This window comes from Mauremys mutica, chromosome 3, assembly GCF_020497125.1.
Source record: "Mauremys mutica isolate MM-2020 ecotype Southern chromosome 3, ASM2049712v1, whole genome shotgun sequence".
Classification (NCBI taxonomy): Eukaryota; Metazoa; Chordata; order Testudines; family Geoemydidae; genus Mauremys; species Mauremys mutica.
In genome coordinates this window covers 196,318,984-196,390,619 of record NC_059074.1, presented here as the reverse complement: position 1 = coordinate 196,390,619, position 71,636 = coordinate 196,318,984, and the positions used below count along the sequence as shown (strand labels likewise).

Here is a 71,636-nt window from a genome sequence, read left to right as displayed (position 1 = left end):
GCTGGGGAGAGGGGTCTAGAGCTTTCCCCGCTCCACATGTGCCATGCTCTGCACCGCTCCCGGAAGCAATAGCATGTATCCCCTCTGGCTTCTATGCGGAGGCACAGCCAGGGGGCTCTGCATGCTGCCTCTGCCCCAAGCACCACCCCCTCAGCTCCCATTGGCCAGCAACCATGGCCAATGGGAGCTGCAGGGCTGCGCCTGCAGACGGGGCAGCGTGCAGAGCCACCTGGCTGTGCCTCTGCATAGGAGCCGGAGAGGGGACAAGCTACTGCTTCTGGGAGTTGCTTGAGGTGAGCACTGCCTGGAGCCGGAGCCCCATCCTGCCCTCTGACCCCCTCAGTTCCACCCTCCTGCACTCCAGAGCCTGCACTCAGAGCCGGAGCTCTCGCCCCAACCCCCTGCCCCAGTCTGGAGCCCCATAGTGTACTCTGAACTCCTCATTTCTGGCCCCACCGCAGATGTGGACCTTGGGCCAAAAAAATTTGCCCACTCCTGTCCTAGGGTCATCCCAGTGCTGCTGCATTAGCTGTAACCTGCCCATTAAATGACATTGCACTTACAGACCATCTTCTATGCAAAGTATTTACAGGGTGACTAGAGGTCCTGTTTTTAAAGGGACAGTCCCCTCTTTAAGCCCTCCGGCAGGTGTCCTGACTTTTTCTTTAAAACAGGCAAATTGTCCTGTATTTTCTATCCCACCCTTCCCCTCATCAGTACTGGTGAGTATTGCTGCTGGTCGGATCCCTGCTCGCCAGCCGCCTGGGGCCCATCCTGTTTCTGGCTGCGCCCTGGGAGCCGCACTGACTGGTGAGTGATGGCAGGAGGCAGGCAGAGGCCTGCTCTGTGTTTGCCTCTGCCGCCCATCTGTGCCCTTATGTGCTCTCCCCTCTCGCTGTCCTCTCCCTGCTTTGCCCCTTCACCCCCCAACCCTGCTGCTCCTCCATATCACCCCTGGGGGGGGCACATCTCAGAGCTGTGCAGAGAACCAGCCCCGTGGTCAGAGCGCTCAGCTCCCCACCAGCCTGGCCTGCAGGCTCCTTCCTTCCCCCACTGCCTCTGGCTGGGCCGGTGCCCCAGGAAAGCCCAAAACGCTCCAGCCAAGGCGCTGGCCAGGAGGAGCCGAGCCCGGCATGTGCCAAAGCTCCGCACAGCGCTGGCATGGGGAAGCCTCCCTGCCCCTCAGCAAAGCTCTGGAGGGGAGGGGACAACTTCCAGCCTGTTCATGCCCTGACCCGGCAGGCTCCACAGCAGCCCCCGGGCAGGGACTTAGCACCCTCTTCACCTGCCTTCCCCCTCCCCACGCACCCTGGGTCCTTTCCCCAGGGAGCACAGAACTGCTCCATCCCCTAGGCGCCCTCTCCGGCCAGGGCTGGCTCCAGCCTTTTTGCCTCCCCAAGCGGCGAAGGGGGGGGGGGGGGGAAAGGCGCGAGCGGCAGCACTTCGGCAGCTGCTCTCCCACAGCCGCTTCGTTCTTTGGTGGCGATTCAGTGGCTTCCCTCTGAGAGGGACTGAGGGGCGCGGAGCCCGACGGGCTGCCCCCTTCCCTGGACCGCCCCAAGCACCAGCTTGCTGCGCTGGTGCCTGGAGCTGGCCCTGGCTGCAGCTGAGCCACCTCTCTGGGTGGGTTCACTGGAGCCCCTGCACTCAGGGTCCCCAGGGCCCTGGTGCACAAGGCAGCCTTAGGGCTTAACTCCTTCCTGCCTGCGCTGTAGCTGGGGAGAGAAGGCTGCTGGGTTATGGCGGTGGCCAGCAGCAGCCTAGAAGTGTTAACTGCCTTTCAACACTGTGCAGGCAGGAAGGGACAAGCTGCTTCTAGCCACAGGGGGAAGGAGATGATCTCTGCAAAGACACGGGCCTGGTCATCCTCCCCCCTCAACTCCCCTTCCCCTGTGGCTGGAAGCAGCTCCCGTCCCGTCCCTTCCCTCCCACACCGTGCGGAAAGGCTATGGCCACATTGTGGTGTGAACCCTGGCAGAAATCTGGGGTGGGGGGTATGTGACCCTGTGGGCCCCCCATGTGTTGCCTTGGGAAGACGAGGTACTAGGCGAGGTGGGTCCATGCTGGGGGCCCAGCCAGGCAGAGAGTGCTGGGGTGTGTGTTTGTGTGTTTCCCCTGTGAACTTTAAAGATAAGAAGGTAAATAATAAAGAATCCAACTACACGGTATTTCTTTTAACAAGCTCCGTCAACTTGATGTTAGTTTGAATGTTTGTACGGCATGGTTCTGACTGATTTGCCGTTGAACGTGAGTAATTTTACCAGGTGTCCTGTATCCGGCATAGGGAAATACGGTCACCCTAAGTATCTACAAATGGTGAATTACCTCCGGGGGAGATAAATGTGTGTAGTCCCATGTTATGCATAAAGAAACCGTCACGGCTGTCAATTCCCTGCTTTTTTCCAGATGTGCTGAGCAGGCACATGTTAATGGAAACTGACAATCATAAGAGACTTGCTCAAGGTCACCCAGGAGGTCTGCTGCAGAGGTTGGAAAAGAACCTAGGTCTTCTGGCTTCCAGATCCGTACGTTAGCCTGAGGCAGCCTCCCTCCTCCTTGAGTCTTCTAAAGAGGTTAATTAGCGCAGGCTGCATGATTCTGAAGATTAGACCATTGCTGTTAGTCTGAATGTCCCCAGCCCGAGTCATTTAGTGACTCTCAGCACTGGGGGGGGAGGAAAATGTGCCCCATTGCAGGGAAATGGGGATCACATGTTGTTCAGCACCTCTTGTCAGCCATCTACACACTGCTGATTTGCTGTCAGTTCCACCGAGGGAGCTCTGTGCTTTCTCTCCTGGCCCAAGCAAAATCGAGCTCTGTGCTTTCTCTCCTGGCCCAAGCAGTGCTGACAGCAGCTGGCTGTAGTTAAGGGTGCTTTTGCTGACAGTTTGGGAAGAGCATGTGCAGGGACTAGGGCTTATCATAAAGTTCTGTTGGGGTTTTTTTTTTTTTAAAAGAAAGACGTATAGGCTTATAAGAGCACACGCAGTATGTGCTAGTTAATTTCATCATGACACCAGGAACGATAGCTCTCAGGGGAGCGACAGAAAGCAACACTGTTGATATTTCAGGAGATGATTTACAGGAGGACTCACGTGGCTTCTAGACAAAGACCTGGCTGCGTAGGCCTACGCAACCCTAGGGTACGAGAGACAAGGTGGGGCCTGGTGCAGAAGATAAAAAATAATGTGTACTGGGAGACTCACCTCAAGGCAAATTAAACTTCACTGAGATAACCTGGGAATAATACCGGCTGGTGAAAATGCTCTGCAGCCAGCTGATCATTCTTCTCATGGCAGTGAGTCTTCTGTCACTTAGCCGATGCAGGTGGCTTCCCCGTAGACAGGTATCTTCCACACTGTGTATGAAAACGGTTAAAATAGCAGTGCTAGTCTGACTTAAAATACAGTTGTAGATTAAACTTGCTCTGCTATTTTGGGGTCTTACTACTGATTTGAAATCTTACAGTAAAGAAAGAGGTTATCTGTACTAGACAATAGGGGGGAGTATTCCCATTCTCATATTGACTTTCCTCGCTTGTCTCTCTTTTAGACCCTCTAACGTTGTTCTTAAGCCAGTTTTTCTATGTAGACTTTCCCCTGCTGGTGGGGTGCTGAGAATTCTCCCCTGTTTCTGCATCACAGCCACCATCTGTAAGGCCCGAGGGTAGAACTTCCTCCACGGCTGTGCAGCCCTACAGGGAGGATTATATACCAGCCATGAAGATAATTGAGTAGGGGGTTGAGGTCCTGGCAGAGGGGAAAGCAGGAAGGCTGGTGCCCCTACCCCGTTCCTGGGAGTGAGCGGTGATGTGGTCCGGTGTAACAAGGCCCTGTCAGATGGGCTGAACGAAGGTCTTGGTCCTACCACCTTTACAGCAGGGCAGCGCACAACCAGGCCGCTCCTGCCTCTGTAGAAAATACAGCTGGGCCTTGACACCAGGGAAACTGCAATGATCAACATTTGTCAGCTGGGGTGTGATTTGGCAGTAGAGAAGCTGGATGTACTTTTTATCATTAAATCAGCCCCTGGGGCAGGAGGGAGATTAAGTTTCAGCATCAGTGAATCTGAAGCTGTCTGCACTTGCCAGCAATTTCAAATAGTCCAAACTGGCTGGATAGTTGGGGCCAGAGGCTTTAGTGAATCCTGAAGGGTATTAACCGTTCCTTTCCTTTCCTAAATCCTGTAGCATGTGTTGCACCTGAAGGATGGGAGGGTCTGGGGTCAGGGAAAAGAGCTTTTGCTCAACAAGTCCGAGTGGGAGCCGTTCCCAGCCAGATTATCCTCCCCTAGGGCTGGGAACTCCCTTCCTTTGCTCTCCCACTGCTACCTCTCCAACCTCCCCCCCGGATCACAGAAGCATTCGTGGGCACAGAGACAGCCAAGGGGAGGGAAGGTGTGTTAGGAACTAGTGATCAAGAAGGATGTTTTCCAAGCCCTTTAATGAAATGTAAATGGGAAACCCATGTTGCAAAATTTAGATCTAGAGTTGGAGCTGAATCTAAACGGCCCAAGTCGCTGTGGCTGCAGTCCTTGTTCTAGGTCAGCCCCTGAGAGTGACACAGCCAAACCTGGCTCCATTCTGAACTTCCCCTAAGTTGGGTGCAGGTGGAGCGTGGCTGGGGCTGGTGCTGTGGTCTGTGCTCATCTCTGCTGAAGAGGAAAGCAGCTGATACACTAACACTACATACATGTAAATATGCTTCCTATTAAAAAGGATTGCAAAGTCCTGGGGAGAGAGTTGGGCCATTAGCTGCACCAGGACTGAGTTACCGGGGTGAGCTGAAAGGTGTGAAGCCAGAGCTCCCAGGAGAATTGCCAAGGCTGGGACCAGTTAGAGTCCTGGATCCCCTTCTCCTACCTCCCACACTGTTATTACACATTTATATGGCGCACATCTGCACAGTCTGGGTGTTTTATATGATGTTTAGTATGTAAGTGTATGTATAAGACCTTTCAGTCAGTCAGGAGCAGTGAGCACCCTTGTTTATGCAGACAGAGGATGGAATATACGAATGGAAATACACGGCTATAATCCATGTTTACACAGCTTTATAATTACTGGGTGAAGAGTAAAAAAACTCCTAGCTGCAGACTTCTTCTCTGTCCCTCTTCTCACATTTCCTTTCCTTCCAAAATATACCCCCTCTACACTTTACCCTTGAAGGTATTGAGTTCCTCCTTCCTTCCTGGCACCAATTACAGGACAGTTACTCCTGGGGCATTCTGTGCCAAAAGATAAAAAATTCTATGCACAATATTTTAAAATTGTATAAATTTTATTTGTCAAAGCAACACTATATAATCACACCAGTTTCAATTATTTTAGTAATGTATTTCAAAATACCTGTCAACAAGTATGTCTGTAACAATCCAGACACACACAAAAATTCCCCCCAGGAATAGAGAGTTAAAGAAACCCCTATGACAACCCAGTTCCTGTTTCTCTGCCACCTTTCCCCCCACCTTGAGCCCAGCTGGGGGGGAGGGGGAGACACCCACACACCCCCAGAGCCCAGCCATGCCCCCCCCCAGCCAATACACCTGAACCCCCTCCTCTCCAGAGCCCAACCATGGGGACTCCCTAGCCCAAATACCCACACGCACCCCAGAGCCCAGGCATGGCCCTCCCAGCCCAGACCCCAGAGATCCAGAGGGAGAAACAGCCTGATGCTTGGTCCCAGGCTTGCACAGAGTTTCCTGCGTGCCTCTCTCTCCTTCCCTCGGGGCATGCTGGGAACTGCAGCTGCCACCAACACTCTAGCTGCCCCCACCCTGAACAGTGTCTTCTATGTGCGAGCTGGGCTCTGCTGGGTCCAGCAGTCCCTAGAGGCAGCTAGCAGCACTGCAGCCCATTGCTGTGGGGGAAAGGAAATTCTGCACATACAATGTTAATTTCTGCAAAATTCTGCATTGCGTAGTGGCGCAGAATTCCCCCAGTAGTAGTCTATGACCAGGTCTGGTCCAAAAGCAGTGCCAGTGAGGCCCATTCTTTGCTCAGATCTGATCATGCCACAGGCGGTGTGGGGGACAGAAGCAGGATCAGACTCAGGATTGAACTTAGAGCATCTCTGTCAACTTGATCAGTAGTGGGAGGAGAAAACCCGCTCCTACATGGTGCATCTGGCTCCTTAAAGAAGACAGAAAATACAACTGAAACCTGTTGTTATGCAAGACTGAGGCCATGTTAGCTAGTTAGAGACACAGCTTAGATTTGTTTGTTACCACCTGTGTACACTCTAAAGAGTGAAATATGAAATAATGGGAGAAGGAGAGAGAAATCCAGAAGTGAAGAGACGGGGAAAAAAGTATTTTTATCAGATGAAATCCAAAGACTGCATCATCAGCTGCTGTGTCACTTAATATGCTTTACTTGACTGGCTTGATATACTTATGTACAGAGAGGGCTGATTCTCTTTTGCTAACGTGCTAAATTCCAGCACTTCCCAAAAACACGTTAACTCTTTCCCCGGAGTTTCTCTTCTCTTCCAAAAGCAGAAAGGTGTGAAATTGCTCTTTGTGTCAAATGTGCTGTATGTCCAGCCAGGCCCTAACCTGCTTCATGATGCAGTTCCTACTGTTCTGTCGAGATGCTGGCTTGGGGAAATAACGTTGAGTTGACATGCTATGTGCTTATATGGACTATCACATTAAATATAATAAAATGACCTTCCAATACAGTGATGCTGAACCTAAAGCTTGGGTGCTTTTGATTCCTTTACACGTGGGATTAATGAAGCTCCTGGCCTTGGAGTCATTAGTCAGGTGAGATGGTCATTGACCTTAATGGTTTTGCCTGAGTCATGGATAGAGGCTAAGGCCCTACAGTGGAAATAAGTCTGGGGGCCACAGTCCACGGATGGCCCCCATTGAGAGCCGTGGGGGGAACACAACGCAGAGTCTTCTGTACACATGACATTATGTTACAGAGTTAAATAAGCAATGGTAGCAAAGGGAGAGCTAAATGAAGAGGGGGGATATGAATAGAGGTTTGGCTCTTGGTGTACGCACTAATGTTAGAGTGTCACTGGAGGCGCATGCTAGTATCATTAAGAATTCCTGAGATCATCTAAAGAGAATTTCCAGACTATAATTGGGTGGAAGTGGAAAAATGTTGCTTTTTGCCTTCTTCTGAGTCAAATAGTTTAATTCCACTGTGTTTTGGACTTTCTGCGTGTTCTCTCAACCCCCGCCCAGTTCCCATAACACTCTCCTGTCAGCATTTTAACAAAGGCGTCCATCATATCACACACTTCTTGGGAGAAATCCAAAGCACAACCGTTTTACAGAGCACTGATTTCCCCAGGTTTCATAAACTGTACCCAGGGCTTCTGACTATGCATCATCCTCAAGGCTATGTTTTAGTCATGGGTATTTTTAGTAAAACTCATGGACAGGTCACAGGCAGTAAACAATTCACAGCCTGTGACCTGTCCATGACTTGTACTATATACCCCTGAATAAATCTGGGGGGGGGGGGTGGCCCAGAGGTGCTGCTGGTGCTGAGGGAGCCGGTCTTAGACTCCTGTTGGTGCTGGGGGGGGGGAACAGCAGCGCATGGGCTGGGACCCCCGCTTGTCCTTGGGGAGAGGGTGGCGGGGCTGGCAAGCTCCCTACCTGGCTCCGCGCCTCCCCAGAAGCGCCGACGTCCCCTTCCCTCTGCTCCTAGGTGGAGGCGCAGCCAGGCAGCTCTGCACGCTGCCTCCGCCCCAAGCACCAGCTCCGCAGCTCTCATTGGCCAGGAAACCTAGGAGCTGAGGAAGGGGAACGTTGCTGCTTCCGTGGAGCCCTCCCTTCCCCCTGAGGTAAGTGTCACCCTGAGTCCTCACCTCCTCCCATGCTCCAACCCCCAGCCCTGAGCCCCCTCCCACACTCAAACTCCTGCTGCTGCTGGGGGAGAGGGGTGTGATAGCCCGAGACTGCTCAGCAGCGGCCGGTGCGGTTGGCCAGGGACTGCCTGAGTTGCTCAGGTGATCCTGGGGTCAGCCGCACCAGCCACTGGAGACGTCACGAAGGTCCTGGAAAGTCTTGGCATCCGTGACAAAGTCGCAGCCTTCATCATCCTTCACCTCCTTATGGTAGCAATGGAATGCTAAACTGTATTGTGCCCTTCAGCCACTAGGTGGCACTGTGCGTAAAAGACCTCCATGAGTTATTGAGCTATAGCTGGCTGCATGTTTCAAAGAGCTTATGATGAACACATGTGGCGTGTATAAGCAAGCTCTGCAGCCCGTCCAGATCTGGTACAGGAGCATGACCTTATCTTGAGTACTCGCACCTTGCTTCTGCCCTTTGTCACCGCCTGTCTTTCTAATGCCACTGGGTGAACGCTGGGACGAAGCTCCGGTGTGACCTTCACCCTTTTCATTTTCTGCTCCATTTGGATGAAATGTCTTGCGCTGCTGGGTAAGATCAGCACTCAACAAACCGACTGTTGATGTTGCAAGGCTCTCTAAAGTGCCCACCGTGAATGGCGCTGTAGATAGTAGAGAGATTAAATAGAGAGCCCTTTCCTACCTTAGCTATGCCTGACCGTTCGCTGCTTCTCATGCCAGCATGGGTAGACTGAGAAGCAAACCCTCCCTCCTCACCTCTAGGGCCTGACTGACAGCTGTTTTGCAGTGCGCGCTGGGGGGCAGTGGGATGTGGAGAGCCCAAGCAAAAAGGAATTTGCAGCTCCGGCGTGCTGCAAAGCTGGGTTTTGTGGGGCTGGAAGAGCCAGTGTGGGGGGTGGCTGCAGTAACAGAACCTGGGCAGCCTTGATGCTGCAGTCATGGCTGCTGTTTCCTTAGTGGTGGGAAGTTCTGTTCCTTCTTGTAGAGAAGTCTCCCATGCACAGTATGATTGTCCCTCTAACTCTATTTCATCCTCTGCCCTGCGGCAAAGGCTAAGGGGGCTGCTACCAGCGGAGGCACTAACTAGCATAAATTAGCCTGAGTCAGTCTGGCCAAGTGGCTGGGCTTTCCCTGGGCCCCGTCATCACAGGGAAACCATTTTGTAACTCGTCCAGCTGCCAGCACAATATTGTTTTCTCCTGGAGAAGAGCAGTCAGTCCCTTCCCAAGTACCTATATCCTTTCCTGGGGGCTGGAGACCCCCCCATGGAACTCTTAAGCAACCTTGCCAATGCAGCTAAGTGCATGATGCTACTTCCATGACACTGCCTGACTCCAGGAACCAAAGGAGGCCTTGTCTGCTGTCACTCTCCAATGTCCTGTGCCCTGCCCAGCAGTTCTAGTTGGTCTCTGAAAAGGACTGGATACAGCAGATGTAAAGGAAGGTTTTAATATGTAAGACTGTGTTGAGAGAAATAAAACAAAATGAAGCTGGGGAAACTTAGTGAGATTAAGAGTCTGACCCTGAGCAGCGACCAAGCCAAATTTCCGGAATGAAATGAAACCTGTAATTGCATTAGATCTATTCATGAACTACATCCCAGCGGATGTTATTTAACAGTGTGTTATATACAGCAAAGCTCTCCACACACTTGACAACTATCAGTTGTCATGTCATCTTGAGGCTGGGGATTAGTTCCATTCTACACATGAAGAAACTGAGGCAGGGAGAAGTCAAGTGACAGTCCCAGTTCACATGGGACATCTTGGGCAAATCTGTGACTAGAAGGATAGTTCTGGGATTCAGGCACTGGGCTGGGACTCAGGGGTGAGAGTTTGATTCCTGGCTCTGCTACAGGCTTCCTGTGTGACTTTGGCAAGTCACTTAGGAAGTATTATCCGCATTTTACAGATGGGAACAGAGAGACTAAGGCCCAAATCTACAAATGTATTTAGGTTCTTAACTTCTACTGATTTTAATGGATGTTAGAAGCCTAAATACCTTTGTATATCTGGGTCTTAGCCTCTCTATTCCCATCCGTAAAATGGGGATAATACTTCCTTTCTCCCCCCTTTAGTCTGTTTCGATTGTAAGCTCTTTGGGGTGGGGCTGGCTCCTACTGTGCATTTGGACAATGTCTAATACAATGGGGGCTTGCTCTCAGCTGGCGCCTCTAGGCACTGCTATGTAATACAAATAAGAACAACCCAGATCTTCTGACTCCCAGTCCTGTGCTCCAGCCTACTTCATTCTCAGCCCGAAGGCACATTCTGTGTACAGGAACCCCAGCATGACAAGTAACTCACTGCAACCAGTTACGCTGGGATGCTAAGAAGAGACCGTTTGCTGTTTTAATATGTTATTAATAATGTGCTATTCCCTGGCCTGGCTTTTCCTTTCCCTGCCTTACAAACATTCTCCTTTGTCTCTTGGTTTGATGAGTGCCAAGAAAAAGCTGCAGCTTTCTCCCCACTTGCATGTGACAAGGACGGCCGCATGCCAGATTAACCACCAACTTGGTGGCTCTTAAAGAGGCTGTTGTTGTGCTCAGAGAGGGCTGTTTGTATCTTGGGGCACGGAGAATTGCAAGACCGATTGGTCAGCGCATTGTGAAGCTCACCCCCGCTTGTGAATGTGCTGATGCTCATGTATGGGAGCTGTTCTTCCCTTTAAGTGAATAAGGTATCACACACAAAGGAGCGGCTAATAGGGTTACTGAGTAGCAGTCATCTGATTTCTTTAAATAATTCGGTGCTTGTGTCACAAGAACTGAGTTGGCCTGAACACTAGGAAAAGTTTCTTTTCATGTGTGCAGTCATCAAAACAAAGCCCACACTCAAAAGTTCATCTGGCCAGCTGCCTTTTCAATGCTATTTCCAGTTTATTTAAACGTTCAAGGAAACAGCATATACACAAGCGCAAAGATAATAAACAAACCAACCGACCTCACACGCAGGTGCTACGCATGCAGCTCAAGCATTGAATTACAAAGATAAACAACCTTAATTGAAATCCTGCTCCTGTCAAAGTCAAGGGGGGAATTCAGGATCACAACCCTGGCCTGGGGCTCTGGAGAACAGTGTGTGAAAGATTATACCATCACCAGGCTCCAAATGAGGACAGGTGTCTCCAACCTTGGGCTGTGATCTTGGTCTATCTAGCCCAATCTGTTTAGTAATTTATACCGATTGTGAGGGGATGTGATGGTTGATAGCACCACACCCCCAGATTGGCCCTGGGTAAGAAACCCCGCTACCCCTGCCTTGACTTCAGGGATTTTTCCAGGACCAGCACAGGTTAGACACAATTAGCTTGGTTTGGCAGGTGGTTCTTGTTAGCCTACCTCTGAAGTGCTATATAACCCGCTGACAGCGGCTGGCTGTGGCCATAGGAGATATGAGACTGGCAAGGGAGCCCACTCCAAGGCTTTCAACCCAGAGAGCAGGATGGGGTGAGTCTACTATGACTTTAGGATGGTTGGTTTCTTTTCCTGTACTGTGCTGTTAAGGAGGCTCAACACACTAGCTGGGCCAGTGGTCCATCAGTCGCTGAGATTTGTTGTTGGCCTAATGTTTTTGCTTTTCTCTTTTAAAAACCGAAATCAAACACAACACCCTAGGAAGTGGGGAGCCCATGGTTATTAGTGTCCAGATGTTGGTATATCTGTTATTGAGCAGGGGGCCTGGTTCCTGCTGCACTCTCTGAACACCTCACCTTGATTTTTTTTTCTCTAACCCTTCTGTAACTGAGTGGCTTAATCAAAGCTGATTTACCTCTGGCCCTGTGCTCTTCCTCTGGTGCTGGAGAGGGCATGCAGGGAAGTAAAGCTCTTAACACACTGTGTGAAGTGTGTGGTTAAGAGCTGGGCTTTGTATTTTGTCCTGAACTGGTGAGGTTTGTGCTGGCTTGTTGGTAGAAGTCCATTCCAATGCTGTGGGCTAGTCTCCAAGAAAACTCTGCCTCACCTCTGCTCATAAGTCTCACGCTTGTGTGTGGGACAATTTCTCTCTTCCTGATGAAAATAGCTGTTGAGGCTGCTGAGTGGGAGATGGCTTCTGAGGTAGCAGGAACCTGGGCTACCTGAGGAGTTTGAAGACCTGAATTCTATCCATGGCTCAATGCATGATCATTGTAGTGCCCGGACACATCTCCCAAAAGAAGCAAAATGGTGGCTGGTTAGCAGCTGGTAGAGACCTGCAGGGCAAGGGAGAGGCTGCAGGCAGTGGTGCTAGTAACTTAGTGTGGAGCCCAGTCCTTGGAGTAACTCCAACAGTGGCTTTGGCTGTGTAACGATCCGAGGGGTGTGAACTTAGTACAATACCCTTATTTGAAGGCAATGGGAGACTTCCCATTGACTCCATTGAAAACAGGATTGGAGTCTTAACCAGTAATCTAGTGTCTATACTTCTGTCATTGGTATAAAATATTCTTACTGAAAGCTCCAGTAGTGACACAGTACACACTGTTCACTTATCTGCACAATCATGTTTTCAAGATCACATCCCATTAAAATAGGTCTTTAATATCACTTTGAAAGGCTTTCATATGAGAACTGGGTTTACTCTCTGAATGACGCCATGCTGTAGCTGTGTCTGTCACATGCTGATCTGATTACTATGACATGTGCCTTTGTGACACCAGTTATTTCCCATCTACACTGTGAAAGGCTCTGTTCAATCCTGTCTTCACTAAGACCCAAATTCAGCAAAGTATCTAAGTTTAAGCACGTGGGTAGAGCTACTAACATTGAAGTCAATGGAACTGCTTGTGAGCTTAAAGTACCTTCTTAAATACCCTGAGAGATTGGGGACGACAAAGCCAAGTTTTAAAAGTGTGGCTGCTACCTCGATTGTAACTAAGCACCATAGAGGAGTAACTTTCCATAGTGTGGATGGAACCTTTGGCTGCTGGTACTCTGAGTACCAAAAAGCTGGTCGGTCTGTCTCTAGGGTGACCAGACAGCAAGTATGAAAAATCAGGACAGGGTGTGGGGGGTAATAGGAGCCTATATAAGAAAAAGACCCAAAAATCGGGACTGTCCCTATAAAATCGGGACATCTGGTCACCCTATCTGTCTCCCATAGGTAGTCCAGAAAGAAGCAGCTCAGAGCTTGGTGCAGATGGCCGGCTTCCCAGTGTGTCTTTATAGGGACACAGACTGAGTCTGAGAGTATGGTTTGAAGTCCCTTAGTGGACCTGATTCCGTGTATCTTACTGAATTTCTGGCTCCACAGATGAGCTCCTACCCTCTTAGGTCTGAGGAGACAGAGTTGTTGGAGTTGTGGGATTGCAGGAGGCATGGTGATTCTTTGCCTCTCTGGCTCCAGGCATGTGGAAGGCCCTGCCTTTTAACCAGAGGAGAGCCACAGAACTAGCCCTTCTATGTCCAGTTTAACAACCTTTTGTTTCAGAAGGAATTTGCAAGATCGCTGGGCAAGTCCGTGCACATTAAGCCAACTTTCTATTAAATAATGAATTAGGAGTAGTGTCCTGTGTCTTAGCAGTACGAATAGTAGCTTTTAAAAAGTCAGACACTCTGGATTACATCATGCTGGAAATATATTTGAAAGTGATATATGCAGAGGGCCCAGTCCTGCATTTGTTGCCTACCTTGAAATCAGTGAGAATTTTCGATGTACAAGGACTGACGGATGTGACCTGGGAATGCAAATCATTGGTTAACTGTGCAACTAACTACCCAATTTGGGACCATGAGAGTCTTGTGTATTTCAGATGCCAGTTTAAAAAATTTCCCCAGGGTGTAAAAACACCAATTCGGAATGGAATTGTTTTTAACTGCTTCCATAAGAAACTGGGTGTAAGCCATATGGCATTTATGATAAGTGTTTTAAGTGCTAAAAATCTCTGATTCATGCTGCATGTTTATTTCGGGCCCATTCTGCCCTAGCAGTGTGGTTAATAAGCAGATTGCAGTAACATAGATCTTATAGAAGACAGAGGCACAACTGGGACTTCTGGCTGCTCTGTTCTGTGTGGAATTATCTCCCCTTAATGGTCCATACTCCTATCAGCGCTACTGCTGCAAACTGTATCCTCAGCAATATTACAGAACACCACTGAGATAATAAACCCAAGGAAAGAAGTAATGCTTGCTTACCGTCTTGAAATTTGATTCTTTACTGTCTGCTAACAGAGTGCTGTTTGTGATTAACACAAATCCACCAGGACTTGAAGAGAAATCAGTCCTGGAAGTGACTCAAGCGGTTGTGTGAATTGTCCGGATCTGCTGTATTGTGGGAAAGTGAAAACAAAGATGATGCTGTTCTGGGAAACCTGACAACATCATCAGCACTTTTCTTGCTTGGGGCCCCATTTCCACCTGGATACATCCAGTACAGACGTTAATGTCATTTCTTCTGCTATCAGAGGAAGCATAGCAGGGCAAAAGTTGAGGGATTCTGTTCTTGGGTAGATTTCTGGGCAAGTTGCTTACATTTTCATAGAATCTCAGGATTGGAAGGGACCTCAGGAGGTCATCTAGTCCAACCCCCTGCTCAAAGCAGGACCAAACCCAACTAAATCATCCCAGCCAGGGCTTTGTCAAGCCTGACCTTAAAAACCTCTAAGGAAGGAGATTCCACCACCTCCCTAGGTAACTCATTCCAGTGCTTCACCACCCTACTAGTGAAAACGTTTTTCCTAATGTCCAACCTAAACCTCCCCCGCTGCAACTTGAGACCATTACTCCTTGTTCTGTCATCTTCTACCACTGAGAACAGTCTAGATCCATCCTCTTTGGAACCCCCTTTCAGGTAGTTGAAAGCAGCTATCAAATCCCCCCTCATTCTTCTCTTCTGCAGACTAAACAATCCCAGTTCCCTCAGCCTCTCCTCATAAGTCATGTGCTCCAGCCCCCTAATCATTTTTGTTGCCCTCCGCTGGACTCTCTCCAATTTTTCCACATCCTTCTTGTAGTGTGTGACCCAAAACTGGACACAGTACTCCAAATGAGGCCTCACCAGTGCTGAGTAGAGGGGAATGATCACATCCCTCGATCTGCTGGAAATGCCCCTACTTATACAACCCAAAATGCCATTAGCCTTCTTGGCAACAAGGGCACACTGTTGACTCATATTCAGCTTTTCATCCACCGTAACCCCTAGGTCCTTTTCTGCAGAACTGCTGCCAAGCCATTCGGTCCCTAGTCTGTAGCAGTGCATGGGATTCTTCCGTCCTAAGTGCAGGACTCTGCACTTGTCCTTGTTGAACCTCATCATATTTCTTTTGGCCCAATCCTCTAATTTGTCTAGGTCCCTCTGTATCCTATCTCTACCCTCCAGCGTATCAACCACTCCTCCCAGTTTAGTATCATCTGCAAACTTGCTAAGGGTGCAGTCCACACCATCCTCCAGATCGTTAATGAAGATATTGAATAAAACCGGCCCCAGCACCGACCCTTGGGGCACTCCACTTGATACCGGCTGCCAACTAGACATGGAACCATTGATCACTACCCGTTGAGCCCGACCATCTAGCCAGTTTTCTATCCACCTTACCGTCCATTCATCCAGCCCATACTTCTTTAACTTGCTGGCAAGAATACTGTGGGAGACTGTATCAAAAGCTTTGCTAAAGTCCAGAATAGCACATCCACTGCTTTCCCCTCATCCACAGAGCCGGTTATCTCATCATAGAAGGCAATTAGGTTAGTCAGGCATGACTTGCCCTTGGTGAATCCATGCTGACTGTTCCTGATCACTTTCCCCTCCTTTAAGTGGTTCAGGATTGATTCCTTGAGGACCTGTTCCATGATTTTTCCAGGGACTGAGGTGAGACTGACTGGCCTGTAGTTCCCTGGATCTTCCTTCTTCCCTTTTTTAAAGATGGGCACTACATTAGCTTTTTTCCAGTCATCCGGGACCTCCCCCGATCGCCATGATTTTTCAAAGATAATGGCCAATGGCTCTGCAATCTCATCGGCCAACTCCTTTAGCACCCTTGGATGCAGCGCATCCGGCCCCAGGGACTTGTGCTCGTCCAGCTTTCCTAAATAGTCCCGAACTACTTCTTTCTCCACAGAGAGCTGGTCACCTCCTCCCCATACCATGCTGCAGAGTGCAGCTGTCTGGGAGCTGACCTTGTCTGTGAAGACAGAGGCAAAAAAAGCATTGAGTACACTAGCTTTCTCCACATCCTCTGTCACTAGGTTCCCTCCCTCATTCAGCAAGGGGCCCACACTTTCCTTGACTTTCTTCCTGTTGCTAACATACCTAAAGAAACCCTTCAAACACCCTCAAGATTCAGGGTCATTTGGATCTGGGGTTCTGATGCAGCTCATCTGCAGGCCGGGTGTTCCGGTTTAGCAAACACAAAGGTCCTAACATCTCCGGCTAGCTGCAACTCCAAGTGTGATTTGGCCTTCCTAATTTCACACCTGCATGCCTGAGCAATACTTTTATACTCCTCCCTGGTTATTTGTCCAATCTTCCACTTCTTGTAAGCTGTTTTTTTGTGTTTAAGATGAGCAAGGATTTCACTGTTAAGCCAAGCTGGTCGCCTGCCATATTTACTTTTCTTCCTACACATCGGGATGCTTTTTGTAAGCATTTTGTATGCTTCCATTTCCTAATCAGTAAGAGGGAGAGAGTAATCCTTGCCCTAATGCATGGAGATGCTGTGAGCCTAAGTTCACTAATGTTTGAAGAGCATTTTCCTATCCTAGGATAGAAGGGGCTATGGAATTGGAAGGTATTAATACCAGTCCAAATCATGAGAGGTACTGAGAAATGGGAATTCAACAGGTGTTTGCAGGATGGGCCCATTGCATCTTATGTGGAAGTAAATAAAATCATCAGTGCATCTTATTAAACCTCATCACACTCAGAGATGGGCCACAGTGGCATTGGGTTTCAGTGACAGGATGGGACATGGGTTCAGGCAAAATCAGGGCTAAGGCATGAGCTTGGATTCTGGAGTGCCAAAATATTGTGATCCACTCCTGTGGGCTGTCTGCCCCAAACAGTAGAAATCTCACAAACTTGCCTGACCTTGTGAGATTTCCATCACTTCAAACAGTGGAAATCTCCCAGTAATGGCTGTTTTCACAAGATGCCAGCCACGTGCTAACAAGAACTGGGAAAATAGGTCCTTTCTTGTTCTGCATCTGATCCAGAACCAAAGCCATAGCAATAGGTTCATATCTGAGACTGTCCCTCCCAGCTCACCTCTCATCTGCCAATAAAATACATTGAAAGGGATGTTAAATATGAGGTCTCAGCCTGGCCTTTTTTTTTTTTAATCAGATGAGGAAAACAGCGGAGCTAAACCATAAGCTTAAAAACAGGGCTAACCGACACTGGAAAGATGATCACCCTAGTTAGTTTTTGCCACCATTTAAATTTGATGATAAATCTTGACCTGTGGCTTGTCTTTCAATTTGTGGAGAACAATACTCCATGTTAAATCTAGCTACTTGCTCATATTTCATGTGCACTTCTTAAATGCTCGCTATAAATCGGTGTAAGAGCAACCCCACACCCTGAAAGTATTGGCGACAGCATGTCCAATGCTGGAAACAATCCGACATTTACTAAATGATCAGCACACATGCAAAATGGGAACCTGAGAACTAATTGGGAGATAATGATGGGCACTGTGGCATAAACAATCAGATGTCACTGAGGTGACAAATTTTGTCATCTCATCTTGGTTGAAAATGAAGAAGAAAATGAACAATTTTTCTGTGGCCTGTGTAAACAGGAAGGTTGCTGCCAGGAGCAGCATACTGCATGACCCGCAAGTGCAAAACACCACGTTTCCTTCCTGAAGGCATGTCCGAGGGAGCGGGGGAGAGAGAGAATAAGTCATGTGAATGGCATTGCAATTTCCTTAGACAATTGCTTGTTACTGCACAGACTACATGCATTTGAGCCCACTGATAGCTGTCTCCAGCTGCTTTCCAAGGGATGGTTACTGATAGACTGGGGATAAAGCAAGCAACACAGTGCTGGCTGCAAATGCTGATTGATTTTGGAATGTTTGAGTACAGTTAATTATAATGCTGTGCTATGCTGGCGGGGGAGACAAAGCAAGAACAATCTTAACACGTGTCTCAGCTCACACCCCTAAAAGATTTACAGAGGTGCTAACGGTCCCAGTTTGGCCAGGATGGTCCCAGCCTTTTAGAAAGGGGTCCCAACCAGCTGATGTCCCAGCCAACATCCTGGGCTGAGAGTGAATTAGAATGTTGGTGTGTTAGGAGTAAGGTGAAAGACATTAGAGAACCAGGTTCTAGATTTTTTTGGTGAAATATTAAAGCTTACTCCAGCAAAACTCTTAGCGGTGTCAATACAAGGCTCAGCTCAGTGAGAACTTGAGGTTTTGTGCTTCAATTTTCACTACTGGAAAAGGGCTGGCACTACAGACTTGGATCTTGTTCTGGATTTCAAACACCCTCAAGATTCAGGGTCATTTGGATCTGGGGTTCTGATGCAGCTCATCTGCAGGCCGGGTATTCCGGTTTAGCAAACACAAAGAGCAGCTGGCTACCTTCAGTCTGAATTCTGGAGAACTGTTTCCCTTCAGTGCTTCAGCGAGGGCACTCACTCTCGGGTTTCCAGCTCCCCAGCCGTTGCCTCTCCTGGGTGGCAACCGACATTCCTCTCCCGTCCGACCAGGGCATTCCCAGGCGGTGCACAGCACTGGGTAATTCCTGGCATAGGCAGGTTGCCTAAGGACACTTGGCTGCTTTCCCTTTGGAGACTGATAAGAGAGTGATTGTCAACAGACAGAAGTACCACACAGGGCTTTCTAAGCAAGCTTACTGTATTCTAATGGAAAAAGCACTACAGAAAAATCCTATCACAAACAATAACACAGATTCTGGCAGGAGCAGTCCTTGAAATCTCCTCCCTAAAGGATTCCTTGTGGATACAAATTCATCACCACTTCAGCTCATAACAAGCACACTCATGACAAGTTTACTGCACCTTGTATACAATTTGAGGGTCTTTGATTTAGAGTTTCCAGTAGTAGGTAATTAGTATATAATTGGTGCATCTTTAAAAAGCTGGCTTTGGAGAATTTGCATTCTCCTTTTCTTACTAGGAAATCCATTTCACTTGTATTGTTCCAAAAGAGCCCTTTGAGGTTCCTAATGCCTTCCACAGAGTGCATTAATCTTGTCTTCCTGCTAAAGAACTGCAATATAGGTACTATTGTGATATTGTAAACATTTGCAGTTTTTATACAACGAACGTCAAAGATTCTAAACTTAATTCAATAAAGCTGAACTCACTTCACTGAGATTTGTCCAGCATGTTTCCATTATGGGGAGACAGAGCAGAGACAAAGGGGAAGACTCCCTGAGAGAGCAACATGTAATTCCTCTGAAATATGCTGTGTCAGCTCTGCCTTACAAACTGCAGGTTGTCCTGCAAACAGCAGATTCCTTGGGACAGATCCTTGATGGCCATAAATCAGCATGGCTATATGGACTTTAATAGCGCTATGTTGATTTATATCAACTGAGTATCTGACCCCGAGAGAGAACGAGATCATAACAGTTGCACTGTTACATGTGTATGCAACAATGTGCAATGTTTGAACCCATATCTGGATTCAGATTAAAAACTACTCTAGGGATTTGGTTTGGATGCATATCTGACCACAGCCCTTCCTAAAAGTTGCATATTTTGGCATTTTCAGGTTTAGAATGCAATGTATTGAATTACACTTGAAGTTTCTTTTATTTTTAATAAGTTGACAATTATTTTACAAAACAAAGGCCTACTCTGAGACACAAATAGGACGCTTGGAGCTATCATTTGACCACCTGTATTGTAATAAGGTTAGACATGCAAGAGTTCTGGCAAGAAATTGCTTTACTTCTTGGCCCCATGATCTGAATCCAAGTTCCAGAGGTTAATACTCCTATCACGTGACAGGGCATCAGCAACCACTGGCTGCACTGCGTACAGACCCCATTTTAATCCACAATGGAGTGAATTAGATAAGTAGATCTAGACAAGGAGTGAATCTGCTGCACTGGTAGATCTGTATTTTTGCATTAAATCCTGTTAAGATATGTGTTTCTGCTTCTCTCATCCAGAATGAACGTGCCCCTTTGCACTGCAGCATTCTGTTCTTTCACAGGCTCAGTTGGCCTTATGACATAACAGATCATGCAGCTTTATATGCCACGCTGTACAATTTTTGCTGTGGGACCTGTCTTTCATGCATTGTGGCTGAGATATTGCAGTGTGTAAGTAGGTTTTGGAAGGCTTGTGATTAACTTGGAAGCTGGGAGGTATCCTGGGGGGCTGAGAGGAAAAGACATTCTCTGAACACAGATTGATTTATAAATTCACCAAGTCCTAGCTGAACTTATGTTTCCAAAATGCTTATGAATTCATTTGAGGTTCTGTATTTCAAAGCAGACGGTAATAGCCTCATTTAGCAGCAGAGCACCGTCATCAAGCATGAATCATCAGGCTAAATACAGGATACATGGAGTGATACATACAGTACACAAAGAAAAAGCCCTTGTCAAGTCCATTTTCATCTGTACCACCAGAAAAGCAATGAAGAAATTCAGACAGTTCATTTAGCACGCAGTTGCCATTGCCAGTGCCTCAATCATAAATCAAAAGCAACAAAGGAGACTTGGAGAAATCAGCCACTTTGGCATGTGTTACTAGTGGGCTTGATATTGTAATCCAGCAGAGGACTGAAAAAAGGGAAATTCATTTTCACAAATTGGTGGGAACGAAACACCTCTGCTACTACATTTCTAGAGCCGTGATAAGGCTATTTCAGCTCATCTTCACCATTGGCGGGAGATCTTCAAAGGCCCAAGTGGCATCTAGGCACCAAATTTCCATTGTCTTTTAACTGGAGTCTGGGGGCCCAACTGCTATTTGTTCCTTTTGTAATATCCCCCTTTGGATTCACTATTATTATTAGTAGTAGTATTATTTTATTATTTGCATTATGCCTTCATTAGCAGTCTGTATTGCTTCCAATGGGAAAGTGAATGACTAGATTCCGTAGTGCTTTCTCTCTAGGAAGATGCACAGACCTCTCCCACTCCAGAACACACAGGCAGGCAGAGGGGAAAATCTGCCAGAACCAAATACTGCATGCATGTGTGGTGAGTAACAGGCTGCTCTCTGTTTCTTCCCACACTTCCTCCCTTTATGCTCTTCCCAATCTTTTCACAGCTCACTTCCTTTTGTGACATCCCTTTGTAACTCTTCGCAGTCAGCTTTGCACTTAACTGTCTTGAGTAATTTTTGTATCACTTGCCAGTTTTGCCGCCTCACTGTTTACCCCTTTTTCCAGATCATTTATGAATATGTTGAACAGCACTGGTCCCAGTACAGATCCCTGGGAGACACCACTATTTACCTCTCTCCGTTCTGAAAACTGACCATTTAGACCTATCCTTTGTTTTCTGTTTTTTAGCCAGTTACTGATTCATGAGGACCTTCCATCTTATCCCATGGCTACTTACTTTGCTTAAGAGCCTTTTGGTGAGAGACCCTGTGTAACCGGGTCGGACTCACCCCTGTGGCGCCTCCTGCTGGTGACTCTGGGAATTAGCTCTTTCCAGTGGAGCGCCTTCTGCAGGCTGGTGATGTCCCGTCCGTTGTTCTGTCCTCTGTTATCTCTGGACCCGCGTTGCTGCGTGCTCGGCGGCGTCCTCTTCGAGGCCACTGCCCTCCGGCAGTGCCCCTTAGTCCTTCTGCGCCCCCTTCCGGGGGGTCAGTGCTCAGCAGTCTCACACCCCAGTCACTATGTGCAATCGCCCTCTGAGTCTAATCCCTCCTGTCAGGGATCTGGCGTAGCAAGATGGCCGCTCCCTACAGCCAATGGCTGGGTGCACTGCAAAGGGTGAAGGGGGGGACCCAGGCCCGCCCTCTACTCTGGGTCCCGGCCCAGGGACCCTCTGGCATCAGCCTCGCTGTCCTTCTCTCCCCTTCCGCTGTCTGTTTCCCTGGGCCGCTTCCCCTACGGCCCCTTGCACCCGCTAGGCCCTTCCCTTCAGGGCCTGCAGCCTGGCAGGCTACGGGTTCAAGCTCCTTAGTCTCCCTGAGCCTGGCCAGCACTGCGCTGTCCGCGGTGCTAGTCTCCTCCCCTGGAGACTGACCTTCCCCTGTGGAAGGCCTGGGACAGACTGACTGCTCCTGCTCTGGGCAGCCTTTATATACCTCTGAGCCTGGCCCTGATTGGCTGTCTCTAATCTGGGCCCTGATTGGCTCTCAATAAACTCTCCTCTGATTGGCTCACTGTCTGCGCAGGCGCCCTGGCCTGCCGCAGCCTATTCTCACAGGGAGTGGGGCAATCCGCCCCACTACACACCCTCCCCCTTAAGAACCCTCGGGGGGGGGGGGGAGAAATTCCCTATCGCCCCTGGGCTCCTCGCAACTGGGCCCTCAGGGAATCTCTTTCAAAGCGCAGGTCCTCCACTAACTGGAGCCACCTGCTTCCTTCTTCTATTGTTTGGGTCCCCACCGTAGACCTCTCTGGTCCTACGTGGGTTCCCACATCGGTTTGGGTTCCCACCTTGGCCCTCTTGGCCCTTAAGTGGGTTCCCTGGTTAAGGTGGGGCCTCTCTACCCCAGCCTCCTTCTCTCTGGAGGCCTCAGTCTGGCCTACCCCTTCCTGGTGGCTAGTCCCAGACCGAACCTTAGTTTCGGACACTCCCCCTCTCTGCCTCAGGGGGCAATGCCTTTTTATGTGGCCCTTGGTGTGGCAGTGGAAGCACCCTCGGCGCCTTCCCCCTGCCACGGCCCTACTTTTGCTTGTTTGGGGCCTAGCCCTTTCTTCTGGGCTGGCCTGGGCCTTGGGAGCCCTGCAGGGGCACTCTCTTTTCAGGTGTCCTGACTCCCCACAGACCCAACAAGCTGGTGGCCCCCCTGTTACTCTCACAGGGGGAGCCTTGTCTGGGTGAGGCCTCTCTGCCCCAACCCAGTAGGGACACTCCCTCCTGAAGTGGCCCTTTCGCCCACAGGCATAACAGTTCCTAGACCCAGGCCCCGGCCTCTCGCCCTGGGTGCCTGGTCTCCTATATGGTCTCTGATATGGTCTGGGTGCCCACCCCCGCAGCAGCCAGAGCACCTCACTCTGCTGCTCGGCAAGCCGAGCCACCCAGGCCCTCTAGTACAAGTCTCGTTTCTCCACCATTTCCATTTCTCAGTCCCTTAGTCTCTCAATGTGGCACAAATTGCCTAGTCCTCGCTCTTGTCCCTTGTATCAGGGACGGACCGCTCGTGCCCGCATTCTCTACCACATGTAACCGGGTCAGACTCATCCCTGTGGCGCCTCCTGCTTGTGACTCCGGGAATTAGCTCTTTCCAGTGGAGCGCCTTCTGCAGGCTGGTGATGTCCCGTCCGTCGTTCTGTCCTCTGTTATCTCTGGACCCGCGTTGCTGCGTGCTCGGCGGCGTCCTCTTCGAGGCCACTGCCCTCCGGCAGTGCCCCTTAGTCCTTCTGCGCCCCCTTCCGGGGGGTCAGTGCTCAGCAGTCTCACACCCCAGTCACTATGTGCAATCGCCCTCTGAGTCTAATCCCTCCTGTCAGGGATCTGGCGTAGCAAGATGGCCGCTCCCTACAGCCAATGGCTGGGTGCACTGCAAAGGGTGAAGGGGGGGGACCCAGGCCCGCCCTCTACTCTGGGTCCCAGCCCAGGGACCCTCTGGCATCAGCCTCGCTGTCCTTCTCTCCCCTTCCGCTGTCTGTTTCCCTGGGCCGCTTCCCCTACGGCCCCTTGCACCCGCTAGGCCCTTCCCTTCAGGGCCTGCAGCCTGGCAGGCTACGGGTTCAAGCTCCTTAGCCTCCCTGAGCCTGGCCAGCACTGCGCTGTCCGCGGTGCTAGTCTCCTCCCCTGGAGACTGACCTTCCCTTGTGGAAGGCCTGGGACAGACTGACTGCTCCTGCTCTGGGCAGCCTTTATATACCTCTGAGCCTGGCCCTGATTGGCTGTCTCTAATCTGGGCCCTGATTGGCTCTCAATAAACTCTCCTCTGATTGGCTCACTGTCTGTGCAGGCGCCCTGGCCTGCCGCAGCCCATTCTCACAGGGAGTGGGGCAATCCGCCCCAGTACACCCTGTCAAAGGCTTTCTCCAAGTCCAAGTACACTGAATCCACTGGATTGCCCTTGTCCACTTGACTGACCCCCTCAAAGAATTCTAATAGATTGGTGAGGCATGATTTCCCTTTACAAAAACCACGTTGACTCTTCACCCAAAATTGTGTTCATCTGTGTCTGATAATTCTGTTCTTTGCTTTAGTTTCAACCAATTTGCCTGATATTGAAGTTAGGCTTATTGGCCTGTAATTGCCAGGATCGCCTCAGAAGCCTTTTTAAAAACTTAGTGTCACATTAGCTATCCTCCAGCCATCTGATATAGAAGCTGATTTAAATGAAAGGTCACGTACCTTAATAGCAATTTCACATTTGAGTTCTTTCAGAATTCTTGGGTGAATACCATCTGGTCCTGGTAATTTATTACTACTTAATGTATCAATTTGTTCCAAAACTTCCGCTATTGACATCTCAATCTGGGACAGTTCCTCAGATTTGTCACCTAAAAAGAATGGGTCTGGTACAGGAGTCTCCCTCACAAGATCCTCTGCAGTGAAGGCCAATGCAAAGAATTCAGTTAGCTTCTCCACAATGGCCTTTCTTCACTGCTCCTTCAGCACCTTTGTTGTCCAGTGGCCCGACTGATTGTTTGGCAGGCTTCCTGCTTCTGATGTACTTACAATATTTTAAGTACATTTTTTTTTCCAGTTGGTTTTTAAGTCTCTGGCTTGTTGATTTTCAGATTCTTTTTTGGTCTGGCTAATTTATACTTTTACACTTGACTTACCAGAGTTTATGTTCCTTTCTATTTTCCTCAGTAGGATTTAACTTCCAATTTTTAAAGGATGCCTCTCTGCCTCGAACTGCTTCTCTTACTTTGTTTACTCTTTCCCTGGAGAGGTTTATATTTTACAACTAAGAATTACTGAATATTTAGACAGTGTAGGACAACGTACAACTCGTGTGCTTTGAAGGGTGGTGCAGAGATAGTGGGGTATCCAGCAGTATCCAGAGAGGCTTCTGCAAAACTCATCTCAACCCTCCTTTTTCTATTCAGCGGCAGAGTTTTAACAAGGGGCTGTTCCAACCCCCACCATCCAACTCCTCACTGTATTTACAACACATGTAACATGTTACTAGTGCAGCTACTGTAGCCAAATGTCTGCATCTCTGTTACTAAGTGACACTCTACTTAATTTAATAATTACTATGTTGAGAAGTAATTTCCCAGGGTGAGGAATCACTGTTTTGAAGTGTTTTCTAAGACCCTGAACCTCACCTGGAACTGCCTAACCACTATGTATGCGCTCCTTGTGCGTGTCAAGCAGTGTTCTGCAGTAACAGGAGGGGCTGCACCAACACATTTGTACATGTTGTGGCAGCGCGTTAAATGAAAACCGTGTTGGTTCATACTGTTTTCTTCAAGACTTTGGGATGAGTTTGGAGGGCCTGTTCCGAAGCTGGCCTTGCCTAGTCATGACCAAGGAAAATTGGTGGGTTAGAAGTCCTGTTACTATGAAGGCTCCTGGTCCTAGGAGTATGCTTGGCTCAGTGGTTGGGTGACGCTGCTTTGGGCTAGTAAAAATGTGGTGATGGGTTGTGGTGGTGGTCGTTTGCCTGATACAGTAGTTTTACATAGTCTGTTTTTTAAACTCTGCATCAAAGTTTGTGTAATTTAATCAGAACTAGGCAATATTCTGTGCAATTGATGCTCAATGTGAATTGAGACTTTGGGAAAGGGCCCTTCATCAGCCCGTCCAAACTAACAGCTGAGTATCTTCTGCATTTACATACAGATGGTGTAAAGCAGGGGTGGGCAAACTTTCTGGGCCAAGGGCCACATCTGGGTGGGGAAATTGTATGCAGGGCAGGGGGTTGGGGTGTGGGAGGCAGTGTGGGGTGTGGGATGGGGTGTGGTGTGCAGGAAGAGGCTCAGGGCAAGGGATTGGGGCAGAGGAGGGGTGCGGGGTGTATGAGGGGGCTCAGGGAAGGGGTGCAGGAGGGGTGCAGAGTGCAGGAGGTGGCTCAGGGCAGGGGGTTGGGGTGTGGGATGGGGTGTGGTGTGCAGGAAGAGGCTCAGGGCAAGGGATTGGGGCAGAGGAGGAATGCGGAGGGGAAGGGGTGCAGGAGAGGTGTGGAGTACAGGAGGGGGCTCAGGGCAGGGGGTTGGGGTGCAGGGTGCAGCAGGGGGCTCAGGACAGGGGATTGGGGTGCAGGGTGTATGAGGGGGCTCACGGTGCGGGGCCCGCAGCGCCACGGGGAGCAATCCTGCAGACCTGATCCAAAGCTCTGAGGGGTCAGATCCAGCCTGCGGGCTGTAGTTTGCCCACCCCTGGTGTAAAGGGTTTGAGACCAAGAGGAGGATTCAGCTGGATGGATAGCATGCTTCAGTTGGTCGCCCATCTCAAAAGAAAGAGCCGGTTCCAGTGGTGGGTGACCAAAATGATAAAAGGCTTGGAGAGACTTTGGTGCGCAGTTGAGAAGATTAGCACTGTTTAGCTCAAGTGAGGCAATAAAGAAGAGAGGTCATGACCTCAACATATAGAATATTGAATGATCCAGAAAGAGTAGATCAGGCCCCTCTATTCACTCTCTCATAATACAAGAACAAAAGAACTTCAATGAAATTCAGTTGAAAAGCAACTTTGAAACTGATAAAAGGATATCACTGAGGTCAAGAGCAATAGGATTCAATAAAGAATAGGTATTTGTATGGATAATGAGAATATCCACAATTACATTAGATAGTTTATATTCCTTCGCTGTATAATTCTCTCATACTTCAGGCCATAACTGAGGGGACCTCGGAAGAAACTTCCCCGCATGGGACATTACTCTTGCACCTGTTTCTAAAGCAACAAGTATTGGCCATTGTTGGAGACAGGGTAGTGAACTCAAAGAGTCTGATCTGTTATGGCAAATTCCTGGGTTCGTAATATATATGCATGCTACCTAAAAATCCTAAACAGAGGTGATACAGGTTACAAAGTGATCGCTATGGGATAAAATATTCTATTGCTTACATAAGTGTTTCAGGATGAGTTTAAAGATCAGTCTTCATTGCTGTACAGAATGGGTGGAAAAATAGATATGGATTATTGTACATTAATGAGAAATAGCTTTTTCAAAGAGGAGTCCAAAAGTCACTAAACTCCACACCCTTGAGCGGCGTAGTTAAGCCGACCTATGTCCCTGTGCAGACAGCACTAAGTTGGATGAAGAATTTGTCCATCGACCTAGCTACTGCCTCTTGGGGAGGTGGATTACCTGTGCCAACCAGAGTGAATCTAGGCCAGAGGGAGGCTCCTCCCTCTCCAGGAGAACCCCCTCCTGGATATAGGTGCCTAAGCCTGGCTAGCCCTTTCTCATGAGAAAGAGAGAGCCCCAGTTACAGCCAGTAGCCCAGTGGACAGGGCATTCACCTGGGATGTGGGAGACCTGTTTTCAAATCACTGCTCTCCCTGATCTGGAGCAGGGAAGAACTCAGGTGTCCCACATCCCAGCTGAAAGCCTTAATCACCAGCCTATTGGGTGTTCTCGGGTAGAGTTCTCAAGAACTCCTGTTTGGAGCTGTTCCACCTTCTATAAAAATAATTACTCATGGGGCCAAAGAGACAGAAAGGGGGAGGGATAGCTCAGTGGTTTGAGCATTAGCCTGCTAAACCCAGGGTTGTGAGTTCAATCCTTGAGGGTGCCACTTAAGGATCTGGGGCAAAAATTGGTCCTGCTAGTGAAGGCAGGGGCCTGGATTTGATGACCTTTCAAGGTCCCTTCCAGTTCTAGGAAATTGGTATATCTCCAATTATTACCTTTTTTTATTACCTTTAAGTGATTCTTTACTACAGTGGTTAGGGCCCTCACGTGGGATGTACAAAAGTCACCATCAAGTCCCTGCTCAGCACGCACACACAGCCAGCCCCAAAATTTCCCTGCTGTCTTTTGTGCAGGGTCTGACGTAGCAAGCATGCCCGGAGCACACCAACTAGAATAGGTCCCACAGGTGAGACAGGGCTGGCGGAGGGGAAGGGAATACCTGGTTTGAGAATCATGCTGAGGGTAGGTAGTACATAGATGCCTAAGAAACTTCAGGCACCTACAGGATTAAATGGCAGCTAAGGCGTAGTCTTGAGTCTGTTACTGACACTTACATGTTGGATTTAGGTGGTTAAAGAAGCAATTAGGTGCCTGTGTCCTTTTTTGACTCTGGCCTTGTAGCCAGAAGCAGTGGCAGATGGATAAATTTAAGTGCCTCGGCCGCTAACGGGGGGAGGAGGAGCAAAGTGTAGGTTATGTACGCTTTTTCAGCGTTAAACAGTAATACCAATAATGAATGAGGTGCAAGAAAATTCTTAAAAATTAACCAGACATGCTAGGGTTACTGGCCTCTGGATGGACCTCCAGCCATCAGCTCCTCCCAGATAGTGATGCTAGAACAAGGGGTGCCGGTGCTGCTGCCACACCCCTGGCTTGAAGTAGTCATAATAAACACCAAATACTTGGTTTCCATCATCAGCACCCCCTCTATAAACATTGTTCCAGCACCCCTGCTCCCAGCCAGTCATAACTGCCCAGGATGCTTAAATAAACCACTGTGTGTAATTTAAGTTTAGTTAAATGCAACTTTGGGGTCTTTATGTTAAATTTCAAAAGAGCCCAATGAAACCAATTGTATCTGTTTCAATGTACAGAGTGATTAAACTGCATTTAGGTAGTTACAGGAGAGGAATTGCTTAATGCAGCCTTATGAAATGTCATTTGAATGGACTGAAGAAAATTTGCATTGCAAAAGGAGTGCTGATGCTGCAGGTTTACAAGTGCAATATTGTGCACTATACTGGCCTATGCACTGTCTCTGAATGAATATATAATACTGCAAAAAATGAGGCGGCACGGGAAGAATAGAGGATAGACAAAGAATCATTTTGGCACTGGGCCACCTCTGAGAGGCCCCCTAAAGCTTTGCATCGTGAGCAGCTTTTGGGCTAAGGCTTTTAAATTAAATGTTAATGTGCTGCAGGAGAAACCTAAATGTTAAAATCTGGCATCGGGTCTGCGTCTCTTCCCCCGGGACCTTGGAGATCCTCTCATGTGATCTTTCTGTCTTCCAGCAGGCAGGAAGATAAGAGAAATTTTAATTTATTTTTCATAAATCTCAGGAGTCCGGTCAATGGGCAAGGACAGAAGTGCACAAACGCAGCAACTGGCACACCGGAGTGTGTCCTGTCAACGTCGTCATCTCGCTGGCTTGCGTACTCGGGTCTGGTGCTGTGCCCTGACATCTGTATCCCCTCTGAAGTGCTGAGTTGACAGATAAGGCCAACAGATGTGGTTATTTGGAGCCAGGGGACAGGCAGCGTGAGTGTCTCTGCAGATGTCTATTGTACCTCTTCAGAGTCCAAAGTTTCTTTTCACTGCCCTTGTCTTTAACTTGTATATGGTCGCCTAACTACAAAGATGACCCCATGACAGAACACAGTATGCCAAACTTCTAACATCTCAAGTGTAAGCAGGGTCTGAATGAGTTCTCCCCTGACAGATAGCTGGGAGGGGGAGAGACTTCAGGAGCAAACTGTATTTACATGAACACACCTACTCTTACTTTCACCAGGGTCTGGCATTGGAGCCCCTGCTGTAGCAAGTTCCTTTTAACTGAGGGTGACCCCTCAATCAGGACAAGTTCAGCACAGTTCTGCTCCCCTTTACTCGTGCAATAAAGATAACGTGGATAACAACATTTCACTACCCCGGAATTCAGTACCACAGTGTTTTGTAACCCAACACCAGCCAAAATTGATCACTTTTGAGCAACAGCTTCTGTCTGCTGGATTGTGTAGCAGAGTGGACCCTGCTCCTTCCCTGAAGGGGTTTAAAAGTGGCCTGGCAGGGCTTGAGAAGACAGCCTTTAGGCTGGGCTGATTGGGGAAATGGCTGCAGCTGGGGGCCATGCCCCAAACTGAGCCCAGGGCCTTATAAAAGGCAGGGAAGCCAGGAGGCCCAGACACTCTCTCTCTGCCTTCAGAGAGGGATGGGCCTGGCTGCTTAGCTTGAGGATAGGTACCTGAGTGAAGCAGGGCTGGGGAAAAGGCTGAGGAGCTAGGGAAGCTCCAGCCTAGAAAGCCCCAGGCTGCGGCCTAGCAAAGGGCCAAAGGTACTGGGGGTTGCAGAGGGCAGCCCAGGGGTAGGACAAAGCAGCAGGTCCAAACCCTCCTTGCCTGTGATGAGTGGGCTGATACTGCAGTCTGCCCCAGGGTGTGGGGCTAGACAATGACTGACAGTAGCCACATACTGAGGCAAGGTGGGGCTAGAGGGTGGGGGTTCCCTAAGGAGGGGAGACCCAGAGAGAAAGGGGTTACTGCTAGGGGGCAGCACCCCATGTAAGAGGGCACCGGGTCCAGGGAGGGACACGGGGGGGCCAGAAGACAGGTGGATCACCAGCCTGCAGAGGGCGCTCCAGCGCTGGAAACAGAGCTAATTCCCAGAGTCACCAGCAGGAGGCGCCGCAGGGGTGAGTCCGACGCGTTACAATACCTACTCAGAGTAGGTGTGTTCATGGAAATACAGTTTGCTCCTGAAGGCTCTCCCGTTCCCAGCTAGCTGTCAGGGGAGAACTCATTCAGACCCTGCTTACACAAGTATTATTACATGTCTTCGTGGCCTCGGTGGCAGATCAGAGCCTAGAAAAAACACTATTCTGTTCCACCATTAATATCGGTATGTACTGAGATGGCTGCATTGTCACTATTACTGTCAGAATTGTACTGAGTACTCTGCAGCCGCCCTACGAGTGGATACAGGGTTTTCACGCCGAATGGGATATTTGATACAGCTTTGTTCTTCCTGTCGAATAAATCATTAGAAAACGCCTAGTGTTTATTCTAGAGAAAAGTGGAACATGCACTTAAAGCCGACTGCTTTTTTTTTTTTTACTTTACTTTTAATAGTTAATGGAAAGTCACCATTTTGTTCAAACCAGTTTTCCATGAACTACATTGGGAGGGGGGAGGGATAGGTCAGTGGTTGTGAGTTCAATCCTTGAGGGGGCCATTTAGGGATCTGGGGCAAAAGTCTGTCTGGCGATTGGTCCTGCACTGAGCAGGGGGTTGGACTAGATGACCTCCTGAGGTCCCTTCCAACCCTGATATTCTCTGATTACAGTACAACTGGGGTATCATTTACTAGGCTGACAGAGGAGTGGTTCCCTCCAACTTCATTTGCTCCCCCAGACTTTTCATAGGTCTATATACTCCATATCTTCCACTTTGTGCTTCCCCCTAGACCAGGGGTCGGCAACCGGTGGCTCCCGGCTCGCCAGGGTAAGCACCCTGGCGGGACGGCCCGGTTTGTTTATCTGCCGCGTCGGCAAGTTCGGCTGATCGCGGCTCCCACTGGCCGTGGTTCGATCGGCCGAACTTGCCGACGCGGCAGATAAACAAACCGGGCCGGCCCGCCAGGGTGCTTACCCTGGCGAGCCGGGAGCCACCGGTTGCCGACCCCTGCCCTAGACTTTGCAAGATATAATCCTATACAATTTTCTATATGCTGATGCAGCTTTGCCCCCCGCCCCCGAATTTTCCTGAAACAATGCCTCTGCAGCACAGGGAGCATGAATACATAAACAGCTGTCCTGTGCCTCCAGGTTAACATATAGGCCAGGTCTACACCTAAAACATAGGCTGACCTGGCTATGGTACTCCGGGCTGTGAAAATGTGGACTCATGCATGGACCTAACCCCCAGTGTAGACACGATAGATCGACAGAAGGACTCTTCAATCTACCTAGCTGCTGCCTCTCGGAGCCATGGATTACCTACATCAATGGGAAACAATTCTATCAATGTGGGGAGTGTCTACACTACAGCGCTACAGTGGCACAGCTGCAGAACCGTAGCTGTGCCACTGTAATGGCTCTCATGTAGACATACCTGTACTTGCAACTCTTCAGAGCTAGCTGTTGTATTTTGTGGGGTTAGGGGGGTGAGGGCTGGAGAAGAGCAAGAAGCATCTCGTCTGCAACCTTTGCTTAATGCCACCATCACCCCCATTCGTGATGTGAAAACATGGATTCATGCTTTGAAACTTGCTGATTCATTCTCTCTCTGATTTGAGCAGAACCAGGTGAGGTATTCCGTGGGATCATCTCCGTGACATCAGTGGAAACTTAGTGCCGCGTGCGAGAAGAGTGGCAGCATGTTAACTTTCCAGGCAAGCAACTTTTCCTGTACAGAAAATCCATTTCCTTTGCAGTCTGCGAAAAACGGAGAGCTGAACGAGCAAGTCACTTAGCTTCGTTGTGCCTCTGTCTCCTCATCTGTACAACAGGGCTGATATTTACCTGTTGTAAATTGGGGTTGTTGGGAGTAAAGCTGGGTAAAAATCTGATTTTTTTTTCTGGTTCACCAGCAGTAGCAAAAAACTGCAAGAAAAAAAAATTAGGTTTGAGTCTAACGGAATCCTAAATTTTCAGCAAATCAACAGTCAGTTTGGGGTCAAACTAACCGTTTTGTTCAACTGTAAACGTTTTGTTTCTGGGTACTCTTTAAGGGCTGGATTCACAACATGACCAGAGGCGGCAGTGGTGGACTCCACCCCTCTGATAACTCTTAACCCAGTGGTCAGAGCACTCACTTGGGATGGGCGAGAGCTGGGCTCAATTCCCCTCTGCTCTATGTGGAGTAGGGATTTGAACAGGTGTGTCTCACCTGCCAAGAGTGTGTTCTAAGCACTGGGCTGTGGGGTAGCCTCGGGCAGGGCTCTCTGCCTCACCTGTTGAAGCTGCTCCATTTGTATAGAATACTTGAATAGTCCTTGGAGCAGGGAGGTGAACTTGGGTTTTCCCCCTCTGCCTTTGGCGAGTACCCTAACCACCAGCCTATGGAGTCATTCTCTCTCTGGCCCAACAGCTATTCAAGTATTGCATGCAAAGTGGAAGAGCCTCAGAATACCCCCTAGCCAGGACACTCTTAGGTGATAGAAGACCCAAGTTCAAATCCCTGCTCCACAACAGGCAGAGGCGAGATTTGAACCCATATCCCCAGCTGAGTGTTCTAACCACTGGACAAAAAATTAGGAGGGCAGCTCCTCCTGCTGTTGTGTGAATCAAGCCCCATCCCCCTCCACACACACAAATGGCCAAAACTACTGAGCACATTTGTGTCAAATTTGTTAATAGGTTTGGGTTAACTAGTCATTTTGGGGAGGGGTGGGGGTGAATAAACTGCTAGTGGAAAACAATTCACCTAGCTCTAATTAGAGCACGGGACTGGGACTCGAGCCATTTGGATCCTAGACCTGGCTTTGCCACAAACTTTGTGGGATCTTCAGCTGGTCACAGGCCATAATTTTCATAAGTGCCCACAAAGCTTTTTGAGTGTTATCGACTCCTATTTTAATGTTATTTACTATATGTTCTCTTCTGCTGGGAGCCTAACTAACAGAAATACTGACAGGTTTCACATAGTGTTGATCGAGGAAAGCAAACAAGCAACTCTGAACAAAGAAGGAACTTAATGATATAGCTAGTTCTCCTCCTTTTCTTAGCTGTCAAATAGCTCCCTCAAATACAACACCCGCTGGGGGATGGGGATGTAGCGCACACACTGTAATGCAGGCACTGTAATTGGTACCTGTGTTAAAGGGTACACACCAGAGCTATTCAGCTGTAAAAGTATTTGTTCTACTGTATTCCTTGTCCACTACTAAGCCTATACTGCCTATCTCCCTGTATTCTCTCTTTTGACTGGACACAGCATCCTTTCTCTCTTCCTTTGGCTAAGAGTTAGGGTACGTCTATACTACCCGCCGGATTGGCTAGTAATGTTCGATGTATCGGGGATCGATTTATCACGTCTCATCTGGACCTGAAATCGATCCCCAAATCGACACCCGTACTCCACGTCGGCAGGAGGAGTAAGCAGAGTCGACAGGGGAGCCGCGGCAGTCGACTCGCCGCCATGAGGACAGCCAGGTAAGTCGAACTGAGATACTTTGACTTCAGTGTAGCTGAAGTTGTGTATCTTAATTCGAACCTCCCGCTAGTGTAGCCCAGGCCTTAATTATGCAGCCTGAAGAATGTTTGATTTCTTCATTAGAAACTGTTCTATACTGTAGATGTCAGATCATTATCAGTAGTGTGTGGGGGGGCGTACACTGTTCATAAGTGTACAAAACATTCTTGGTTTGTGTAAGCAGAGTCAGGATGAGCCCCACCCTGACATCTGGTGGTAAATTATGGGGAGTGCGGAAAGTGTTGCATTGGTATTTCGGTTATTTGCATGGGCACTCCCAACCCACTTAGCATACCGCAAAGCAGCATGGGATGGTTACTTTCACAGCTGTGGGAGCCCCCAATTTCGTTGTTATTGGGGCAGGAGGAATGAAATGTTGTCACCCTGATTGGGTAACTGGGGAACTACAAAATTGTCTTGTGATGGGGGGTTTCATTGTCAGCTGGATAGCACTTGCTAGATGGGGCACATGGGTTCCAAAACCCATTGAGAAGAGAGAGGCTGGGGACAGATATCTGTACTGGGTGGTGCAGGCTTCTTGTGTGAGCCAGATGCACCAGTTCCACCTGTGCCTCTCTCCACTGTGGAATGTCAGAGTTAATGTTTGATTCCCTTAAGAATCTAGATACAGGTTACTGAGCTGAACTCACTGGCACTGGGGCTCCCCTACTATGAGCTGGAATGACTAAGAGCTGAAATCACTAAAGAGCTGAACTTGCTGAGAGCACTGAGTACTGTGCTTATGAGTGGGGGAGCCTGAAGCAATACCATGGAGCAGAGCAGCTGGCAGAACGGAGTGGAGCAGTTTGTGCAGCCCTGGGTGAGTGGAGCCAAGCAGCTCGCGAGGACGGCCGGAGCAGATCACAGGACAGCTGGTGGACCAGAGCAGCCCACAGAGCCAGCGGAGCTGAGCGGTGGCGGGGACGGCTGGTGGAAGCAGAACCCCACGAAGAGGCAGGGCAGTTGGCCCCGAACCATGTAAGGTGCCCCTTTTCTACCCAGGCTGGGGAGGGGGACCTCTGCAAAGAGACTCTTGAACTCTGGGGCTGCACTGACCCGGGACAGAGACTTTTGGATTGTGGGACTTTTGGGACTGTGGGTGATTTGGGGGGTTGCTGGACTCAAGGGCCCAGAAAGAAGGACACGGCCCAATTTGCTGGAGTGGGTCTTTGCTCACGGTTTGACCCATGATCTCTAGTTAAGGTATTTTCCAAATTTAATGCTTGTTGTTGTTTATCTTATGTAATTAAACCTTTTCTGCTACACCAAGAGTCTGTGCTTGCGAGAGGGGAAGTATTGCCTCCTTGAGGCGCCCAGGGGTGTGTGTAAGATTTTCCCAGGTCACTGGGTGGGGGCTCGAGCTGGTTTTGCATTATGTTGTGGGGAAGGGACCCCTAGGTATTGAACCCGGCCCTTGCTGCTATCGTTTCGGCCCGGCAGAAGGGTTACATTTGTATAGGTGAAATTTGCTATATAAATAACAAGACTTCCTGGAAAAAGACAGCACATGCTGTGAATTGGGCCTGCTCCCAGACAATCTTAACTCTTGAATGATTAGCTTTTAATTATTATGCTATAAATTACTTAATAAGTGAGTACTTTTTATGGCACCTATTGTATCACATGACAACTGCTAAGCTCTGTGAAATACACATAATTACTATAACAGAAATGTAATTATAGATCTTATGTAGAATGGGGATTCTTGGATAGCAGGGATTTTGTCTCCCCCGACATCATCTTCTCCCCCATTCCCTCCCCCCCCCCCAAAAAAAACCACACCACAACCACCTAGGGAATGCAGTGTGATCTAAAGGTTAAAACTGGGGTCTAGGAGGGCTCGTCTCTTCGCTCTGCCAGTGATTCACTCTGTAACCTTGTGCAAATCATTTAATTGACATGATTTTTCACTGCCTTGTGCCTTGACTGCCGGACACTGGTGCAAAGTGCTACCAAATCCAATTTCACCTGTCGCTTATTCCAGTTAGTGTGTTAGAGAGGAAGGGTGGCCCAATGGTTTGGGCATTAGCCTAGGCAGGGCCGGCTCCAGGCACCAGCTGAGCAAGCTGGTGCTTGGGGCGGCATTCTGCCCAATCCTAGGGCAGCAGGGCCGGCTCTTTTGTGTTTTGGTTTGCCGCTCCGGCCGCCCTGTAGGGGGTGGCAGTGCGGAGGAGGGGAGCGCCCTGCAGCAAACTCAGCAGGGCAGCCCCTGTTCTTCCCTCTCCGCCGACTGGAGCGGAGCGGAGCCCTCCAGGCAGGCGGCGCAGTGGTCGGGACCGCGGGACAAGTGCCCTGGTGAAGCCCTGGCCGCCCCCCTGCTCTCTCTCTCCCCTGCTCCCTCCCCTTCCTCCCTGCTAGACTGGGTGCGCGCTCCGCTGCACGTCTGCAGCACAGGGAGTCCCCCTGCACCCTGGCTCCGGCTGCCCGGCAGGGGTTTTTTGTTCTTTTTTTCCCCCCAGCTTTGCCGCTCCGGCCATGCCTCAGGTTTTTTGTTTTGTTTCCCTGCTTTGCCGCTCCGGCCGTGCTGCAGGTCCCCTCTACCCCCGCTTTGCTGCTCCGGCCGCACCACAGGTTTTTTTGTTTGGTTGTTTTTTCCCCTCCTGCTTTGCCGCTCCGCGCCCCCCCCCCCCCGTTTTTTTTTTTTTTTTGCTTGGGGCGGCAAAAAAGCCAGAGCCGGCCCTGAGCCTAGGACTTGAGAAATGTGTTGAAACTGTTCCACTGTATTTAAATAAAGGTTCATTTTAGCAGGGGAAGTGGATCCTGGCTCTCTTACCTCCCAAATGGGTGTCCTAACCCTCAGGCTAGAGAGCCGTTCTCTCTGGCTAGTCCAATGCTATTTATCCACTGTAGAATAGCTCCTTTACCCCCATGCAACGAAGACATGGCTACACTTGCTTATCTTCCTCCTTCACTTCCACTTGTTGCTGAATGGGGATTCTAATACAATCAATGCCAAGAAATAATGGGTTGGATCCTGTGTGGTGCTCTGTGCCCTCAGTTCTCATCAAAATCAAGAGGGATTGTAGTTGCTTAGCACCTCCCAGAATCAGGCACTACCTATAGGGAAAACAGCCTATTTAACTGGCCTATAGAATACAGCGGTGAATTCGATCCTTGCTTATAGAATTCTATAAAATGTTTTTTTATAAAACATAGATAGAGGATGTCACTATTAAAATCTATAGATTTTGAGTAACTTTTTTTATAAAACCTTATCAAATTGCCATAGAACATTATCTTCTTTTTTCATCCCAAGTACATTCTATAGAATTTTTCTGTAAGGGTGGCTTTCAAAGGCTTTCTTAATACAAAATGGTTAATGCAGGAAAGAAAAGAATGTTTTTGTTTGACAGGGTACTTCAGGTCAAAATATTTTCCACTGACCTAACTTTGTTTGTTTCTCTGAAGGGGCAGAGGTGGAGTTTCTTACCCGCACAGATATTTTTACGACCTCAGTTATGTGCTTTTTTAGATCTTGAAATGACTCATCTTAACTGTGGCTGGATTGACTTTGAGCGTTTGAGCAATTTCTTCTGGACTGACCCAAGGTAATTGACTATGGAACTGTGTGTGATCCTTGTTTGTTTTTTATTACTATTTATTTTTATTTCATTTTTAAACTATTTTTCCAAACCATGCAGTAATCCAGATTAGTTTACAAATGAGAGGGATGTGAGGGTGGAGAGAGAAAATATTTGGCACATGCCATAGCGCTAAGTAGAGACTGCAGCTTTTAGGATTTTCTTAACACGGCTTTGAAGCCTGCCAATTGTTACTAAGATATAAAATGACAATAACACGTACTCCAAAATGACAGTCCTAAGCCTTGTCTGCATCTAAAATTTAGATCAACATAGCCATGGCACTGTGGTGGAATACACCCTGTGTTCACACCTACATGCTATTGTAATAATCTTTCTACAAAGTACACCTTGTAAGGTATCATTAGAAAACTCATAATTTGCTAATCAGTATTGTCCTGGTAAAATGTGTGGCATCATTGTATGTGAAGATCTAAGAGTCCCCTGTACAAAGTCATTAACACATGTTCCAAACCCCACAGCTCTGTCCAGGCAGAAGTGAGGTCTGTCCTAAACAAAGGAAGGAATGTGTGCTTGCCTTAATTTGCATTTAAGCAGTAAAGAGTCATCAAGCAGGAAAGGAAAACAAAGGAAGTTCAAACAGGTGGAAAAAACAGCAGAGGGTCTCAGATGGAAATTGTTTCAAGGGGGGGACTGAAACTATAATAAGGAGGGAACAACACCCCAAAGCACCTCTCTCTCCCTCCCTCCACCTCATTCTCTATATCTGAGAAGACAAAAGGAAATGCACAGAGCCATTGGACTCTGTGGGAGGGCTCCTGGCCTGAGAGTTTCATCAGCAATCTGCTGGAGCATGTGCTGAGCAAGTTTGCTTTGCAACTAAGTTTCTTAAGTAAATGCCAGTGAGTGTTATGTCATTATTTTCCTTGTAATCATTTCTGACTTTTATGCCTCATTACTTATACTCACTTAAAATCTCTCTCTTTGTAGTTAAAACAAAAAAACAAGATTATCTTAAATAGTTACCCAGATACTTCAGTTTAAACACACTGGATTAGATAATAATCAAGTGGCATATTATTCCCTTAAAGAAATAACGGGCAATATATTTGTACTCTCCAGGAGGGGGCTGGGCAATACAGGGCATACATTTCTGGGGGAAGATCTGGGACTGATGGTGTGTTGGTGTCACCCTCCAGTATAACCCAGGCTGGTGAGAGACAGGGTATAGCTGGCAGCCTGCACTTACACACAGACACTCAGGGTGTGGCTTGTACCCTGGAAGGTAGTTTGTGATGGCCCAAGTGGGAGTTACTACAGCAAGGGATTGTAAGACACCCAAGGTTGCAGGGCAGGAATGACACAGCCTCCCACTAGTCTGGATTGTGCCCTGGTATGTAGTAGTTAAGGTAAGATTGTTACGCATATTTTTCGTAAAAGTCAGACAGGTTTCTTTATTGCCAGTGACCTGTTTGTGACTTTTACTAAAAATATGCAAGACCAAATGGGGAGCTGAAGGCTCCCCACACCACCCAGGGATGCCTGGCTCAGAGCTTCAGGGTCCCCACACCGCAGATGGCTCCAAGCTCAGGGCACTCCCACCACCTGTGGTGGTTCTGGCTCAGAGCTCCTGGGCACCCCTGGCCAGCCATGGCACTCCATGCTCCTGGGCACCCCCACCAGCTGCAGTGACTCCATGCTCTGGGGCACCCCCTGCCGGCCATGGGGCCAGGAACTGTGCAGCACCCCCACTGCCTGTGGTGGCCGGGAGCTGTTGGGGGGGGGGCACAGTTCCCAGCTGCCAGGGTGGGGGGAACCATACAGCTCCCAGGAGCCGGGGGCTCAAGTCACAGAGGTCTCTGGAAATCATGGATTCCGTGACTTCTGTGACCTCCGTGACAAAGTCGAGCCTTAGTTATAGTCACTCAGGGATATGAAAAATCCAGACATCTGAGCACCATAGGTAAGCCAACCTAACCCCTGGTGTAGGCACAGCAAGATCATCGAAAGACTGCTTCCTTCAACCTAGTTACCATCCCTCATGAAAATGGTCTCCATGCAGCGACAGAAAACCCCCTTCTGTTGTTGTAGGCTGCGTCTACACTACAGGGCTATGCTGGCATAGCTATGCTGCTATAGTCCTCATAGTGTAGACATGGCTCCAGTGAAATTTCAGTCTGGGTTGTGTTATGATTAAACTTAAATCACCACAATGACAATGTGGCATTATATTAGGAACCTTGCATTTTCCACAGTAAAAACAATGTTTCCCTCCACATGCCAAAAGCTATAAAAGGCCCTGGAAACACCTCCATTTTTGTCTTCAATCCGAATTCTTACCTCTGGAGGAACTTCGTTACAAACTGAAGCTCTGAACAAAGGATTGACTGATCCATCTAAGCCATGGATGTACTCCAGAGACTTGACTTAAGCCAGCAGTTTATTCCATCACTGCTACAAGCCTGAAGCACAACCTTTGCCATTACTGTATGTAATTGATTTTTTTTAACCAACTTTAACCTCTCACCATTCTTTCTTTTTATAAATAAACCTTTAGGTTTTAGATTCCAAAGGATTGGCATCAGCGTGATCTTTTGGGTAAGATCTAAGTTATACATTGCCCTGAGTGTGTGGCTGGACTTCGGGATCAGAAAAACCTTTCATTTGATGAGACTGGTTGTAAAGAACCACTCCTCTCTAAATCCAGTGTTTTTGGTGGTGATATAAGAACTGGAGTCCACTGCCTTTATGTCTTCGTGTTAGCCAGTGTGGTGAAACACAAGTTTACTTTTATTGCTGGTTTGGTATATCCTATGGGGGATTAGCCACCAGTCTTGGGGTGTATCTGCCCTATTTCTCAGCAGTTTGTCCTGAATTTGGCATCCTCAGTTGTGACCCACAGAGGCACAGTTACAGATTGAAATACCAACATGTCCTTTTAACTCTGGGTCTGAATGTTGGCTACATGTTGAAAAATGACTAGGGACCTGGGGTAACTCGATTTTTGGATATCCAACTGAACACCGTAAAGGGTCTGATTTTTTTCAGAGGATGGGTACTCAGCCCTTTCAGAAATCAGGCCTTTCTAAGGTGTGACGTTGGGCACCCAAAATCACTAGTAACTCTTCAAAATCTAGGCCATTTCACTTTAATAAATGAGAGAAATATGTGAGGTTTGCCATCCTGTTGAGTTCTGGGTGAAGTGTCAAACAGCCTCCCCCATATTTAATCCAAAATATTAAAAATTAACACAGCCCTAAAATTAAGTTGTAAATACTTGATTCAGATTTTAAATCCCTGATAGTTTTTCACTGCTAACAGAAAAATCCAATATGCTCATCAGCTAGCAGGTGACATGAAATGTTTGCTAGAGAAGGGCATCTCCAGAAATCTTGCTTTTGTACAACATTCTAGGCAATTAAGATCACCATCAAATACTTAAACCTCACCTCTTTTCATTTAAGTGTTTGCACTGTTGACATTGACTCCTGCTTTCTAGTACAGCTCGAAGGCCTTAAGTAGGACTGCAGCAAACAATCCCAGCAGAAGTGTTCAGAATGTATCTAAACTGCTCTGCATTGTGATGAACCATACAGTCCATGTATAACTTTAATACAGGATGTAACTAAGATCAGGAGTTATGTATTGTAATGACCCACAGTTAAAAGAATACAATATGTTAGAGACAGAGCTGGAAAACATGGCAATATTTTAAATGTATTTGTAAACAAATGTCACTAAAAGATTTTTCAAGTATTTTTCAGTTATTGATTGTTTTTTCAGATTTCAGGTTTTTAAATAAATCAGTTAAAATACTGCAAGAGCAATTTCTGAGGTTCTGGGATTTAAAAAAAACAGCCAACTGTATTTTTAGAATTAAGTTTCAACTTTATGTAATTTCAAGTTAATAATCTTATGTAGAAGTTAGTAACTTCTACGAAGAGCTGAAAAAAAATCACACCACATTTCTCACGCAACTGATGTGAACTCGCTTGAATCTTTAAGGCCTGCTCCATGTTGCTGTGTTCAGGGTCTACATTAATTTTTAAATATGTACAAACTGTGTGGGAGTGAAGACAGCCACCAGACAGCATAGGTATTAGGCAGAACCTTTGTGAAAGTAACAAATACCCTGTCTGTGAAGGCATGGCAGGGCTGACTCACTCCGGCTTCTGCTCAAGTCCACAAACAGCTTATCAGTCAGGCAAAGCTCTTCTTAATGAGGTCTGCTCTGGAGTGAGTAATTAGAGCTGCAGCAACAAGAGTGCTGGCTCAGCTGCTGTTGCCCAGCCCCCATGAAGTCACGAGACCTCCTCATCAACCTCCTCCTGGTGCTGGCCAAAGTGGCCCTCTAAAAAACCAGGAGGAGGATGCTGGATGGGGATGTGCTCTGCAACAGTGGGGATTATCTCCCTTGCTGCCTTCAATCATGCAACCGGGCAATGTTCCTCTGCCCTGCACCTGCTGGATCCCTTGACACCTTTGAGGAGCAGTGGGCACTGTCCGGTTCCCTGCTTATGGCCCTATGACCTCATTCCTGTCCCTGTTTTCTTATTTGTTGTCCGCCAAAATAATTTGAGCCCTGGGTTAGTCAATCCTCCCCTTAGGCTGCGGGAGGGGCCTTCAGATTTGGGCAGGCTTGTGTCTGCCCACCTCTGGTACTCAATAAAAGCTGTTACCCAGCACTCCGTCACAGCCGGACTTTTATATTAGCAAGTGGATGACAGCCACTATTGAAGATTCTAGCCATTGGCTTTTCGACTGATTAATAGTAATATGTCAGCAGCAGCAAACGGCCTAAGTAGGGTGACAGCCGGCCATGTGGTGAAATTAAAAAAAAAAGTCCCCTGGATTCTCAGATTGAATGATGAAAATGCATCGTTTAGTCCTCTTGTTCTAATAATAATAGTTTCCTATGGGTCATTGGTCTTGTTCTTGTTGTCTTCTGTTTGCTGACGATGAAGTCAGGCTCAGGAGGGGGGTGATGTTCCTTGGGTGTGGGGTAGCTGCTCCGTGGGACAGAGCCCTCACGTAGGTCTGTGCACCTTGCAGCTCCCTGCTGCTAGCCCGAGTGGTGGAAGAGGTATAGAAGGGGTCATGACAATCTTCTGGCACCCTAGCCAGGGCTGTGTTTTCAGTCCATGGTGGATATTACAGTGTAAGTGAGAGCAGTGCTGCTCAGGTACACTGCTGAAGAGCATTTTGGGTATGTCTACACTACCTGCCGGATCAGCAGGTAGTGATCGATCTATTGGGGATCGATGTATCACGTCTCATCTAGACGCGATAAATCGATGCCCGAACACGCTCCCCGTTGACTCCGGAACTCCTCCAGGGCGAGAGGCGGAAGCGGAGTCGATGGGGAAGCGGCGCTGTCGATCCCGCGCCACGAGAACGCGAAGTAAATCCATCTAAGTCGATCTAAGACACGTCAACTTCAGCTACACTATTCTCGTAGCTGAAGTTGCGTATCTTACATCGATTTTTCCCCCCCAGTGTAGACCAGGCCTTTAGAAAAAATGAGCTGTTTCCCCAACAGATGATTATAAGCTGTACTTGAAAATATTAATACAAATATTTACAAATCTTCTCCATGCATTACAAAGCTCTGACCAGGGCTGCCCAGAGGGGGGGGCACGTTGCCCTAGGCCCCACAGGGGCCCCCACAAGAATATAGTATTCTATAATATTGCAACTTTTTTATGGAAGGGGCCCCCGAAATTGCTTTGCCCCAGGCCCCCTGAATTCTCTGGCTGGCCCTGGCTCTGGCTCTGACACCGCTCCCCGCCACATCAAATGCTACCCCCTGTACCAAATACGGAAGTTAAACAGCAGTGCTCTTCTTGTCATTTGCCTTCAGTGCCCAGTCTCTCTGCATAATCTTTGTGTCAATTTACTATTTGTGATGTTTAAGACCAAACCAAATAATTCTTTCAGCACATTTAAAACAATCCCTTCCAGACTTTCCCCCCCCTTGGCTGTCTCTCCAATCTTGGCTTATCACTGTAATATTTCATGCTTTATGCTTCTGAAAAAAAATTCAATATTCAAGAACTAAGTAATCCAGAGCTTTCCTTCATTTCAGTCTTTTATGTCCTAGAGCTGTCCCAACTCAATGACCCAGTTTTTATTGTGTCTCATTTCACTGTTGCTGGTTGCTACCAGTTTGGCTAATCCCTTCCCTGCCTCCTTATCAGTAGTTTTTTGTAATTCATTTTTTTTTGTCCATTCCACCCTCAACGCTTTTAGTTTTTCCCCTGTAGGAAAGTCACTACTGCCCTTTATGCTCACTCATTCTAACAGCTGGTTAGGAACAAAAAGACAGTCTTTTGGTTAATGGCTGCAATCTGTTTTAGGCAGGATTGCATTTTCTTCAGAGGTAGGGAAGAAATTCAACATTCTCCAGAGCTGATCATCCCTATTGATAAAGGTGGGGAAAGGGAAAGGCACCTGCATCCTCTTGAACTGATTGTGATGAGTGAACCTGTATCTTTCGAGGCTTCCCCACATTGATCTGCCCAAGTAAATTGTCCTATCCCTGATGTCTATGGAATACAATGAATGAACAAAAGAATATAAATCATCTGTGTAGAGGATGAGAGGGAAAAGGACTGAAGCATTAGCATACGTTTATTGGCATAACATCTAGAAATGGTGTATTTCGGTATCTGCACTTCAGCATGGCAGCAATAGTATTATACAGCCAGAACTCCATTACATTTCACAATTCTGCAGGCATGGAATTTATTGCAAAATTTATCCCATGCCAGAGAATTGTGCTCCAGGATCTCAGCTTTCATTAAAAAATGTTTTTAGTCCTTATGATTGTTGGTAACCTTGAAAAGCTGAACAGTGATGTCTGCACAGAGTGATGTCTGCACAGAGTCTATGAACAGGTGCGAACTGCTCCATCCATGAATCTTAATGGAGTTTCGATTCTGAAATCTCAAGCTGACAATCAATGCCACCTTGAAAACTGAAATGGGATGGAGATCTCAAAATGAACTTAATTTAATGTAAAAATAACCCCCATGGGAGTACAGTACTGTTTGATATTTATTGAATTAAATATGAAAATAACCTTACATTTAAAAAATGTATCTGAAGCTGCTACATGTGTTTTTGGTTCAGCTTGCCATGGAGTATATAGTGTCTAGATCATAGTGAAGGATGGGATAGGAGCCAATCTACGAAGATTACAGATGAGAACTAGTTTGTATATAATAACTGATCAAAACTTGAGCCAAACCTTTTCTGAGATCCGGATTCCCACCCCCCTCCACATCTAGAGATATTATATCTCCATCAAGGGACATGCCCTGAATTTGTGGCCCCTCACCCGCTGCATCGATGCTCTATACTCTTCCACCAGCTCCGATGGTACCACCATTAGAAATGGGATCCACCTTCTCCGGACAACTCAGAACTAGGAAAACAACAACCTTTAACTTACCATCCTTATGCACCACAGAAACCACCTCATCCATGGCAATGCTTACCAGCCCAGTCACCATGGAGACAATGGTATCCTATGCCATGGGGACCCCCACCACTTCCATCAGATCTGACCTATTGGGCATATTGGGGACACTGGGCACAATACCCCCTCCCCTTGGAACTGGCCCAATCCACAAGGGAACCATTATCTGCTTCCCCCTTGAAGGATTCTTCCACCAGGCATACAGACCTGATGGTGGAAGAATTTTCTAGCCTGGTTCCAACACCTCTGCCGGAACCAGCAAGATTCTCCTCTTCTTCTCATGATGACATGGTAGCTGCATCACATGCTTGTCTGCCAGATGACTTCAGACAATTCCAGGAGCTGTTCAGGAGAGTTGTGAGGGAACTCCAAATTCCTTTCGAGGAGGGCCAAGATTCTCAGCAGAAGCTTCACAATATCCTTCACATCTTGATGCTGGTGAGAATAGCGTTGCTGATTAACGAAGCCATACTGGAACCTGCCAGAATGGTATGACACACTCCAGCCACATGCAGAGCTACCTCCAAGGAGTGGAAAAATGCTACTACATTCTGGCCAAAGGCTCTGAATTTCTTTTTTCACACCCATGGCCAAATTCCTTTGTAGCCCAGGCTGCTGCAGAAAGATCTAAACAACAGCACCCTCAATCTACTTCAGCAGACACAGCAGGGAAGTATTTAGATCTTCTGGGTCTTAAAGTATTCTCATTTTCCAGCCTGCAATTCAGGATCACAAACTATCCATGTTTGGCTAACAATGCCTATTTCCTGAATTACAGCAAATTCAAGGAGTTTGCTGATAGACTTCCACACCAAGATCACGCTTGTTTTCCAGCACTTGTTCAAGAAGGGACGCTCGTGGCCAGAACTACCTTTCAATCTGTGGTAGATGCAACGGACAATAGTCATGCATAGAGACCCCTAGGTCCACTCTTCTGGTTTACCTAAGGAGGTCCAAAACACCACTGAAAGACCTCCCTTTTGACAAATCCCTTCTTTTTAAGCAGAAGGCAGATGAGGCACTACATACACTAAAAGATTCCAGAGCTACTCTTCGTTCACTGGACATCTATACTCCCACCCCAAAGAGAAAATTCCTAAGACATTCATTCACACAAGTCATACAGGTCTCCTCAATTCTATCCACAGATATCTTTATAAGCCCCCAAGGAAATGCCAGAAGACGCAGACATCTCACTTCCTGGGCCCTTCTTGCAGGCTTTAACCTCACGGACCCAACCTCTAGCCAAGAGGCATTTTTGATGCAAGCCCTAGAGCCGCCGATCACTAAACCTACCATCTCACAACCCTCCTACCACCTGTGGGGGTCATTTAGCACTCTTTCCCCACCATTAGAGAGCGATAATGGATAGATGGTGGTTGAATGTCCTCCGCTGTGGCTATACTATCGAGTTGTCATGCTACGTCCTCCAAACCCCCCTCCCCATCCCTTTTTGGGGACCACTCTTATGACACTCTTCTCACCCAAGAGATGAGCTCTTTGTTACAAAGGGGAGCAATAGAACACACTTCTTCAGAATATCATGGAATGGGTTCTACTCAGCTTACTTCCTGATAGCCAAGAAAAAAGGCAGGTGAAAACCACTTCTCCATCTTCAGCATCTCAGTCATTTCACCTGCAAGCTCAAATTTTGCCTGGTCATACTGGCAGTGATAATCCTTAGAGAAAGGGATGTGGTTTACGGCTCTCACATCTCACACTTTCACATCGATACTTGCCCTCCCCCAAGACACTTCCCGAGATTCATAATGGGCACCCGTAATTTCCAATACAGAGTGCTTCCCTCTGGGATAGTCTCTCTGTGTTGTAGGAGCAGCAGTGACCTGTATGCTCTGTATAACCTGTATGCTCAAAAGGTCTGTTACACCTCTCCAAGCCTTTTGTCTCCTCTCCCTCTTTGAATACTTGTGAAGTGACTTTCCCCCTCCCCCTCTCTCTCCTGGAATGCTTGTGGGATGAATGGGCTGCTTGAGCAGCTGGACGATCAGCAGAGCTCTCAGGTAGACAAGGTGTCTGGCACTCTGATTAGGCAGTGATCACATGGACACTGCATGGATACTGCCCGAGGTGGAGTGTGACCAACCAGATGCGGGCAAGTCATCTCTAGTCATAGGCCATGAGGAGCAGGTCGTTAAAAGGAGAAGGGGGCCATGTGCTCAGGATTGCACTCACAAGATTGTACCTCCTGTGAAGGCCCTTCACCTGGACTGCTTGGCCAGTGGTTCACCACACTGCATTTCATCGTGCCTCAGGAAGACTTACCTTCATCGCACCATCCATCGCTGAGCTGTGGGACACTTACTTTAAAGGATCCTGACCTTTCCAGTGCTGTGCCTGTCCTGGGAGCGTGAGTATGCGAGTGTGACACCCCCACCCTTCTTTTGAGCTTAGCTATCAGTATAATAAACATGCTGCTTTCTGCCAAACTCTGGTGGGTCATTAGTCTTCCCTAAGCTTACTAGCTGACCCAGTTCTGGGTAACACTCTGCTCCCAGAGTCTTCACCAAAATAATCTCCGTCATAGAGGCCGACTTCAGGTGTTATGGCTTCCTCATGTTTCCATATCTCAATGATTGCCTCCTGGCTACCAGATTCAGGCAAGAAGCCCATGCATCAGCTTCAATGCGATTTAGCCTCCAGTCTTCTCTCAAGGTCTGTATCGATGTTGAGAAATCAATCCTCAAGTCCACACAATTTCTGTACTTCATTGGGGCTACCATAAACTCTATCACAGCTTGAGCTTACTTACCAGACAGATTTCAGACAATGAGAGACATCATAGCTCACAAAAGGAACAATCCTCATGTGCCCACCAGGACTTGCCTGTCTGTCCTTGGTCACATGGCTTCCTGTACCTATGTGACCTCCTTGGAATGTCTGAAAGGACCGAAGGTAGTTATGTCTCCAGTGCATTTATTCACCCAACCATCACTCCATGGACCTAATGTTGACAGTCCTGACAAGGTACTGTCATCCCACCATTGGTGGACAGACTCATGTCAGGTGTGCCTGGGGGTTCCCTTCCTTCCCTTCTCCCCAGACAAGACTATAATCACCAACGCATCACTGTGGTGCCCACATGGGCAATCACGTGACACAGGGCATGTGGTCTCCCCAAGAATCCAGGATGCACATATCCTGAAATTCCAAGTGGTATGAAAGGCCAGCCAATTCTCTCTTCCATTCATTCACTCCCACCATGTTCTGATTATGTCAGCCAACACCATCACTGTCTTCTATATCAACAAACAGCGCAGAAGGAAATTGAATGTTCTATGCGCAGTTGCCGTCAATCTCTGGAATTAGTGCATCACTCACCAGATCCCCTTATCCACAACCTATTTTCCTGGGACATAAAATGTACTTGTGGACTCACTCAGCAAACATTTTGCGATCGAACACAAGTAGGAACTTCATGATTCTATAATGCATGACATCTTTACCCTGCGGGGGACCCTGACCAAAGACCTTTTCACTTTGCAGATGAACCAAATGCACCACATACTACTCCAAGAGAGGCCTCAGCCGCCACTCTGAGTGACTCTTGCCTACTTTTGGATCAGACCAACTCAGCTACACCTTCCTCCACTGCCACGCCTGCCTCGGCTACTACACAAGATCCAGTGAAGTAGAGCAACGGTCACTCTGATCACCCCTTACTGGCTCACACAGTTGTGGTTTCCCAATCTCCTCCACCTGTCATCTCCCCTATTTATTCCTATCCCCAGCTTCCCTGATCTGCTGACCCAATACAACGGCAAGATCTGACATCCCAATCCACATGCACTACACGTCAGAGCATGGTATTTGGATGGGCATCTACTTTAGCACAGACATGTTCTTCAGCTGTACAAAACATTTTTCCAGCAGCAGCAAAGACTCCACTAGGTAATGTTACCAAGCTAAGTTGAAACGCTTCTCATCTTGGGCTCAACACAAAGGAGGCTTACCAGAATTGGCAGGGATCCCCCTCATTCTGGACTACTTTCTTTCCTTAAAGTCATCAGGTCTTGCCCTCAGTTCTTTGACAGTCCACCTGGTGGCAATTAGCACGTTCCACCCTCAGGTGGAAGGTTACTCTGTCTTTATGCACCCCGTTACCGCTAGGTTTTGGAAAGGCCTCATCAGAACTTTCCCACCTATCGTACCCCAATGGGACCTGAATCTAGTTCTCTCTATGCCAGTGAAGCCACTCTTTGAGCCATTAGCTTTATGCTCTGTCCCTCCATTCCATGAAAGTTGCCTTCCTGCTTGCAATTACTTCCACGAGACAGGTTGGTGAGCTCAGAGCTATGATGTCGGACTCGCCTTTCATGGTGTTCCACAAAGATAAAATCTCCCTACAGCTATACCCCAAACTTTTACCAAAGGTGGTCTCCCAGTTTCACATCAATCAAGCCATCCATTTACCAATTTGGCTTCTGCCACATGCTTCTGGACAGGAACATGGACTCTATTCCCTCAATGGGAATAGAGCTCTGGCCTTCTACCTGCAGAGAACGAAACCAATCAGGAAGTCTCCTAGACTATTTGTTGCAGTAGCAGTGAGACTACTGGAAAAGACAGTCCACCCAGGGAAACACCAAAAGGATTTCTGTTTGCATTAAACTCTGCTACCAACTGTGAGCTCATTTACAAGGCTCACTCCACGAGAAGGCTCAGGCTTCAACCACAACCTCCCTTCAAGATGTTCTGCGTGTAGACATATGTAGAGCAGCCACATGGCGTGCAGTACATACTTTTGCAGTGCAGTATATCTTAGTGCAGGACTCTGCAGCAGATGCCTCCTTCAGCATGGCAGTTCTCCACATGATCTTCCATCTTCATCCTCACACCCTCCTCCAACATAGGTACTGCTTGTCAATCATCCTCAGTGGAATACAATAGGGACCATCATTTGAAGAAGAGGAGGTTCTTCAGGCTGTGTGTGTGTGTGTGTGTCCCTATTTGTATTCTACTTCCCACCTGCTTCCCCCTCTGCTGCAGATTGGTCAATTCATGGTAGAGAAGGAACTGGATATAGTCGGTCCACCACACCCTTTATTGCCTTGGATGGACGCACGAGGCAAGCCAGGGCACATGCACGGACCGACAGACACTACTTTCAAATACTCTGACTCTCGATGCATGGTGTGCATGTGTAACCCTCAGTGGAATACAGTAGGGACCACACCTCTCGAAGAACCTCCAGGTATGGGTAAGTAACCTTCTCTTATTACTTCCAATGGAACAAGAACTGACTGTGTGCCAATTTCTGCAAATTTTGCTGCTACATTAAGGATTTAGAGATTAATATTAAATCTATTCTAGTATAGCTGATGAGGGTATGAATAAATGTGTAATCTCATTCCACTGGATATAATTATCTCCAGAAATCTGAGAGATTGACTTGTTGGTATAGAAAGGTTAATGCTGCACCTGTTTCCTTCTTTCGTCTTTTTATCAGCTCTGTCCCAGTGAAGAATAGGTGTACAGCTGAAGTCTCCTCCAAGTATAATTTCCCCTTCCTCAAACTGTTGCAATATTTTAAAGAAATTCTTTTCAATTTTTTTTTATTTTACTTTTCCTTTTGACTGGGAGCATATGACAAGCTCACTGCTATTAACCCAGCAACTATGCTCCATCTTTAAATTGATCTTTAATCTGAAGAGGTATGTGGTCAGCAAATATTATGCCCACTCCTCTTTTCTTTGGCTGAAGCAAAAAATGTCCACAGAAGCCGACTACTTTTCATGCCCAGAATTTGCCCCCGTGGAAAATTTAGTTTCTTGAAGTAAAATGATCTGAGAATGGGGGAGGCTGAGTTCTGACTGGGTGTTTTTCCTTTTAATGACATTATTTAGAACTTGGACATTCAAAGATGTTACATTAAAGGGGAGAGCCATTGAGAATAACTACTTAGCTTATTGAAAATTTGAAAGGTGTGTGTGTGATTCACTGACAGTTTGATGGCATATGAACCCTTTAGTGTGGCACACCTCTCTCAATTCTAATTCTATTGTATTCACCATTGCATGCATGAATATGGCTTGGTTTCTTGTGATTCAGCTCCATTTCCCCAGTTCCCTCCCGTGTCCTACCTTACCCTTACTTTAAATCATAGAATAAAAAACCCAAATAGCATATAAATCCATCCCCAAGGAACAGCTGACTGAAGGAGCTGAGTTAATGGCTTCTGAAGATGATGGTTTCAGTCATGGAGCAGGAATCGAAGAAGAGAGAGTGAAGTGAGTCCAGAACAAAAACAGAAGAGAGCCTGGCAGGGTCTGGAGTGAGGGGATAAAAAGGGATAGACATCGAGAGAGCACAATTGGCAGAAATGAGGCACTGCTTAGAGAAATGTAAAAGACCAGAATGGGGGGAGTATGTTACCTAGTAGTGGGTGTGATACATGAAGGGGGAGAGAATAGCTCCCTTTGATGAACAGCCAGCCAGCCAGATAGCTGTAAAATCCCTCTTGGTCGCTGTTCTCTGCTTGCCTTACCTGTAAAGGGTTAACAAGCCCACAGGTAAAAGAAAAGGAGTGGGCACCTGACCAAAAGAGCCAGTGGGAAGGTAGAACTTCTTAAAATTGGGAAAGAAACTTTCCCTTTGTCTGTTGCTCTCTGGGCTGAAGAGACATGGCAGCAGGAATGCTATGTACAGTTTGAACCAGACATAAAAATAATCAGATCATATCTAGAACTACTTTTAACAACCCAAAGATGTAAGTAGATCAGAATGTTTAGCTAAACGCGATCAGGTTTATTTGTTTATTTTTTAAGGCTTGTGGATCTCCTCTGTGCTAACCCCAGATGCTTTTGTTTGCTTGTAACCTTTAAGCTGAACCCTCAAGAAAGCTGCTTTGGGTGCTTAATTTTTGGAATCGCTCTTTTAAAATCTAGCAAAAGCCTAAGTTCCAAATGTATTTTTTCCTTTTTGTTTTTAATAAAATTTACCTTTTTTAAGAACAGGATTGGATTATTGGTGTCCTAAGAGGTTTGTGCATGTTGTTTGATTAGCTGGTAGCCACAGCTAATTTCCTTTTCTTTGTCAGCTCTTCCCCAGAGGGGGGGTGTGTGTGAAAGGGCTTGAGGGTACCCCCACAGGGAGGAATTCCCAAGTGCTCCTTCCTGGGTTAAAAGGGGTATTTTTGCATTTGGGTGGTGGCAGCATTTACCAAGCCAAGGTCAGAGGGAAGCTATAACCTAGGGAGTGTAATACAAGCCTGGAGTGGCCAGTATTAATTTTTAGAATGTTTGCGGGCCCCCACTTTCTGCATTCGAGTGACAGAGTGGGGATTTAGCCTTGACAGTGGGTGATGTTGAAAGTGTGTGCGCTCCTCCTCCATCCCACAATGTAGGTCGGCTCCCCAGACTAGGGCTAGGGTTACAAAGGGCGGAGCTCCCAGGGTGAAAGTTAGGGTTAGAAAAAGAAACACTTGCAATGCTGGGGTTAGACCTGGGGATAGGATTCCAAAGAATAGGGCTGCTTGCCTGAGGGTTAGAGTTGGGATCAGCAGGGCTCCCTGGCCTAGGGTAAGGGTTGAAAAGGGCAGTGCTCCGGCCTAGGGTTAGCGTTGGGGTCAGTAGGTCTCCCCAAGCTAAGGTTAAGGTTTCAAAGGATAGGACTCCCAGCCTAGGATTAGGGTCACAAAGGGTACATCTTCTCGGCCTATGTTCTGCATTCAGCCCATAGGGATTCCAGGACTAGGGTTAGGTTGGGGTCACTAGGACTCCCTGACCTAGAGTTATGATTGCAGTCTGGAGGGCTCCCTGGCATAAAGTTAAGGTTACAAAAGTTAAGGCTTCTTGACCTAGGGTTAGCATTGGGGTCAGAAGGGCTCTCCTGCTCAGGGTTAGGGTGACAAAGGGTCGTGCTTGCCTGGTTAGGGTTAAAAAGAGGAGGCTCGTGGGTTATGGGCTTGATGATGAGTTTTGGTGGGTGGGAAGCACCCCTTTGCAGAACCCACTTGAGGAAAGTAAGAGAAGCATGAGGCAAGGCTGCCCTCACGTCATGGAGTACAAGACAGGGTGGATTGCCCCATGTGCTGTCTAATTTTGACAGCATCCACCCATACCCTCTGATCGTAGTCCAGGAGGTCTGAGTCTGGTGGCACCAACCAAGATCAGCTTCTGGCACACCAAGAGGGACTAAGGTTGGAATTTAGCATGGATTCTGCAAGGAGGTCCTCCCATTGGCAGCCGCTACAGACCTGGTCCAGGTTCTGAGGAGGTTCTGGTAAAAGACTGCAAGCTCAGAGAGGTCTCAGGGGAGCTGCCACTTGTATCGGCACTCTTGGAGGCATGCTCTGGGCACAACCGCCTGAACTGTAAAGGAGTCTCTGCAGGGCCTGATGGTGGAAGGTGTGCACCTGGCTGAGGATGTAGACCAGGCCATGTCCGTCCTCCCACAAGAGGGCAGCCCAGGACACCTGCAGAGATCCTGTGCAGCCCTGGCAAGAAAAATTCCAGGATCTTCTTCTGGAGACTGGCCAGGGTCCCCGGTAACAGGCTCAGGATGTTGAACCAGAGCATGGACAGGACTAGATGATTCATCACCAGCACCCTCCCCTGCAGGGAAATGCACTGGAGCAGCCCCATCTACCTTCACAGCCAGCCAGACAGCTTGGCCTCTAGATTTGGTCCAATTCTCCAGCAGGAAGTAGATTGTTGGCAGAAAGATCTATGCCCAAATAGAGCAGTGGACCTGTGCCCCACTGGATGTCTCCGAGCACAGGTGGGAGATAGCCTGCCTGCCACCCTTTCCCAACCATCGGGCCAGAGTTCTTGACCCAGTTGACTTGAGTGGGGAAGGAGGAGGTAGTGAGGCCTGGAGGGACCTTGCCCAAGAAGCCAGGGAAAACATGACAGCAGACCCTCAGGGAGAATAGGGCTATGCCCAACTGAAACTGGAGAAGAAGACTGCACTAGTTGTGTTTTGGTTTGAAGTACTTTGATAAATGTGACTTCTTAAAGGGCTCCTGAAGAGAAATGACGGCCAAAGAGGCAGGGTGCCATAGAGCAGTGTTTCCCAAACTTGGGACGCCGCTTGTGTAGGGAAAGCCCCTGGCGGGCCGTGCCGGTTTGTGTACCTGCCGCATCCGCAGGTCCAGCTGATCGCGGCTCCCACTGGCTGCGGTTCGCTGCTCCAGGCCAACGGGGGCGGCGGGAAGCGGTGGCCAGTACGTCCCTTGGCCCGTGCAGCTTCCCGCCACCCCCATTGGCCTGGAGCAGCGAACCGCGGCCAGTGGGAGCCGGGATCGGCCCGACCTGCGGACGCGGCAGGTACACAAACTGGCCCGGCCCACCAGAGGCTTTCCCTACACAAGCGGCGTCCCAAGTTTGGGAAACACTGCCATAGAGCAACCTCTCTCCACAAGGGGGCACTCTAGAGTTATAAGCGGTTACAAACATCTTAATCCCTTTGATTTTTCTCCAGCACTGAGGTCCTGTTCATTGAATTCTACACCTGGCCAGTTTATTCAAAATGTCGTCATGCATCTTGGCATTTCAATTCTTGTTCCCAAAATTGTGGACTCTGCAGTACCTTGGTGGGAGCTGTCAGCACTCTGAAAATGCGTCGTCTTTGGCAACATTATCACAGAACAGGAGCTCTCTACCAGATGTGGAAGAGGGCAGTTGCTGATAATGGCCATTGCGGGCGAATGTGGAGAATGAAGGCCAAGGAGACCTGTATGCAGCAGGAGTTAACTTTCAGTCAGGAAGCAGGAAACAAGTAGCTAGACAACAGGACACGGGACCCTAAGAGAATTGTGGGGAAGGCGCTGGAGGACTAGCAGCTCTCACTTGTTATCACAGCACTAACCTAATCAACACTACTGAAAGGTTGTGTTGGGGGCTAAGGAGGTAAGCTCACTCAAGGTCTGCTCTATATCCCCACTTGTGCCAACCAATTTGTGTTAACATACACAAAAAAACCTGCTCACTTATTTGTGGTTATGGGTAGGATGGAGTTAACAAACACTTGAGTTATACCTTGTGTTTACTCACTAGTGAAGCCAGGCACACTAATTGATACTCTGGTTGGCCTGTTGAGGTCTTTTGTTCTGTTTCTGAGTCCTTATTTTAATTGCCTCTGAAAAGTTTCTCTTTGAGTTGACCTGGGCTCTGATCTCTCGCTGTTGATGTAAGCTCAGCTTTGTGCAGTAGTTACACAGAGGCAAGATGACAATTTGTGCTACTGCATACAATTGTGCATACAGTTAAAAGGGCTTTTTATTTTAGAAAGGAATTCCCAGGACTATTGGGGATGGGGGGGAGGATTTTTCAAATGTTGTAACTCTTCTAACTACAAAATTCATGGACAGGGCCAGAGATCCTATGCTTAAACCTCACCAGCGTCTCCCTTACAGACTCTGAATGAAGGACCACAATTTTAATACTACTTCAGATACTCCTGGTAACTTCCTGCTTACAAATTCCTTCCAATTTGTCATATTTCTACAAAATAAGTCAAATCCAGACCTGGTGCAAGTTGAGGCAACCACTGCTGCAAGTACTTGCTTCCATCAGGTTTGAATGTTAATAATAGATAACATTTAAATGAATAGCTTGCAGAATCTAGTCACCCAACATCCCTCTCTCCTGTCCACCGAGGAAATCCAATTTTGATATGAGACAAGGCCACTATACATTCCTCTCCACTGTAAGACTCTATTAGGCCTACAAAACCCCCAACCATAACCCTATAGCATCTTTCCTTCATAGTGCAATTAGATTCCCTCTCCTCTTTGCCCTTCTCCTTTTCATTAACTCTGTGTCCATGTACCACCCCTCCCCTGCACCAATATGCAACTGCCTTTGCTCTGCTGATCGCCAGAGGGATCCACAAGACATTAAATTAACTTTTGATCACCAAAAATTGAGAAACAAACTTTTAGCCATTACCAGAATGGATAGTTCAGACATTACTACAGAGACCTGCAAATGAGACCGGGGTTATATACCTGGCTCTGACATAGATTTCCTGTATTCCCTTAAGCAGATCACATCTCTAAATGTTTAAATAGCCTGTAATTTTGTGTGGCTCAAGTACTGAATGCTTCAGACAAGTAGGCCCTAACTATGAGGTGCTGGGTACCCAAAACTGAACCAAATGGTGTTTTCTTGAATTAACAGTTTCTCTGACTGGAGCTCCCAATAACTGAGTCATCCAAAATTAAAGGTCACTTTAGAAACTTTGTCCATAAAGCTTTTTAAGTTCTTGTAGCATGACCATCACTGTAGTTTCTCCATACTTCCTTTTCTTACTGGCCCAGTGTGAGGCTTAATTCTTTGTTTATAGAGTGTATTCAGATCTGTAGATAGAAGCAGCTATATCGTGTGAAGTTTTATTAAAATGAATAAAATATGAATTTATTGTAAACAAAATATCCTTGTGCAATATCATGAACAGTAAAAAAAAATCTTTTGTACACAATTTAAAAAAAATTAAAGTTTGCATAAGTATAAAACCCACACTGCAGGCATTTCATTCAATGAATAACTATATACAAATGAAGTCAACTGTATAGCTGGCAGAGCTAATGTGATGTTCAAGCAAGTTCAAATCTCAAATCTTTAATGTTGGCTGTGGCACAAGAACTACTTTTAGGGTCTAGGAAGGTTGAGAATGAGCCAAAGAAATGGGAACAAAGGGACTATAGCAGCAAGAGACGTTCATCCTGAGGCTCTATCCTAGTAACCTGTCAGGCCCTGAGTGCAGACTCCCAATCAATATTTGATGGAGGAGCCTCCTCAAAATTTTGTCCTACCCGCCATGGAGCCTGCACCCTCTTCTTCTCCCAGGCTAGATAATCAGATGTGGGATGATCGTCCAGCTGGTCAAATTCATTAAGGCTGAAACGAACTGCCAGCTGGTTCACCATTCTTTTCAAGGCAAGAAAAGCTGCAATGATCTGGAAGGTGAGGAAGAGGGCAAAAACGATGTGGACTGCTCGCTCCAGTGGCTGGATCTTCAAACCTTCATTAAAGAGCACGAAGAGGATTATGGGCAACTGCAGGAGGAGACTCAGAAGCCAAAAGCCAGCCAGTTCAGGTACCTACAACAGTAAGACATTATGTCTAACATCAACAGTTGTTATAGCATGGCAATGGAACAATGCAAGCCATGTGTACACAGTGGAGTACATACCAAAAACATGTATCCTGTAAAAATCCATTCTCCCTCTTCCCAAAGCCTGCGTATGCTATGGAATTGCTAAGAAATAGGATTGGTTGAAAATTTTCTGTCTAAACTATTCTTCAATGAAAAATTGGGGTTTTTGACTAAACTAAATTATTTGCCAAAAACCATCTCTTTCATCAAAAAACAAATGCCCCAAATCTGAAATTTGTAATTGGTTATACAACTGCTGTGCCTCATGGGAACTGTAGTTGAGTTGCCTCGTGTACCCCTTCTTATGGGCTTGGCTCCCACCTGAACTTCATCTTCCATGATGCAATGTGGCTATGCAACTCTTATAATGCACCAGCTCCCTTAAGCAAGAGAGGAGACAATGGTGTATCACATATGATACAGTCTAACCAGTGAGTAAAGCTGATTGAGAATAAGAGGAGCATGTGGTACCTGAACCACAACTCCCCTGATGTGCTATGGTAGCATTTCAGAATTCAAGTATTTCGGTTTTAAATTTTTGCTGAAAAGTCAAAATTTTCAGCAGGGGAAACCCCATTTTCCAGCCAGTTCTACTATGAAACAAAGAGACAACATAAATGTTTAGCCAACAACTACTCGGAAAGCAGTTTACTATTCAGATTTTTGTTTCAACTAAATCCAGGGCTTCAGGGAGTTAAATTCGGACGATCATGGGCTTCCCTGGTGTTCCCATCACCTTCTAAAATCTCTGCAGAGAAGTTCTAGCCCTGCTGCTGCACCTAGTGAGTCCAAAACATCTTAGTAACAGCAGAAGCAGAGTTAAATGTAGTCACTGGCCTTCCCCCTGTTCCTGCCAGAACTGCCAGCCAAGTGTGATCCTCTTTACCCCCATTCCCCCACAGTGACAGGGAGAAGTGGACACAAGGTTGCATCTCTGGCAATGAAGTCTATAGGATGTTTAGCAGCTCAGGTGACATGTGCAGTAGCAGAGTAAAACTAGTGGGGATAAAGGGAAACTGATGAGAATCAAACTATCAGTATCATTAAGGTCGTGCTATAGGCTGGAGCAGGAAGCACGGTCTTCCAAGGGGAATTAAATTAACAGAGCAATAAGCCAGGACAGAAGAAAACAATAAATAGAGAGGCAGAAAAAGGAGACTTGCACTGAAAGTTTAGTGTCAGTACATATCGGTATGGAACAGAGCCTAGTCCCTTGCTCCCTGGATCAGCCAGCTCTAGGAGCATCACATGCTACACTACTCTATCCTATAATACGTCTAAGCAGACCCACCATATGCCGGAAGGCTTCCAGAGAGCTGCATGAAGCTGAAGAGGATGGTTTCAGTGACGTGAGGTCGCTGGAGCAGGAATTAAAGAAAAGAGAGAGGGAGAATGAGGTTGGTATCCCCAAAACAAAAAAACAAGAAAGGGGGGAGGAACTGAAATGAGGGGACAAAAGAGACAGACAGACACTGAAAAAGTATAACTGGCAGAAGAGAGGCTCAGACTGGAGAAATGCATAAAACCAGAATGAGGGAAGTAAATCATTTAATATGAAGGGGATTTTGACATTTGTGTGTGCTCCTCGTCCACCCCACAACGTAGAAAGACTAAATTTAAGTCCTTTGTTTATTCCAGGAGGCTTACAAAGACCCGGTCTCATTCTGTCCTTTTGTGAACTTCAGAAACAAAGGAGCCTCTGCTCACTTGTGCAAAGTGACCAGCTCCTTTAGCTCAACTGCCAGAGCAGTTACCTAGGGACATAAACCCCAGTTCAAGTCCAATTAATAAGTTCTCCTTTATAAGTAAATATAATTCTGATGTGTCTCTAATTCAAAGCATCATACTCAGCCTCCTAAGGCTCCTGAACTGATGCTCAAGGAGGTCAACAGAACATACCTTCTCCTGCAGGTTGCCCATGTATCCAAGATACAGTCGGATCGCCTCAATTAGAGAGGCTAGGACGATTACTGTGACCAGGATGAACTTGTAGTAATCTGGCAAGACTGGGTACTAGAGAGAGGAAGAAAGTAAGAATTCCATGGGGACGGAATGCACTATCACTATTTTATACAGCTCTACAGAAGCTTATGGTATTTGTGATCTGGAAATTCATGCAGCACTGTCAATGTTCCTAAAACCGGACAGGCCGTAGCCCCCGATTTTTCAATCAGCCTCCAACCAGACCTGCCACTAATTCTGTCATGAACTCCTTGATCTCCAACTACTCTGATATTTCTACTGAGACACTGCACTCTATTAAGTATCACTTTCTATGTCTGGGTTGAAGGTAATGAGTAGAAGGGCCGAGTATAGGGTGACCAGATGTCCCAATTTTGGGGTCTTTTTCTTATATGGGCTCCTATTACCCTCCACCCCCATCCCAATTTTTCACATTTGCTGTCTGGTCACCCTAGCCGAGTATTAGGGCTTGTCTTCACTACCGGGGAGATCAAGGCTGCTGCAATTGATGCCGTGGGTGTCGATTTAGCGGATCTAGTGAAGACCGCTAAATCGACAGCAGAGCACTCTCTGGAGGACTCCGAAACTCCAGCTCCACAAGAAGATTAAGGTAAATCAACCGGAGAGCATCTCCCGTCAACGCAGCACAGTGAAGACACTGGGGTAAGTCGACCTAAGCTACGTTGACTCCAGCTATGTTATTCACATAGCTGGAGTAGTGTAACTTAGGTCGACTTACCCTGGTAGTGAAGACAAACCCATAGTCTTGCATACAGTGTGAGGAAAGAAGTTTAAGACAGGCACCACAGATGTTGGAGAGGATATGTCCCCTCAGGACTTACCTTCAGCTGGAGCATGACAACACTGCTCACCCACCAAAATGGGAAAAAGTAAAGGTTGAAATAGAGGGACATCTGCAATGGCAAACTGGAGACTATTTCATTATCTAGAAAGAGAGAGAAATCTTCATCACCCAAGGTCTGTGCCAGACATTCTCTTTCCTACATACAGCAGAGAAAGATGCTACTCTACTTTAAGACATAGCAACTTCAACCAACACATTAATGGTTGGACTCTGAGATCAACCAAGTTCAACATTAAATATAGTGTGTTAAAATGTCCAAGGGAAGAATTCTGCTACATCATTCCCTACTGTATTCTAAAGAATCTACATGACAAGGTGTATACAAACCTGCACCAGGAAGGAAGGGATTAAGCAGCTGTTCTGCTGCCACACTTGCAAAACATGAATGGGTGGAAGAGACACTCAAAAGGAGAGCAGGCCTGTTCAGGAGAGCAGTAGACAGTGGAGGTGAACTGACCTGCACTCTGAGCTCCTGAGGCCTAACTGTAGCAACGTGGTAGTCTCATCAACAGGGCCTAGGATTAAGTGAGCATATATATTTGATTATCCTCAAATTAAAATTGATCCCTAAAGATCAGAACTCAGGCATGCTGGTGGGGAAGCTTGCATCGCGTGGTCTCCATACAATACTTTTCTTTTGTATAGAAAATTCTAGAGTCAAGCTATGTCAATCCAATGTGCTTTTTTAAAAAGAAAACCACCAGATTGGAATGTACATTAAAGAAAATGGAGCTACAAATCAAACACTATGTAGAGAAGAAAATTAGATGCTAAAACCCAGAAACACAGAACTTTGACCCCTGCAATATTAAGTGGGAGGTAAAGTTCTACAGTATTTAGAATTTGTACATAGGCTCAAAAACCTAGACACACAAAGTATAAAAAGCAAGTCCGTAAAAAATGAGAACACCAGGGAACGGTTTTGTTTCAACTGGCAAGTTTCCTTCTCCCATTGTCCAATTTATTGATATCACATTAAATCTACTTGAATTAGTGATCAATAAACTGACTGTTGGAAGTTTCTCACATTACTCAAAGTGCAGCTCACAGAAGAATCAGCAATCACCACCGTTTGTGGGTGTGGAGGGTCTTCTTTATGATTGCCTCACCTGTACTTTCTGTTAAGTGTCCCTGCTTCAGCAGGTCCAACTCAAATTTAAACACCTAAAATATCAGCTAAATTTGGTGGCAGTGGAAGCCTGATTTATTTTATCTCTTGAAGTGCTTTGTGATCTCTGGATGAAAAATGCTAGGTAGTAGTATCTGGTAAATTACACTGAGTGCCTGGCTGAGTGTGAAGGGATCAGTGGTTGTCAGAACAGTAACATTTTTACAGAAAGACACAGTATGTTTTGCCCTAGGCTGATGTCTAATGGAACCCCACAATGTACCATGTTTCATAATTTTTTATGCTTTTCTTAAAGCCCCAGCTTCTGGAATCCTGTGATTGTGTGAGAATCTCAAGTTTCATTTTTAAGATGTTTCTGCCACGAAAAGCTGGGGGGAAAAAAATCTCATGATTTTGATGATGGCCTCCTGAGTTTGGGGGTGGGAAGCCTGAATTGTGATTTTTGAGCACGTGGGGTTGGCAATACTGTTTGGCCCCCTACCTAGGGTCTAGCCCCCAGTGAAGACAGGCTCACGGCCAGGCTGCTGGTACCTAAGCCAAGCAGTGGTGCGGGAACAATTTTCATAGTGGGGGAACCGAAGGCGAAAACCATGTATTAGGGCTGCTACTTCTAGCCAGGGGATGCAGCACCTGTGACGCCAACACTGTCGAACCCGACAGAGCCGCTTCCCCAAGCCAGGGCGGAGCAGGGAGGCGCCGCGCTGCGGCGGCAGCCCCCGGGGGCTGAGTGGAAGCTGTTGGCGCTAGGGGGTCGTTCTCTCCCGCCCTCCCGCATGGAGCCCCAGGGCCTCTGCGCGCGGGGACACCGCGGAACCAGGCAGGAACGCGCTGCCTCATCAGCCCCCACAGCGCTATAGCGAGGCGAGCGCCGCCATCTTCGTTCCTGGCGGCGACCCTCCCCCCCCGGTGAGGCTGCCGCCGCCATCTTTGTTGCGGGCAGCGGAACCGTTCCTTACCCAGGCCGCCGCCGCTGCCTCGGCGCTCCGGGCCGGTGCGGTTGCTGTCGCTGAACACAGTCCGGCTGAAGGAGCCGAGCCTCCTTCTGACCGGGTCCGGCAGCGCCATGCTGGCCGCGCATCCAACCCGCTGCTATGGCAACCAGGGCAGAGACGCTAGGCGGCAGGCGCCGACGGAGCGGGGACCACGCCCCCTGTTGGTTAATGGGTGACGCGAGCACGCGCAGTAGCAATCATCGAAGTCGAGCCGCTACCCGAGTCACCCTCCCCAAAGGCTGGGCGGGTGGCTGGGCGCTGCGCCTTAGGGAGGCACGTCCCTGCCCCACGCTCAGGCGGGCTCGGGCTCGCTGCCCCCAGGCAGTGCCTGGCTGGTGTCACCCCAGGGCTGGGGGGCAGGGCTGGATTAACACAGGGGCTTTAGGGGCAGCAGCCCAGGGACTCAGGCTAAGGGGCTCCCCACAAAAATCAATCCATAGTTCTATACAGTTCAGTGGTCACCGACCCCTGGATCACAATCCACTGGTCGACCCTGGAGCCTCTGCCAGTCGATCGCGAGCTCCGGGCTGCTAAAAGTCCAGTGGCGCAGCAGGGCTCAGGCAGGCTGCCAGCATGCCATGGCCCCACACCGCTCCCGGAAGCGGCTGGCTGCGGGCACGGCTCTGCGGCCCCTGTGGGGGAGAAGGCTCCATGCGCTGCCCTGACCCCAGCGCCAGCCCCACACCTCCCATTGGCCAGGAACTGCCCTAGGCCAGACTCTCCTTCTGTGCCTAAACTCCCTCCTAGAGCCCGCACCCCTCACCCTCTCCTGCCCCCCAACACTCAGCCCCAGCCTGGAGCCTGCACCTAAACTCCCGCCTCGAAAGTAACTAATATAAGAGCTGTTCTAAGGGAAGAAGTAGGCTATTTTGAATTAACTTAACTATATTCTACATGTTTTAAGACTGAAATGTAACCACAGTATGTTAATTAAAAGGCAAGTTTAGTACAGCGTTAATAGCCCGATGTCATAATTGTGATAATTTTGTTTTAAATTAGGAAAAAGACTTATATACCGGTGCTCCACAAAATCTAATAGCCCCAGGCCCACAGAAGAGTTAATCCAGCCCTGTTGGGTGGCGCTAGTGCCCTGGTGAGCCTGTGCATGTGGCTGCAGGATGTTTCCCACCCACCGCAGCCACCCCAAAGCCTAGATTTTCACACAATATACTGCTGTCCCAGGAGTTGCTTTCAGGGCACCTGAGTCCTTCCAGTTTTCCATTTCCTAAAAGTTTAAAAAAAAATTGTATTATGATCACTCCATGTTTGATCAAGGAGTATCGCAATACTAAGCAGGAGTTCTGTGTTTATGGGAATAGTGCAGCGGAAGGAATATTTGATGGGATGAATAATGAATGGTGATTGGAGTGGAAAGAAAAGCCAAGTGTTGACATTGTAAGAGCCATTCTTTGGCTTAGATTGAATGTTCATGACACTTGTTCAGCGATTCATGGTGAATTCATTCACAACTCATAAATTTACTAGAAAACGCCCTCCACTCTGAGACACTTCCCTCTTGAATGAGAAGCTGGCAGTAGTGACACCAGTACATATTTTTAAACTACTTTTGAATGAGTATTTTGTGACCCTTAAAAAATGTTACTGCAAAAGTGTCCTGTTTTGTTTTTGTTTTTTATTTTGAAAACATGGTCACCGTAATCCTACATACATGTGTCTACAGGACCTAGTAAGGAATAATAGTTTGCTAAGATTTTCACCAAAATATTCAGGGCCCAATCTTCCCAGAGGAGAGTGAGGGATCCTTAAATACAATTTATTTTTTCCCTTGTCTGCAGCTGATAAGTTTATGACTTTTGGCAGGAGTATTGATAACTCCTTGTATTGATAACACAAGGCTCCTTGATAACTTGTATTGATAACACAAGGCCAGCTTGTAGTTTTAACCTAGCTGGTGTAACATCAGAGTGTATTCATGTAAATGTCAATCCCTTTTTAAAAGTAATCCTATTAAACTCTTTCCCTTGATAATATTCTCTAGGAGTGAGTTCCACAGATTATTTGTGACTGTACAGAATTTTTATATCCATTTTACATTTCATCTCCCCTCATGCCCAGCAGTACAAACACAGAATTTTTGTTTACATGTAACCATAAACATAAGTATAGTGCTAGTAAAAGGTGTTGGCACTAGATTGCCTTCACTGAGTTTCCCTGAACAGTGGGAATAGATGTGGGCAGGCAGGACCTTATTCCTTGAATTGCTCAGAAGAGATGTTGAGGAGGAAGAGTGTATGGGCAGCTTGGAAAAAGCTAGAGGTAACCAGGGAGAGGGGGCGGTTCAGAAGGGAGTGTGATTCCTGGGTGGGAGTGAAAGTGGTTGGGAGTTGCTAGCAATTAATTAAAGCTGACAAGGTAGTTAAGTGCTGTGCCCATTTTACAGCTGAGGAAACACCATTAGGGTCTGATCTTGTGAAATGCTGTGTGTACCTTCTGTTGACATGTAGGAGCTGAGAGAGGGTTCAGTATAAGTCCTAGGTATGAGAAGAAAGGTAAGCCAATCAATTTAAATGTTCCTCATAAAATATCAACTTGAAATTTTAAAAGACAAAATGATATAGCTTGTTTCTAGAATCCAGGGGTCCTGAATAAGACTCCCAATATCAAGCTCCAAAGACTAGACAAACTACCTATGAAAGCAAATATAAATAGTATGGAGTGGTTCTAGAGATAATTTTTACGTTTGGGGAAACATTATAAAAAGGAATGGGTCTCAGAACATTAGAGTACACTTTGAATTGAATTGCCTGAAACCTCATCTTATTGTTGTTACCTTGGTCTTGGATAATTTAATGCATTTTAAGCTACTGATGCAATATCCCTACTATTCTGAGGTAACCCTATGAAAGGAGCAGGTAGACATGGAGTAAAAGCAAGGACATTTTTCCTTATAAGTTGCATGATGATGTGCTGCTCATTTGCCAGTCACTCAGCCCAGATACCCTGATCTCCCATTCTACTTTTCAAATTTTATAGGCCTAATTCTGCAAACCTGTCAAGCATGAAGTCTCTAGTCACATGAGTATCTCCATTACAGGCAATGGGACTAGTCACGTGATGAAGCACACTTGACATAGGGAAGATTTGCAAAATTGAGCCCTCGGTTCCCAGAAATAGTGGGAGGCAGAACAGCTTAACAATCAGTGAAGTGGTAAAACTGAGCAGCAAGTAGAGGAAAGGCCAGTGGAAGGCGGATACCAAAAGAAATGCATGGATTTGCTGTGTGCACTTGGTTTTCAAATTCAGGATATGAGTCTATAATATTTGGCAGAGCTGTGTGTTTAGCAGATGGCAAGCATCCTACTTGCCCCGATGAAAAAAATTCACACCTTTGTTTAATATTTAATTTTTATGTACATGCATAAAATATTCCCCAAAGATAGAATATGGCTGTATTCCAGCTAATCCTATTTAGTTGTCTTGTGGCTTATGTACCCATCTTTTGTGAATTTAATGAACAGGAGATTTCCTCTGATTTTATGTAGTGTGTTTTTAGTGAGCAGATTCTTCCATTTCAAGCAAAAGGGGAACGTACATTTTTAAATAACAGCAGCTGAACTGGTAATTTAGTGCTTTATATAAAAGTGGGCCATAAGAGAAGGAAGAACATTAAACTGCATGTGACTGGAACAGTTCCAATATTTATACAGATGGTCATTGTAAGTGTTAAACTTTTATAGTATGCCTGGATATTAGTCTCTTTCTTTTTTAATGGAAAGGAATTCCATTGCTGTATCTCTTCATGTCTATCCACATATTAATGGAGGCACAAGTACCCAGGGACTCCAATTCTTTATGCTTTGAAATAAGCTACTGGAATGAGAAACTGTGAAGAAGAAATAAACTCTTAATTGCACAGCATATTAAATTACTGTTTTATTTCTCTCCACACATGCTAACTATAAATAAAACAAAAGTCTCCGACAATCTGCCTGTGAGCTTTAAATCAGAGGAATATTGGATCTCTGTGTATCCACAATTGTCCAACTAAATTGGGAGACACTGGCTATGCTCCCAGACTGATGCTCCTGGGGCCCTCTGGCAACAAAACTAAGCCATAAACACCAGATGCAGTATATCTAACAAAATTTAATATCAGCAGTTTCTACGTTTGGCATTTTAGAAACACAGAGTTCATTTAAATGATGCCAGAGGTTTATCTTTCCACCTGAATCATAGCTGTACTGCGAAATGTGTTGATTTGGGTCTTACTGACATTTTTTTCTTCTAGGTGCATACAGTACATCCCAGCCTCGAGTGTGAGGTCATAGTCATAGCTCTGTGCAGTATAAATCATTCCCATCTCAGCTTTTCCTTTAATAAACTTCTACCTTTGTAAGATAAAGACTGTAAAATGGATACAGTGTTGGTCAGCACATACAAGCTTAGAGCACAAAGACTGGCTCTTTTCCACTGTTAGGAGTAAAGAAGTGACAGGCTGAGAGTTTTAACGAATTACAAATACCACAAAGACTATAATATGCATGTTTGAAAAGATCATGTTATTAGCTTGACAGCCTCTGCCAGAGCAATTTTACAGCTGTGTTCCTGCTTTGCAGTACATTTACTTTTCTCTGTCACTAACACTCTGGTGCCTAGTGCTCATTTAACACCCACAGGATTTTTTGGGCTGGTAAACAATAATTATTACTACTGATGAGGCCTGCTTGAAGTCCCCTTTTTTCACCAGTTATTTATTTATATTTACACACACAATGCTATGTGTTAAATATATCTCTGTTATTGTAATCTAAAATCAGCATCAAGGAGGTGGCAAATAAGGCTGGATCTTGCTCCTGTTGAAGTCAACAGCATTGAACAAGTCCAAAGGATGATGGATTTCACCGCTTCAGTGTCCAGTTAAAATGACTCTAGTGCTTACTTTATTATTATTGATTTTTAGTTTTGTTGAAGTCTATTGGGAAACTGTTAAAACAGGCAATAACATTCTTGTGACAGAAATAGTGAAGGTCCTTATGGTTCAGAGAGCTATCGTAAGCATAAATATTTTGAGCCAGAAACTTATTTATACATAGAGCCTTTTACATTTACATCCATTTTAAGGCTTCTTTACATGTGTAAAGGGGCCTTTGTATAAATGAGAATCAGGCCCTTAATTTTTAAAATGTGGCTTTGGAACATCCATCAAAGGCTAACTGCCATTGTTGGCACACTGTGTATCTTAAATCATGCTTCTCTACCACAACATCTATGTTAACATGTGTATGTTTGTGTTAGATCAGGGATCGGCAACCTTTGGCATGCGGCTCGCCAGGGTAAGCACCCTGGCAGGCCTGGCCGGTGCGCAGGTTCAGCCAATCGTGGCTCCCACTGGCTACGGTTTGCCGCGCCAGGCCAACAGGGGCTGCGGGAAGCGGTGCGGGACGAGTGATGTGCTGGCTGCCACTTCCCACCACCCCCATTGGCCTGGAATGGCGAACTGCGGCCAGTGGGAGCCGTGATTGGCCGAACCTGCGGACGCGGCAGGGTGCTTACCCTGGCGAGCCATATGCCAAAGGTTGCCGATCCCTGTGTTAGATTGTCTTAAAAATGCATAGACAAATTCAGCCCTCATTTAGACCTATGCATCCTCACTGTCACAGGATTCTATAGCTACTTATGACTAAGGCCAGAATCCAGGCCACGGTGTCTACTCAGATTTATTTTTTTTTCCATTTGTACAAGATGGCTATCGGCAGCTCTCAAAGAAGCAAATCCACATCACGGTATGGCTGGGCTATGCTCTTGGTGGGGAGCTGTGCAGTAGGAATCCTTCTATCCAGTATTTCCCCAGAAATTGAAATTAGATGGTGTGTTCAGTTTACAGGGGGGTGAGGGCCGAAGGGTGAGACTGTGAGGGTGAAGGTGGGCTGTATAGCACCATAGTAAAAACTGAGAGAGGTCTTCTAGTCCAGTCCCCTGCACTCAAGGCAAGACTAAGTATTATCTAGACCAGTGGTTCTCAAACTAGGGCCGCTGATTGTTCAGTGGGAGCTGCGATCGGCCGAACCTGCAGATGCGGCAGGTAAACAAACCGGCCCGGCCTGCCAGGGGCTTGCTCTGAGCAAGCGGCGGCCCTAGTTTGAGAACCACTGATCTACACCAGGGGTCGGCAACCTTTGGCACACAGCTAGCCAGGGTAAGCACCCTGGCAGGCCGGGCCAGTTTGTTTACATGCTGCGTCTGCAGGTTCGGCCGATCGCCATCCCAGGCCAATGGGGATGGCGGGAACCCGAAGGATGTGCTGACGGCTGCTTACGACCACCCCCATTGGCCTGGAGCGGCGAACCGCTGCCAGTGGGAGCCGCGATGGGCCGAACCTGCGGACATGGCAGGTAAATAAAGTGGCCCGGCCCACCAGGGTGCTTACCCTGACGAGCCGCGTGCCAAAGGTTGCTGATCCCAGATCAAGACCATCTCTGACAGGTGATTGTCTAACCTGCTCTTAAAACCTCCAATAACAGAGATTCCATAACCTACCTAGGCAATTTATTCCAGCACTTAACTTCCTAACTGTCAGGGAAGTTTTTCCTAATGTACAACTTAAACCTCTCTTGTTGCAATTTAAGCCCATTGCTTCTTGTCCTATCTTCAGAGGGTAAAGAGAACCATTTTTCTCCTTCCTTCTTGTAACAACCTGTTATGTATTGAAAACTGATAACAAGTTCCCCCATAGTCTTCTTTTCTCCAGAGTAAACAAACCCAATTCTTTCAATCTTTCCTCATAGGTCATATTTTCTAGAACTTTAATCATTTTTGTTGCTCTCCTTTGGACTTTCTCCAATTTGTCCACATCTTTCTTGAAATATGGTGCCTAGAACAGGATACAATACTCCACTTAAGGCCTTATCAACACAAAGTAGAGTGGAAGAATTACTTCTTGTGTCTTGCTTACAACAGTCCTGCTAATACCTTCCAGAATGATGGGTTGTTTTTTTTGCAAGTGTTACACTGTTGACTCATATTTAGCTTGTGATCCACTATGATCCCCAGATCTCTTTCCGCAGTACTCCTTCTAGGCAGTCATTTCCCATTTTGTATGTCTGCAACTGGAGTACTTTGCATTTGTCCTTATTGATTTCATCCTATTAACTTCAGACCATTTCACCAGTTTGTCCAGATCATTTTCCATTTTAATCCTATCCCCCAAAACACTTGCAACTCCTCCCAGCTTGGTATCGGCTGCAAACTTTTTATAAGTGTACTCTCTCTGTCATTATCTTAAACATTGATGAAGATATTGAACAGAACCAGACCTGGGACCAGTCCCTATGGGACCCCACTTGATGTGCCCTTCCAGCTTGACTGTGAACCACTGATAAATATTCTCTGGAAATGGTTTTCCAACCAGTCATGCCGCTTGTACTCCACCATGTCTTCCAGAGAAGTTGGCAGCTTCATCAAATGCACAAGCAGCCATCTGTTTGGGGTCCAGTTTACAAGCATTTAACTCTTCTAAGATGTGGGTTGTCAGAGATACAGCTGATGTGTTTTCTATAACCTGAAGATCTAGAAATGCATCTACTGGCCTGCCACTAACATCAAGGTAATATACACAATGACTTGACACTCATTTGCATCGGTGCATTCATTCATCAGCCATGATTGCAAATTTTTTTAAGGTTGTGAGAGAGTTCTTCTTTTTTTCAACTACTGAGTCTTTCACTGTTGCACCATGTGCTTCTAACCAATCAGTTGAGTTTCTTGCAGAAAGATAGTGAGCGTTTGCTGGTCGTGTTCAGAACCAGCGTCCAACTCAGGGTTAACAAGTGACAATGCACTTAACATTGGCCTCCTGTTTGTAGCGTGTGGTATCTCTCTTGCTTAAATGGAAAGTATGATGCGACAGCCATGTTTGTTCACATAAACTGTGTTGTGTCTCCAGCATTCTTAACAGCCTCATAAATTACTTCTAAAATTGGCTATTACAGTGTCTGGCTTATAAGGCTTTCTGCATGTGGTTGCAGTCCAGAGGCTTGGTGTTTTGCAGCCTTTTCATGTAGTTTGTCAGCATTGGCTTGCTGATTGGTTTGGCAAATCAAGGTCCTCCCCTTTTACCAATTGTAGCAGTGGGAAGTTTCCTTCTTCATAAGCTTTTTTGAAAGACGTGCACCAATAGCCATCTTTTGTAACTTCCATAAATGGGAAAAGTTTGACCTACTAACATCAGGAACTTCCTTTAGGTTGTGAAGGCACTGTTTCTTCAGTAGGTAGCTGTATTTGTGCTTAGGGCTGTTCGGATGTAGATACACCATTTAAACTTTCAGATGACATTTTGGTATATTATTCATGTGTTCTTCATCTTGGTTGGTTTGACCACTGGGGGCAGGGGATGGGGGAGTTCGAGGGGGTGTGTAGGGAAATCCCTGTTTCTGTCCAGGCTGTGAAACCACTTTGCAGCCCTAAATTGCAGTAGGGAGGGAGGAAAGTGGGAGGATCTGCATAGCAGCAAATCCTGTAGCCCCACCTGTGGCCTGCCCCATGAATAGAGTAAAGAAGGAGCTATAGCGGATCTGAGCTCCACATCATGTTGGGGTGTGCATCTCCTGTATGACCCCAATAAATGTTGCCCCTTGCACATCAGAACCACACCAATCTCATGATTGCAAGGACCAGTACAGCATGATTCCCTCTGTGTAGGAAGAATCAAGAAGCTTTACTTGTGTTCTGCACAGCCACTTATGCAGAATGCTTCTTGGGAGCTGTGCTTTGGAGTGCTAGGAGAGAGAGTGTTCTGTTTTATTACAGACTCCAAACACAGTGGTTAAATACATAATGTTTAAAAATCTCCTTCCAAACTGACATACATCTGAGTGTGTGATTAAAATCATGCAAGGACCGGATGCATAGCAGATTGTGTACCTGCAGCTGGTGGAGACGGATCACTGCAAACCATGCATTATGCACACTCATGGCAAAAAGGTTAGGCCTAGGTCCTAAATAAATAATGCAGGAGAACAATTGTAATCTGATTGCTTAAATAAACATAAGGCAAAGAGGACTATTTTTTACTTAGGTAAGGAACTACTTTTGGCAGTGGTCCCCAACGCGGTGCCCGTGGACGCCATGGCGCCCACCGGGGCATCTATGTGCACCCGTGTACTGACCGGCGGAGAAGCATCCGTCGAAATGCTGCCAAAAAGCAGTGTCATCAAGAAGCGTCACCACTGAAATGTCGCCAAAAAGCGGCATCACCAAGAGGTGTCGCCGCCGGAATGCCCCTGGTTTTCGGGGGCGATGCCTCTTGATGATGCTACTTTGGCAGCATTTCGGTGGCGATGCCTCTTGATGACGCTGCTTTTCAGTGGCATTTCAGCAGATGCTTGTCTGCCAGCCACGGTCCTAGGTGGCTCATCGTCCGGTGCCCGCCACCCGGAAAAGGTTGGGGACCACTGACTTACGGGGGTAGGCCAGCATTTTTTTCAAACCTAAATCTATATGTAGGCATCTGTGTAAATGGCTTAATTTTCAAAAATGCTGAGTACACAGAACACCCATGACTTCAGTGGGGATTGCAGGTGTTCTGCACCCTGAAAATCAGACCAGTTAGATGCTTACATTTGGATTTAGTTCCTGAAATGTAGGTTCTTAACTAATAGCAAACTCTGTTAGGTGTCTTGTTTGCTGACTGGTCTATAGT

General features: G+C 47.2%; 1 protein-coding gene and 1 long non-coding RNA gene across 2 annotated transcripts; one reads left to right on the top strand and one right to left on the bottom strand.

Moving 5' to 3' along the window:
* Positions 1–29,050: 29,050 nt before the first annotated feature.
* Positions 29,051–56,384, top strand: LOC123367225. The gene is made up of 4 exons (XR_006578366.1): positions 29,051–29,239; positions 31,994–33,848; positions 37,297–37,436; positions 54,352–56,384. It is a non-coding gene; the product is annotated as an uncharacterized LOC123367225 (long non-coding RNA).
* TMEM17 (transmembrane protein 17) lies at positions 56,262–62,131 on the bottom strand. The gene is made up of 4 exons (XM_045011314.1): positions 61,943–62,131; positions 59,835–59,938; positions 58,930–59,043; positions 56,262–56,974 (listed from the first exon to the last, which is right to left on the bottom strand). Exons 1-4 carry the CDS (start codon positions 62,049–62,051, stop codon positions 56,621–56,623), a joined length of 681 nt encoding a protein of 226 aa, XP_044867249.1. The 5' UTR covers positions 62,052–62,131; the 3' UTR covers positions 56,262–56,620.
* Between the last annotated feature and the right edge of the window lie 9,505 nt (positions 62,132–71,636).

Coding starts and splice junctions, on each gene's coding strand:
- TMEM17 (XM_045011314.1), bottom strand. CDS start 62,051: ATGGCGCTGCCGGACCCGGTCAGAAGGAGGCTCGGCTCCTTCAGCCGG. Junction 59,044..59,834: donor TTGTCATGCTCCAGCTGAAG/GTAAGTCCTGAG, acceptor TCCTCTCTCTAG/TACCCAGTCTTGCCAGATTA. Junction 56,975..58,929: donor TGGGCAACCTGCAGGAGAAG/GTATGTTCTGTT, acceptor TTACTGTTGTAG/GTACCTGAACTGGCTGGCTT.